Source organism: Telopea speciosissima, chromosome 6 (genome assembly GCF_018873765.1).
Source record: "Telopea speciosissima isolate NSW1024214 ecotype Mountain lineage chromosome 6, Tspe_v1, whole genome shotgun sequence".
Lineage (NCBI taxonomy): Eukaryota > Viridiplantae > Streptophyta > Magnoliopsida > Proteales > Proteaceae > Telopea > Telopea speciosissima.
Genome location: NC_057921.1, coordinates 67,181,601 through 67,252,799, shown reverse-complemented (window position 1 = coordinate 67,252,799; position 71,199 = coordinate 67,181,601). Strand labels below are relative to the sequence as shown.

At 39.1% G+C, this 71,199-nt stretch overlaps 5 protein-coding genes and 1 long non-coding RNA gene across 11 annotated transcripts in view; 4 read left to right on the top strand and 2 right to left on the bottom strand.

Annotated features, from left to right (window-relative positions):
* Positions 1-6,869, top strand: part of LOC122664326 (F-box protein SKIP8) — an 11,834-nt gene extending 4,965 nt beyond the window's left edge. Inside the window, exons 2-3 of the mRNA XM_043860102.1 lie at positions 1-31; positions 6,492-6,869. The exon at positions 1-31 is cut by the window's left edge and continues 166 nt beyond it. Coding sequence (XP_043716037.1) covers positions 1-31; positions 6,492-6,747 — 287 coding nt within the window. The 3' untranslated portion in view covers positions 6,748-6,869. The remainder of the gene's footprint in view (positions 32-6,491) is intronic.
* Positions 2,532-3,934, top strand: LOC122664329. Its single transcript, XR_006333327.1, has 2 exons — positions 2,532-2,589; positions 3,876-3,934. It is a non-coding gene; the product is annotated as an uncharacterized LOC122664329 (long non-coding RNA).
* A 2,502-nt stretch (positions 6,870-9,371) lies between the features above and the next one.
* On the top strand, positions 9,372-12,170 carry LOC122664328. Of its 2 annotated transcripts, none has more exons than XM_043860104.1 (3): positions 9,372-9,687; positions 10,554-10,796; positions 11,997-12,170. In XM_043860104.1, exons 1-3 carry the CDS (start codon positions 9,452-9,454, stop codon positions 12,031-12,033), a joined length of 516 nt encoding a protein of 171 aa, XP_043716039.1. In that variant the 5' UTR covers positions 9,372-9,451; the 3' UTR covers positions 12,034-12,170. The 2 variants fall into 2 exon arrangements, with proteins under 2 accessions (XP_043716039.1, XP_043716040.1); XM_043860105.1 differs by lacking the exon at positions 11,997-12,170 and adding an exon at positions 11,555-11,996.
* Positions 12,171-14,201: 2,031 nt separating this feature from the next.
* On the top strand, positions 14,202-17,413 carry LOC122664327 (RNA polymerase II transcriptional coactivator KELP-like). The gene is made up of 3 exons (XM_043860103.1): positions 14,202-14,565; positions 14,813-14,918; positions 17,090-17,413. Exons 1-3 carry the CDS (start codon positions 14,224-14,226, stop codon positions 17,182-17,184), a joined length of 543 nt encoding a protein of 180 aa, XP_043716038.1. The 5' UTR covers positions 14,202-14,223; the 3' UTR covers positions 17,185-17,413.
* Positions 17,414-19,210: 1,797 nt separating this feature from the next.
* LOC122665319 (protein DEFECTIVE IN MERISTEM SILENCING 3-like) lies at positions 19,211-25,475 on the bottom strand. Of its 5 annotated transcripts, none has more exons than XM_043861434.1 (8): positions 25,086-25,475; positions 23,703-23,822; positions 23,233-23,347; positions 22,902-23,133; positions 22,229-22,420; positions 21,837-22,157; positions 21,175-21,400; positions 19,211-19,540 (listed from the first exon to the last, which is right to left on the bottom strand). In XM_043861434.1, the coding sequence occupies exons 1-8, from the start codon at positions 25,104-25,106 to the stop codon at positions 19,496-19,498; spliced, it is 1,272 nt and encodes a 423-aa protein (XP_043717369.1). In that variant the 5' UTR covers positions 25,107-25,475; the 3' UTR covers positions 19,211-19,495. The 5 variants fall into 5 exon arrangements, with proteins under 5 accessions (XP_043717369.1, XP_043717370.1, XP_043717372.1 ...); XM_043861435.1 differs by having other exon boundaries at positions 23,718-23,822; XM_043861437.1 differs by having other exon boundaries at positions 23,730-23,822.
* A 4,040-nt stretch (positions 25,476-29,515) lies between these two features.
* LOC122664642 (structural maintenance of chromosomes flexible hinge domain-containing protein GMI1) lies at positions 29,516-67,707 on the bottom strand. The gene is made up of 37 exons (XM_043860554.1): positions 67,321-67,707; positions 67,179-67,211; positions 66,945-67,031; positions 66,812-66,867; positions 66,421-66,504; positions 64,640-64,712; positions 63,915-63,970; positions 63,727-63,826; positions 63,495-63,563; positions 57,369-57,455; positions 56,662-56,712; positions 55,819-55,951; positions 55,635-55,696; positions 55,353-55,478; positions 46,482-46,572; positions 46,323-46,357; positions 45,373-45,448; positions 45,088-45,270; positions 44,743-44,901; positions 44,457-44,478; positions 44,240-44,354; positions 44,036-44,152; positions 43,592-43,912; positions 43,370-43,485; positions 42,240-42,417; positions 42,027-42,135; positions 41,722-41,816; positions 39,460-39,558; positions 37,907-37,973; positions 36,216-36,301; positions 35,831-36,112; positions 35,603-35,752; positions 35,142-35,259; positions 33,023-33,239; positions 32,745-32,936; positions 32,241-32,561; positions 29,516-29,958 (listed from the first exon to the last, which is right to left on the bottom strand). The coding sequence occupies exons 1-37, from the start codon at positions 67,663-67,665 to the stop codon at positions 29,682-29,684; spliced, it is 4,788 nt and encodes a 1,595-aa protein (XP_043716489.1). The 5' UTR covers positions 67,666-67,707; the 3' UTR covers positions 29,516-29,681.
* Between the last annotated feature and the right edge of the window lie 3,492 nt (positions 67,708-71,199).

The window sequence follows — 71,199 nt, the reverse complement described above, 5'->3', positions numbered from 1 at the left end:
GCATTCATAGCTCTGGGGAGTTCTTCACAGGGTATGATACTTCCTGGATCTGCATTGTCGATACTTAAGTTGCTTTTTTATTTTTGAGACTGCTTACACACTTCTTTTCCTTACTACAAGATATGCGTAGTAAACTGGTTTATGGGCTGCTCATTAAGCCTTGACTTTTGTTGGGCTGTTGGCCTTAATATTTTCTACAGTGCTAGGATATATCTGTTTTATGGAATTTAGAGCAGGCTTTCACTTATTATTGTTTGGAGATACTTTCCTTACTGTGCCATTGCCGTTGAAATGGTATAGTTTTTTTTATCCAAATACCATTTATGTTTTTTCAAGAGGAGCACTTAGAGATTTGGTTGAAGAATCGGAAACCATCTGATAGTAGTTTGTCCCAGGATAATTTGATAGGTGGAACATGGTAGTCTACTAGCCTTGCTACTTAGATTTATACTCTCCTACAACTTCCTCAGCCCACATAGTTAATCTTGGAATAGTTCTATATGGGCAGTTATAGTAATCTTGGGTCTATCTCTGTCTTTTCCTGGGATAATGATTATTTTCAATGATGGAAGCGGGTGGGCCTCGGCACAATGGTAAGGTTGCTCTATTGCAACCTGGTTGTCACGGGTTCGAATCAGGAAACAGTCTCTCCGTGAAGCGGGGGTTAAGGCTACGTACATGTGCCCCTCCCCAGACCCTGCAGTAGCAGGATCCTCGCGCACTGGGTACGCCCTTTTTTATGGTAGATGATATTTTTCTCTCATTTGGAAGATTAGTTTGTGCTTGTCATATTCTATTGGAGTTTCTAGGATTATTAAAAGATGGAGTGCAGAAATGAAAATTTATATGTACAAATGATTACAGTTTGGCCTGAAATTATGCAAGATTATGACTTTCAAATGGAAACTTAGTTTTTAGTTATCTAATGAAATGTGCTGGTAGTGTGAACAATTCCAAATTTGTGAGTCAAAAAGATAATACCATAAAAGAGGCGTACCCAGTGTACGAGGCTTCCACCACTGCGGGGTCTGGGGAGGGTCGTAATGTATGCAGCCTTAACCCTGCTTTGCGGAGAGGCTGTTTCCTGACTCAAACCCGTGACCACTAGGTTGCAATGGAGCAACCTTACCATTGCGCTGAGGTCCGGCCTCTTCAAACAGATAATAGCATATGGTGAAATAGTCTAATTTGGGATAATATTTCCACCCTGGAACTTGGGACATGTGTTTTGAGAGAAGATAACAGTTATCCTGTGAAGATGAAAAGGCTCATGCAGGAATAACTAGAAAGTGAGTAAATGAAGGAGATTGAGCAAGTGAAGGCATTTCTTGGGACTATTTTGGGAAACTGTTGCAACTATCTTCTGGCCCTATGGAGCAGTGGATTCATCCATTGAGGAAGCCAAAGCACTGATTTTTGAACTCTCATTATTTTCCTTTTTAGTCTTAAAAGTCTATAGAAATCAAGGTTTTTTGAATCATCCAATCCAGATCTACACAAAGGGATTTGTTGGGACTGATCTCATCCCTTGGTGGTGGCCCACAAACCCTAACCTTGAACCAAGGAATTAGGACAGAAGCAGTCTAACTCAATGTAGTTGGAACTAGGGCAGAATTGTGATCAATTGGGAGAAATTTAATAACTGAAACTGCAGTCGACTTCCCCACTCTGATAGCCCTTTCAGTGATTTGAATATGGCCTGAATATCTCTACTCTGTGGAGGTTCGATGGGGCCAATGAAACCTTGCAGTCAAGAACAGTGGAAGGGATTGACTAGGCTATGAAGATTGTTCTGAAATTAGAGTTTTCTGGTAGGGTCTGACAAGGAATGGTCAGAAGGGACTAGGGTTGAAATTTCAGGGCAAATAGAAGGGGATGGAGATAGATGCTGGATTGTAGGTTGCTGAAATTGCAGTGCAGAACAGGGAATCTGTAGGGGTTGGAATGGGGCTGTAATTAACCTATAGAATTGGGAATTCAAGAATCAATGAATAAGAACAGAATTGAAGAGAGAGATGTATGGAGAATATGGAATAACAGCAGCAAACAAAGCTCCAATCTACCCTGCGATTTCCACACAAAAACACCTATCATAATTGCTTCCTTGTCAATTCAGATAATTCACATCCATTCATCTCGAAAAACCATTGCATTACATTGCTAATATGACCCTTTATTTATAGACTAACTAACCCCTGAATTTTCCATTCTTAAAAATGATTAAACTCTGGAAACTTTCCTAATTCCTAGACTTGAGAACCAAGGAATCTGAAAATAGAAACTTTTTAGAGTTTGTAGAGTTTTTAGATGGAGGTCCATAAGAACCATTTAAAATTACCTTTTGGGGAGGTCTGTTTGATATTCTAAAACTGCTCAGCAACATTTGGACAGGTGGGTAATGTTGGGGTAAACCAGAAAAGTTTGGGTATAGCCGGATCTAAGTGTTGGATAGGCAAGCGTCCTGTGGTAAGAGTAGCATATGAACCTGGTAGACCATCCCCATGGGGGTGGTGAAGGGAGGGCCCCAATGATAGTAAGAGTAGTAGTTATGAACCTGGTAGACCATCCCCATGGGGTTGGTGAAGGGAGGTAATGTAGTCTTAGATAGACAAGGGTCTACTAGGAGCCAGGTAATTCAGGATCTCACAAATCTGCTGGCCGATTGGGGCAGAATTAGCGTTAGGTTTAGGGTAAAAGGGTTGAATCTTATTTGAATAAACTAGGCAGGTTCTTAGGAGTCTAGTGATGTAGGATTGATAAGGTTTGAGTGAAGAATTGAAATTCAGAAAATTAGGGTTAGGCTTTTGGGTTTTGGGAAATAGAAAAATAGGTGAAATTAGGGTTTAGGATTGGATTTCTGGAGAGTGCTCTTGGTCAAGTGTTAATGGCAGTGAAAGGGAGGTTCGGTTGTAATTTAATTGGGTTTGAATGGCTGGATAAGTCTAGACAGGTCTTAGGGGTTTTTTGGGTTTTAATGGTGATGAGGGGGAACTAGGGTTAAGCTGTTGGGATAGGCCATAAGTTAGGGTCGAGAGTAGGGGGTATTAAGCAAAGTTACCAAGGCGGGAAAGCGACCATGGCGTTTTAGAGGGGCAAAATTCAAGGCGACACCGCCATGGCAGCAAGGCGACCAAGGAGCCTGGACGCCATGGTGTCGCCATGTTGATGCCTTGATAACTATGGTATTAAGAAGGAGCTATGGTTCAAATGTGGTGGGATTCTAACGGAGGAATGAAGCTGTAAGTGGTTTAGGGTTTAAAGAATTCAAATAAAATAAAAAGGGGGAATGTTAGGGTAGGCTGTAGAGGATTAGGAGAAGAAGGGGATGACTAAAAACTGCAAAATATTTGCTGGAATATGCAGGTTTCTTCAATGGCAGCAGCTTCAAAGAACTGGAAGAAGGACCTCTCGATCTACAAGATGCAAGGAGTCGATTGGAGATCCACCAATCCCTCATTTTGATATTACTCATAAGGCAGCAAGCAGAATAAAAAATTTTAAAGTCTGAATTGTGGGGGAGCCTCCCACAATTTTATTATTTATAATATGGCCTATGGCCAAATTCCTATTACATATATGAATCCATCCTTCACATAAATTGTGCAAGGGTTTTGACGCTTTAATTAAAACTAAAAACTTAAAAGATTCCTATTCTACCAATAAGAAATAAGCACCTAACAACCAATAAGAATTAATCACTTAAATTGAACCAAGGCTGAACCGGTTCAATTTAAGTTACATTTAAACTGAAAAATAAACTAAGTATGGGAAATAACTAAAGCTGAAATAAACTAAGTAATAAACTAAGGCTCCAAATACTAGGCCCTAATTTTAGGGCTTCTTCTTCTTGCAGGTGCTTGGATCTGCATCAGGAGGGCCCCAATTGGTAGAAAAAAACCCACAACCCCTTGGGGTTATCCTGTGCTTGGAAGAAGTAGAAAAAGGAATACATATAGTGATAGTTTTTCCATTAGCGGGAGCTTGTACGTGTTCTGCAGTGCCACCTGTAAATACTCTGCCGGTATGAAAAGTTCTTAATGTTAGTTGAGTCCCGGGTTCTCCAATAAACTTAATACTGACTAACTGAGTCTAATTAATCCCATTTGACCAGATTTGCAGCCACCGCCTGGATCATCAATCTGTGCTGGTTAAGGAGGCTTTTTGCTAGACTCTTGTGGTTGGCTAGTTATCCTTTTCAACTTGGGATCCTTGCATCTATGTCATCTTGTTTGCCCTGCTTGATCTCATGCAAGGCTTGATCTCTCTCAGTTCTTACATGAATATCTTGATCAGTTGGAGACTTGGGTTTAACATCTTTTGGCCTGAGCTTGCCAAGAGGGGTGTTTTGGGAGTGGGGGTTCCGTGTACAGTGGGGTTTATTATCCTATTTACCAGTCTTGAGTTGCACGTAATTGTTCTCTCTATTCTCATTGTATTTGTCCCATTGTGCTTGGTTCTTTTCTTTTCTCAATAAAGTTGGCTTTATTCATAAAAAAGGAAAATAATTGATGAGGTGAGGTTTTGACAAGGTAGAAGTATAAAAGAGGTTTAATTGGACATGTTTGTGGTACTTGCCATTACTAGATCTGTGGATAACAAACACCACAAATGGTAACACGATTTTTTAAGTGAGATTGATTATGTTTTAATATATCTTTTGGTGACAAGATAGGTAGAAGTACAGCTGATGATTGTCGGATAAAAAGAGATATAAGCAGACTGGCATCCTAGATATAATTTTTCTGTGACCAACATAGTAGGTTCAGATGAGGTATTGTTCGCGTGGGCAAACACTGAAGGATACTTCTAAAGAGTGAAAAAGATTGAAGAAATCCTTCAGGCAGAAATCTGGAGTTGGATGGTTGAAGGAAGGCAACAATGAAATGTGTTTCTTCTGTAAGATGGTGAACCTTAGGTAGATATTGAATGCAATAAGCCACTCTGGATGGACATAATTTTAACCAAGTGGATTAAAGAAGGGACTAGTAGTCCGTGGTTTTTCTCAGTGCTAGTAATTAAGCAAGCCATCAATAGCTGAGGAGGTGAGAAAGTGCTGATAGGTTACCTAGTTAACCCACGAGTGCTACTTTTATTTCCTTTGTGCATTCTCAGGCTGCTTTGTTGGCCCATTCACAGTAGTGACATTTGTGTCCTCCCTTTGGGTTACATCTTTTTGAATAAATCATTGTAGTTATTGGAGTTTTCTTCCCTTTTTTTGGGGGGGGGGTGATACAAATAAGTCTCCTAAAGGGCTTATTTTAGTGGAAATAAGCCTTGGGTTATGTATTCAATGGGCCTTTGATTCTATGTGTTGTACTTTGTAATTGGCCAATTTAATGAGCCTAAAATACAGATAGAAAGTAGGAAAACGGGATTTACTTCATTAGTTTAGTTAGAGTTCAATTTTGAGTCTGTTTTCTTTATTGTTTCACCTTTCTAGTCAATTTAGGTTAAGAATTGGGTTAGGCCGCTTTATGTGTCCAAATCTATTTTTGATTCTTCTATATAAGTTTGTAAGGGAGGTCAGCATTGTATACGGATTTTATTAATTAGATTTTGGCTTGAGCCTTTTCTTTTATTCTGTGAGATTCAGATGGCTGTGAGGTGCAGTGGTATATGGTGAGAGGCCGTGAGTGAGAGACCCGGGAGAGAGTGGGATACTTGATCCAATTCTATCATTCTTCTCTATTTTCTACAAAGAGCGTACCCAATGCATGAGGCTTCCGCCATTGTGGGGTCTGGGGAGTACGCAGCCTTCCCTGCTTTGCAGAGAGGCTGTTTCCAGAGACTTGAACCTGTGACCACTTGGTCACAATGGAGCAACCTAACCGTTGCATCAAGGTCCACCCTCGATTTAATGAATCCCAGCAGTAGTTTGGAACCTCAGTTGATCTCAGATTTGCAGGGTATTGAAATAAAAACCAGAATAGAAACAAAGAAGAAAATAGAAAATACAGAAGAATGATTTGGGATCTAGCTAAGAAATTATTCCCACCAAACAGCAGCATATGGACAATTTATTACAACCTTACCCAAGCATACGCAAGGCTTTTCTCTTGACAATGTTTATGCTACTTCCAGTTACAGGAAGTCTTCATTGAGAGTTTTATATATAGGGGAATTAAATGGAGTCCTTGTCAAGTGTTGGCTTCATGATGCACTTAGTGAGCTTGGTCTTCAAGAGTCTGCGAGCAACAATGTGGACAATTTAATACTAACATATTGAACCCTATGATTCTTCCATGCAGAGAGAAGGGAAGGCTTCTTTCTGGGCTCTATTGTCTATGAAGGAAGATGGTGTGCTTGATCATGTGTCTCTGTGGCACAGTGCTAGGAGAATCCTTGCCCACCCATCCTCCTCTTTCTCAGTTTATGGCTTTAAAGTGCAAGATGGTTTGTGCTTATTAGAAATAAAATAAAAGGGGTGGGGGGGAGAGGAAGATGGTGTGATCAATTCTGTGTGGATTAATCCATTACTGGTTTTCCTACAGGTACGATGCAGTTATGGAGAGTTGGCAGCTTGCGTTCAATTGGGCAGGGGTTGCCTTTCAGATTCGGGATGTGCGTGCTCGGGTGCTGACCGACATGGCTTGGGTTACGATGAAGGCATATGTGGACGTGGAAACTGGGCCATTTAATGTCACCAATGTGTATGAGTTCCACAATGGGCAGTGGTACATGGTTCACCATCACGGCTCTGCAATGTTCATTGGTGGAGGCGCAGAGCACCAAAATTTGTTCGGGTAAAAATAAAGTAAATGGAAGGATATAATAAGTAAGAAAAAGGAATATATAGTGCTCTTTGTTAGTAGGTCATCTTTTGCTATACATGTTCTCATTTGGTTTCTTCATAATTTGAGTTTCTTCTGAAAATATCTTTCTCAGCCTTAGTGTTTGCTTCGCTCACTCTTTTGCTCATTTTCACTTGGGTGACACAGTCACCTTTTTTATTATTTCTTTTATTTTTTCTGGGTAATCCCTTGGACTGAGCCCCGCTTTGATGATGATGATGTGGCCGTTTTGCCATTCTGGGTTCTGTGAGATAGGGACCGTTTGGGATGGTTTCATTACTCAAATTTGTGTGCCTGCCCAGTCCAACTCAAATTTGCGGTGCACACTTGTAATTTTTTAAATGTCAATATTTATTTTAGAAAATAATCCCTTAGGCTCTGTTGTTTCTTTGAAATGGGGAAAAAAATATATTCCCGACAATCATTTTATTTGTGAAGTTCATTTTGTGTTCTGTGCCATTTTGTTCTCCTATGAATTGTTCATAACATAGAAGAAAATTTAGATATGGTTGAGTGGGGAAAAATATCCACCCATATGATGGGATTTCTGTTCTTCAAGAGTGGTAAATGGGTCATAGGAGAAGTTTTTTCTTCACGTGTCCACCAAACAAAAAAATAAGTTTGAATCTTGGGCTTCTACGATGTCTGCCTTTTCCTGGAGTCACATCCATCCGTCATAAAGATGGGAAACTCACAATGGACAAAGAGAAATTTGTTTCTAACTTGGGATTGTTTTTTCAGTAAAACATTAGAGTTTGGTTTTGGCCCAAGATGGAATAACATCAAATATTCCATCATGTTATGGATTATATAGGTCCTTCATAGAAGCTTGGATTTGTGGGTCATCTGCTTAATCATTCACATAAGAAGAGCTTGTAGGCTTCAGTATAAGATGCAGGTTCTTTCATAGTCCCTAATCCTCGTTAATGAAAACTGTTAAAAACTCTCTTGGTTTCATCTTGAAGATTTTACTAGTTGGGCAAGTTGTAAACTGATCAAGTTGATGGTTGTAATTCGAAGTTCAATCACAGGGTTTAGATGTCTATAGTGAGCTCTTTTTTTTTCTTTTCCCACAAGGGGTGAAGGTAAACTTGTTGCTTAATTTATGAATCGTTATCACCTCCAATTCCTGACCGCTCCAATTCCCTCCAATCCCTCACACAGGAGCGGAAATGATCACCTTACCCACTGCCCAAGGTGGGGTAGGGTGGTCATTTCTGCTCCTATGTGAGGGATTGGAGGGAATTGAAGCGGGTAGCAAATTGGAGGTGATAAATATAGACGTTGGTCGAAGCTTAAGCAATCAAATCCGATCTCTCATATTTTTAACAAAAAAAAAAGAATTCACCTGGAACAACGGTAATTGCTCTCTTTTTCGAAAAATTATCACCTCAAGTACAGTACACTTCAAGTGTACCAAAAAGGTACATCTGACGGTTCAACTTTAAGTGCTTTTGTTTTAAAACACTCCCCAAATGCATGCGCACCATCAGATGTACCTTTTTGGTGCACTTGAGGGTGTATTGTACTTGAGTGAATAATGGTCAAGTGGACAAATTTTAGTAGAGAAGCAGCATCACATGGCAAAGCTATAAAAATTCTGAAAATTCATCTAAAAATAATATTTTGGAAAATATTTACGTGAAAATTTTTATTGTTTGGACAACAACTATCTTGATTTGAAATAAAAAAAATCCCATTATGTTGATATCTTTATGTACGTTCTCATCGGCTACTACATTGATGCAAGGACTATGCGACTAGGCAACAATTTCTTACCCTTATATGACATAAGAAAAGAGTGAGATCGCTACGATGTTAGAATGCAGTTTCCACCAACGAGGGATGAGAAATTGAATCATCCATTTGGAGGGTTTAATAAGAGAGTGTGTGGGGTCTATGGGTAAGTGCAGTTTCCACCAACAAGGGTGGGAAATCGAAACATCCAGTTGGAGGGTTTAATAAGAGTGTGTGTGTGGGGTCTATCAGTCTATAAGTAGAGTGTAGTTTCCACCAACAAGGGGTGGGAAATCGACTCCTCCAAACGGAGGGTTTAACAAGAGAGTGTGAGAAATTATGTGTAGGAATCTTCACATTGGTATGTGATAATCTTTCATATAAAAAAAGGGAAAAAGATCTCTCATGAGTCTATCTCTCCTTCCCATGTGAAAAGACACTTCCACTCCCATGCTCTAAGGAGGAGAGAGATAGACACATGAGAGTGCTGGTGTAAGCCACACTCCCGTGTAGAAAACTGCTTCCCAACAAAAAAAAAAGGAAAAAGAATTCTGTCTGGTCGCATGTCGTCTATGCTCCGACACAAAGGCAGGGATGATGACCACCCTAACCCTATATATACAAAAAATCCCGCCACTGTTAATGATCCAACGCATGCATGTGATTCCGTCCCGAAAGTCCTCACCCAGCAACTGGCGCAGGGGTTACGCTACCAGGCAGAGAATCCTCTCCCAAAAAAAAATAAAAAATCAAAAAGATAAAAAGATTCCGTTTCAGTGGACCCAAAGCTTGTCATGGAATTGAAGCAGCTGATCACGAGGAAGACGGGAACACAAGGGGAGACTGGAGAGCAGTAAGAGCGAAGTGCTGAGCAGGAGGTGAGCACACGTCTCTGATCTCTCTCCTGAAGTTTGTCCACAAGAATGGCGTCTCTTCTCCCTGTTCCGACCCCTTCTCAGTCCTTCTACTCCCATCGACCTTATTTCAGCAACTGCATACGGTCACGCACTACTTATCCTCTCGCGGCATTCAAGGCCAAGCCCATACCTCTCAACATCCCTCTGGCTTCTTTAGTTGAAGATTCTTCTCCTGCATCACCGGACGTTGTCTCCATTGAAGTTGAATCTGCCACTAAAGATGCAGACCAGATGCCTCTGAGGTATATACTATGATTCAAACTGGGTGTTTCCCCCTTCATTTGAGTCATCTAAATGTCGTTAAATTCAACCATTTCCTTCCATCGTGATATTTATTGCTTGGTTCTGAGCTTTGGTTAATCGATTCACCGGTTAGTTTTGTATCCCTTGATGTTGCGAGACTTTGAGCATAAGCGACCCCTTGCTTCCCCATAATCCAAGGCATAGAAAAAATAAGAGAATATACGAGGGACTGAGGGTTCCATTGACAATTGTGGTTGATGGGATTCAGGAAATAGAGTGAGATGCTTTAATATATGGTATAGATTTCCTAATTATCGGTGTAAAATTTTGTTGGGTATTTGATTGTGTGGGCATTCTAACTTCACCAAGGCAAACCTTTCTCATAGGCCATGGGACTCGGCTGAAGTGTGCAGTCAAGTCTCATTTTGTGAACCAGATTGCTCCAGGATTCTTTTAATCTGCAGATGTCTATCTTCCTTTAATGCCCTCTGAATAGCTTCTAGTTGTAGCACATTGGTAAGGGCAACATGGCCATCCCCTGCTTTCGCTTGTGCTTGTTCTGTTGTCAATAATTTTCTAGTCAAGGTGTGTTTTTGTTCATGTTTGGGGAGTTGGTTATGAAGAGTTCTTATAATTGGTGTATAATGTGGTTATAATTTTGATCATAAATGAGTAGTCGATCCCCAAGTAGCTTGGTCTGGCTTATTTAAATTCGGTAGGATAGAAATGAATGGTTTCTACTTAACATCTATAGACTGATGTAAATGTTGTGAATTTACCTTCTATATTTTCTGATAAAAAAAATTCTAGATGGATGAATGATAAATAAGTTAATTTCCAATCATTGAGAAGGGCTCATTTATAGGGGGTGTAAGGCCTGTGGGAGAGAGGAACTAGAGAAGGGCTGCAATGGCGAGGGAAGGATTCAAGGGGGGATAGCAGTAGTCCCTGGTTTTGGCTGGTGGCCCATAAAGGCTTACAGGCCTTGTCCTGGGTTTGTGGCATCTGGTGGTAGGTACAGGCGACGTGGGCAAAACATGGATGAGGTTGCATCTGGCAGTGGCAGAAGAAAACCTTCAATGATCAGCAGTGATGAGGTTCAAGCAAGGTAAAATTCTTATTACATGTTTCTCCTTTCTTCTATTTTGCTTTTCTAATTTACTCTCCTGGAGAAATGGTTTGTAATTATTATACTACGCTTTTGGTTGTCCTTTCCTGTCATCTGATGAATGCCATCTGCATTGAATCTTAAATCAGTTATTGGTATCTGTAAAATTCAACCATTCTTGACATGAAGGCAGAAAATAGAAGTAAATCTAAAAATGCATCGCCCATTGGACATGACAATGACTGTATGCCCACCACCTTGACATTTTCTATAGGTGTTTCTTCCAACTTGTAATTGTAGTTGATTTAAGTGTCTGTTATGTTTTCAGAAACATCAAATTCATGTTTGATGCATTAGTGCTGGGTTTTTTTGTGCATCACATCACTTGTATTGAGAGAGAATGTCAATTGATGGATCATCCCACTGGGTTTTTAAAAGATCACACTCTCTGGGTATCAATCACCAGTAATTGTGGTGTTGAACAACAGTCTATTGAGAAAAGGCTCGAATATAACCTAGCATAAAGACATATACATGCTACTATAAGAACTACAACTTTTAAATCTGAAAACTATTTCTTTTGAGTTCAAAAGGAGAAAATTTGAACAACGTACAAGATGACATTTGAAACTCTAGAATGTACATGCCTTGCAAATGGTATAATAATATGTGCCTCTCATGTGCACCATATTTTTTCTCATCTTTTCTCGTGCTTCCGAGTTCCGACTAATATGCTGTCAATAGTCCTTTTATACAAGTTTTAAGTAACTTCTGCTGGCCATAATCACAAAATGCAGTCTAGCCTGGTAGGTTGAAGGGGAAACCTTGTAGTTAGTCTGATGCCACTGGCAGGTCCTGATTTAGGTCTGGATTTGGTTAAAATTGGATTGAACTGGTGACCTATATGATTTTGTTGAATTGGATGATCTGGGCTGGCTGGAGTAGGCTTACTTGCTTGAAGTCTCTGCTGATATTGGTCAGCTCAGTTCAACCTGCCAGTTCAAGTGAATTAAGCAGATGTGTTTATGTTATCCACCTTATCATTTGGGCCAGTTCTGATTACTTTGTCCTGGACCATCCCTAGGCCAGTTCTAGTGGGGATATTTTGTGTTTTTATTAAACATGGTTGTGGGCATACTCTCATTTATAGATTGGTTCTGAACTGGTATAGCCATTACTCTAATTCATCTACTTGTGCAGCAAAGAGAGGCCAAATCCAAGGAGCTTCAAAAGGTAAGAATTTAAGAAGAGATCTTTCAATTACATGTGCTTCATTCAAGGGCAGGATGAGCTTATTGCTATGTCCTACGGTGTGCAACTGGGATGACATGAGCTTGAATCATCTTAACGTGTTTTAAGTGAAACTAGTGAAAAGAAAAAGTGAAGAATGGAATCAAACTTCCTAATTTCTTTGTAACAGATGCATATTTTCTCCTGACCTTCTTGTTGTATTTCATAAACTGTAACTACTTCAAACCAGGAACAAATTTTATGGCAGTATTGTATATTTTTACGAGATATTTTTGGGTTTTCAATTCTTTTTTGTAAATGCTTCTTGTTTCTTTACTTTCCCCCATTTTTGAGATGTTTTCTTTTCTGGATGGATGGATGGATGATGTGGTATTGGATTAGGTTGGTATCATACATTTTGATAGGTCATAGTGGGCCAGAACCAATCCCCATGTTACACGTGGATGAACAAGTCGGCCCCGGCTTGGCCGTTAGGAGCTCGGGTCGGGGTATTGACCTCAGGATAATCTCAATTAACTAGAGTTAACTATTGACTCAACCCAATGAGGGACTCCGGTCAGGTTAAGGATATGCTTCTCGCATGACCCCAGTCACACTTTCCACATGACCCTAGGTCATACATGTGTCGACCAGAGATTGTGCCACTGAGGACGACATAAAACCAAGGTTACCATCCATAAATAGGTAAAGCTTGGGTACCGTTTAGTATTTTAAAGCTATAAATAGACATGCCAAGATAAGGTATGGGGCACTTCACTTTTTCTTGTTTAACCTCACTAGCTTGAGATTTCTATCTGTTGCAAACTCTGACTTGGGCATCAGAGTGTGCTAACCGGCTCAGGGCGGCACTTCTTTGTCTTTCTTGTGGTTTACGTATGCAGGACGACCCGACCAGGTGGACTGCTGCTTGAGTCGGAATTTGTCACAACACATTTGAACATCAATAGTGGTTTTGCATCAATATCGAATTGGCGTATTAGTATCACTAGAGCCCGATACCGATACGATATTGATATGGATCGGGTGGATTGGCCAAAATATGGATCAGGCCAGCAAAATCGGCCCGATTTTACCCAACCCATATCTGTATCGTATTGTGATTAGCTAGACACTGATATGGGTACCGATCTATTTAATATTTAGCAAATCATGACCACAGTACATCATTATACAAGTAAACCATTTGTATAGGCTAATCTGTAGCCAGTGTTTCCATTTGACACCTAAAATTAAATTTCAATGGAAACAAACTCATAACCGTAGAGAAAAATGACTTGGAGTTGGGAAATTGCCTGGCATTTTTGTCAATTCTTAAGAAGATAAATTTTATATATTTATATAGGCAAGAGATCGCTATCTGATCGGGTAGCACCTGCACAAGTGCGGGGCCCAATAAAAATGCGTGCATGAGCATTTGACTGAATGGAGTTTTTTTAGTTCAATGGGGGTTGAGCGGTAATTTCCACCCTTCTCCCATTCTTCTGCCCTTTGGGAGAAATTGCTTGGTAATTAAGGCTGAAATAGCCATCATTCATCTTTCAATGGGAATGAGTAGAAAAGCTATCAATGAGTAAAGGGAAAAAGAACACTAACTGTTCGTGTGGTTTTCGGGACCTTTATCCTTTGTGGTTCACTAATTGGTACGGGTATGCAGTTCCTCTCATAGGGGGGCTGAAATGATCATTCCACCCCTTGGTCGAATATATTGTCCGGATAGGGTCCACCCCCCTTTTATTAGAGGCACTAGGGAACCGTACCGAGCAAGGGAACCACAGGTGATAAAAATTCGTGGTTCCTGTGCCTAAACACAAATCAATGCTTGTGTGTACGAAAAGACCATTTAGCTCCTAGTGAAACCGAAAATTGCATCCAAACCAATGGTGTTTAGGAGCTACACGACCAGTTAGCGTTCTTTTGTACATTATTAAATAATATTATTTATACTACGATTTTATCGATTCGATTTGATACGATCTGGTTTTCATCTGGTTCAGTCGTACCACAGTAGTGACAGTACAAAATTGATCCGTTAAGTATCGATTCGGTTTGGTCCATGGGTTTTTACCGGTTTCACTGGTTCGGGCTAATGTTACTTATTGCTATAAAAGGTTATGAAGGACCAAAATCAAATTGATTAAAGGGCATCTCTCTGACTGAGCTCTGATCTTTGCCAGAAATGGAACCAGAAACTCAACGTGAATTGGAGGAGACAGTGCTGGAGATTTTAAGAAACGCAGACATGAACGAGATGACTGAGTCCAAGGTCAGGACCATGGCTGCGGAGAAGCTTGGTATCGATCTTTCAGGTCCGGCTCCCAAGCGTTTCGTGAGAAAGGTAGTCGAATCGTTCTTGCTTTCTAAGGAGCAGGACGACCAACATGCGACAGGCGCTGGAGCCGATGAAGAAAAAAAGGAGGTTGAAGAAGAAGAAGACGACGACGAAGGTGGTGAGGAAAAGAGGAAACCCACTATCTCCGCCAAAGAGTACGACGATGAGGGCGATCTCATTATTTGCAGGGTGAGTTGCTTTTTAGTGCAATATTATAGACGCTGTAGTTTTGGTTCTCCCTCTTTCAAAATATTAAAATCCTGTGACTCAAATAGTTAAAACCCTAGTTTTACAAAGTGTTGGGGGAACAACAGGATTACATTTTCCGTTCTATTTATTCAGGAAACGGTAGATGGGGAGAAAGAGCTTGCAAACCCTAGTTAGCTTTTAAGGGTATTTGGAATTGTTTCTCTAATGGGGTCTTGGCTCCTTACAGCTATCGAACAAGAGAAGAGTTACGATTCAGGATTTTAGAGGGAAGTCTTTGGTGTCGATAAGAGAATACTACGAAAAAGACGGAAAGCAGCTTCCTTCCTCCAAAGGTATTACCTTTTATTCTGGCATTACTTCTCTGTACTTTTTATTTCTCTGCTTTAGGCCTCTGTGGTTTTTTATATTTAAGTTATAGCTTAATAGTCGGGACATCTCTGCAATTTTATATTACCTTTTACAAGTTTTGAGCAGAATATTTTAATTTTTCCTTCACGCATGAAGGTTTTTGAAGCAATCTTTCATAACTTGCATGATTTTGGAGTCATACATCATGTTTTCCTCATGGAACTGCCCCATTACATGTTTTCTTTTCTTAACTGGGTTGAGAAGCCGCTTTAGGCAGTCTCCCAGTGTAGTATTTGTGTTTATTGCCACAATTTGGTGGATTTGGTGAAGATGGTTAGAGGAATGCTTGTATGTGACCAATGCCATAGATTCTTTTTCAAAGTAATTGTTTGAACTCTAGATCATGTGAAATGAGCAAGCCATCAAACAGGTTTGTAGAAATCTTATATGGCAAGTTAGTAACCTTGCGGAAACTACTTTGAGTAAGTTGGCTGGCCTGCCTATCCAAACTTTCCAACCGATGGATTAGTTTTGGAATGGCTGTGACATGAAATTCTTAACTATATGGTCCTAATCATTCATCATTCTCTATTCAGTCTGGCCTTGCAATATGCTTTACAATATAGCTTTCTATCAGTTGCCTTTCTTTTCTTTGGTTTTGGGGGAGGGGGTTAGTTCTTGAAGGTCAGCTACTTATGTTGTATAAGTCTCAAAGTATTTTTGGCTTGAAACGTAGTTTCAATTTATTTTTTCTTGCTTGTCACCTTCTGTGCTGTTCTTATGGAGGTTCTTGGATGTTTGCTTCAACCAATCGGCTTGTATACTTCGGCTGTCCTTTGTTTTGTAACAAGTTCCCAGTGATACATGAGTTTGGGATTTAGACCTTTTCTTCTTGGAGAATTAGTTGAAATACCATAACATGAACTTTTTATTTGGGAATCCTGTAAATTTTTGTGCTCTGTAGTCCATGTCGGTCCCAGTCTTAGGAAAGATTGTTACATCTCGGATCTCCTTCAAATAGTCGGGATAGGGCTTCATAAATGCCTTGTGATTGGGTTTTTTTTTTTTTGGGGGGGGGGGGGTGGGTGGGTTGTGTGTGTGTAATTTGGGGTTGGGCTTCCACCGGATTCTTGTTATAGTCTATGTTTTTCCCTTTTGGCAGTATGCAGGTGGATAGCAAGTCAGTAGGTGAATGCAGATTATGAGCCGTGGTCATCTATCAATACTGATGAACTCGCAAATAATCTGTTCAACTATACTGTTCTATTTTTATTGATCTGCTTCTCAACTATCAACTTTCAACTTTCAGTGGTTCCTGATTCATAAGATGTATATATTGATGTTCTTGGATCTCCTACGGTGCTTTTGATTCCATTTACATCTATTTGTCAATATTACTTGTTAAATTGGAGAGTTTCGTTTTTCTTTTCTGCATCATATCATTGGACTTTGATGTAAGCTTTATATGCTCACTTTTGGGTTGCAAAGTAATATGTTCTTTGGATTTCTGCATAGTCCAGCATGTTCTGCGTGATAGATTGCTGATGATGCCTCATCTCTTTCTAGTTGGAAAGGATTAACCCACCATGAATGGGTTTCTTTTAGCCTACTGTCCTATCAACAGCTTGTTGGCATAAATCTCCAGGTATTGTGGACTTGTGGTGCACCAGGAGGTGCCTGGACTAGTGTCTTGGATCCTTATTTAATGCCCATATATGCCTTTTGCCTGCTTGATGCGAAATTCAGTTGAAAATACTAGTGTCCTTTAAAGGGTGTTCTGTAATTATATCTGGACAAACTTCTCCATACTTGTAAGTGGTGTGTTTTAGCAAAATACTTTTGGATACTTAATCCTTCACCTTGATGTTGAATGCAAGGGGGTGCCCCTGCAGCTCATTAGGTCTGAAAGAGGTCCTGATTCATGATTGGGATCATCTTGTTGGATTGATCCTTTTGCAGACCACCATAGTTTGTCCACGGTTTTTGTGATTTATTTGTGGCTTCATTGAGGTCGAACCAGAGCTTATCATTGTTGACTTTTTGACCATTTCATAGTTTCTACATCATTGCTATCCATTAAAAAGTGTATCTTGGGCTCTTGGCAGCTTATTATAATTGAATTTTAATGATAGACCTTTTTCTTCTGTATCCACAGGAATAAGTTTGACTGCGGAGCAGTGGTCAGCTTTCAGTAAGGCTGTGCCTGCAGTAGAGGAGGCCATAAAAAAGATGGAGTCCAGGTTGAGGTGATGTTTAGATTTTGGAGCCTGTAACTAAAGTCCTGAAGTTGTATTCTAAAAGCCAGTCGACAGCATGTAGGGTTTTTTGGGGGTTCTCAATGACTATCTTGATGTGGAGGCTATGAAAAACTACGATGATGTTTTAAGTGGAGCATATGGAGATTTGCAACTGTGGAGGATTTTGTTGTACAAAACAATACCTTTTGCCTTCGCTTTTAAGTTGGCTTTCTTATGCTCAAGCTTTACCTTTTGGCTTTTGCCTTCGCCTTTAAGTTGGCTTTCTTATGCTCTAGCTTTCATGACTTTGTGTCCCAAACCCCATCTTGTCCATGTTGTTGCTCATTTTTTCTCTAGGCTGTGTTTGATATGCATTGATGGTTGAGAATCAACATTTTAAAACACAGAATTGGGGATCGACGGTCCCTAGATCTGATCAGAATAGACTTTAATTAGTCCCAAGAACTCTAGAATGACTGAATGAGCCCTCAGATCTGAAAACAACATTTCTAGGGGTTTTTTTTTGGCATAAATTGACCTAATTAGATTGGCTGGAATTGGGATCGATCATTGCTGATAAACCCATGATTCTAAGTATCGGTATGATACGGGTGATATGTACCGGTGTTGTTAGTCACCGATTCCCATACCGTGCCAATACCGTATCGGTAGTATGGTATGGACAAAGTGTAAAATGGTCAGAAAACTCATTTGTTAAGGAGATTCAGGGGAAAGTTTATCCTATACAGCTGATCCAGGTTGATATTGTATCGGTATCGTATCGGTTTTACAGATTACCGATACCTATTATCGATACCGTGCACTAAAACCATGAATTCACCATTTTGATTTCCATTTCACCGATTTGATTCCCAATTCTTGGAACCGTGTCAAGAATACCAACCTCAGACCTCCCCCTCCCCCCATTAAAAAAAATATAAAAATTGGTATGCATTCTCTTTCATGTATGTCAGAGAATGTGACCCACTCTGGAATGGAAAATTATCACTTCCAGTTTGCTGACCGGCCCAGTTCCCCAGTTCCTCTAATAGGGGGATGGTGGACCCCACTCGGGCAAGGTGTTTGGGCATGGGTAGAGAGGTCATTTCAGCCCCCCTTTGTTAGAGGAACCGGGGAACTGGGCCGGTCAGCAAACTGGAGGTGATAAAGATCCGAATTCATTCTACATTTCGAGAATGTATACCAAACAAACATAGCGTCTAACAATAATCCCAATTCTATATTATTCTCAATTTCATCTCTAATCAGTACAATAAAACATGTTTGTGAACCCCCTTACCCAAATTTTTTTTTTTTAATTTTAAATATCAAAGATTATATACTTTTAGCCACTCCTTAAATCTCCTCCCTAAGGCCACAATGGCACAACCAAACCCTGAGGTGGGATTTTGATTCCAAAACCTCATTACAACCAGCTGAAACCTTTACAGACCGCTGAGAAGAATACAAAGAAAAGTTATTTGGGTAATGATCCTCTTCTGCCAAAGGATCCAAATCTTTACAACAATGAACATGGCCCTTGATTCCCACCCATCACATAAATATTATATATCTGGATCCCTTTGTTAATGTTCATTTAACTTTGGATTGAATTCAGGTAAACCTTTTACCAAAAAAATTAAAAAGAATTCAGGTACTCCGGGTTCCTCTCCATTGACCCCATCAACCAAGGAATGCCCAATGATGTATCCAACGGCTGGACTGACTGGGTTTGCATTGGGATGTGTGCTTTTGGAAAAGAAACATTATATTTCACCACATTCCCTTAAGATGGATGCAGAAGTATCAAGCCCAACCATTTGATATCAATCGGGTTTAAAAAGGATTGCCAGAACCTCGGAAAAGTATGATAGAGATGACACCCTACAAGATCTACAGTTGCTACCAATCATATGATTGGTCAATTACTTCCCTGCATGAGTGCTCCCTGACCAAAGATTTGCCAGCTGAATTTGAACACAACATTCAAGAATTCCTTCAGCCAGGAAATATGAAATGCTAACAACAATCGAGACATATTTCAGAGGCATGCAAGGATAATGCAACTCCATTTAGTTTTTCCCACCATAAAGCAATTCATCTTCTTGCATGTACAAGCAAGTCCCAGGGACTGAACCATTGAAGGATGGATACATTTCAGTTGTTTCACATCAAGATACACGGGCTTCCCTCTCCAGTCATTGATTATCTTTCTATTAATCGTTCCTTCCACATAAATCAGAAAACAATTACATGGACTGTAATTGGATTAGGGGGAAAAATCTTGAAGCTCCCTATCCAGCCATAGTGGCTCAATAAAAATTTCATCTATGGATGATGCTTCTATCTCGTCCTACTGGAACTTGATTCTGCTCATGGTAACAGAACAGAAATCAGGACATGTTCATCAAATAATACAAGATCATATACCTTACATCGTGATAGAACAGAAATAAGCTATACAATTTAGTCATAAAGCAAATTTTGTAGACAGAGTTACTGAAATTTGAAAGGTTGGTAAAGTATAACCAGGGACCTTTTCTTGGTCAAAAAATAATTTCTGTCACTGTCTTCAAATCTGAAGTTCTATACTTCTATTCCTGGACTGTTCAACATGTTTATTAATCAAAAAATAATGTTAATCGGTAAAATGAGTTGAGATAGACTGATCAAATAGCATAAAAAGAACACCAATGAGCGTATTATTGCTACTTCCCTTGCTGCTACCCAAGTTTCAGACTCTCAAATCTTCCAAAAATTGGATAAAGTTTCTCACAAAGACTGGGAATGGATTCCTACACGACCAACTTTTTTTACCATGTGGATTGATTACTTGGCATTTTGACTGTTGAATAGAGAAACACCCCTTGGATTGTTCTCAGTTCAAATTTGGTGATCCATCTCAATCATATTACCCACCATACACGCGTCTCTTCCAGTTTATTTTTTCAATGACTCCTCTTTCAAATAGTGCCAAGCAAATTTACTTTTTCAAGTTCCCATCAACTGACATTCCTCAGAAAAAGGGGGGCATCATCCCTTTAAAAATCTTGAAGCATTGGCTGATTGAGACATCTTGTGAAAGTAATAATCTGAAAAATTATGGCAGAAGAGCACACAAACCGCCTAAACCAAGCCAACATATACCCATAAACTTATTCTATGACCGACACCTTCCCACTACACAACTTGTCCTTGCCAAAAACCATTAGATCATCCTCATGGCATTTCCATGGAGAGTTTGTATCTAACTCCTCTTAGAGGTTGAGAGGGACAAACTAGAGGTATGATTTATAGGGAAGAAGAAGGTTTGAGATTTCAATAGGAAAAGTCATTTTGACCCTATCGAAATGGTCGAAATATTTTGCCAAAAATTTCGAACATTTCGATTAAAATTTCGAACATTCAAAAAATCCAACACTGAAGAAAAGAGGTGGGGTCTCACCTAAATTTCTGGTCTCCCCCACCCACCAAATTTTTTTTTTATAGGTAACTAAAGGCTGCTTATAAGAAATAAGGTTCATGTTGACTTTTTCCTCCTCTCACTTTCCCTTTTTCTTTCTAAAATTGATATTTCCCCTGGTTCATAAGGCACCAAATAAATTTTTGTACTTCTGAAAGTGCATATGCATACAGAGATTCATTATAGTAAATGCTTTACAAATGCAACCAAACAAGCTTCCTAGTAGTTACAATCATGAATCAACTGGAACCACAATTGCAGGTTATTAGAATAGCAACTGAAACTTATTAAAAAAAAAAAGCATCTTATACCCACTTTTCCTTGTTATTTCTTCTAACCTTTTTTGTCGGTTAATGATGGATTTTATTGCAAAACATTGGTAGAACTAGTGGAAGACAGAAACGAAAAAAGCCTTAATCAGGAGACATGCAGCAAAGGGGTGAAAATAAGTATGTCCAACCCCAACACCCCCCCCCCCCCCAAACCGCCAAAAAAGAGTATTTCAGTTACTTGTTAGAAGAAATATGCCCAAGGCTGTACCTGAAATGGACTATGTGAGCTTTGAGCTATGAACTTGACGAATTCTTGCTTTTTTGAATCATATTTGCTCTTTACATGGTTCACCAATGCCTGCTCTCTTTGCATATCTTCAAGAAGTCTCTCTTTTTCCCATTTCATTTGCTTGATCTTCTCCTCAGCTTGTATGTAGTCCAGAGGAAGATTTGTTGTTCCAGAGCCTATTGGGAATCTCACCTCTATGTCTTTCCTTAAAGCACATAAAGTTCGTTATCAGAAGCTATTGCAAAATAAACAAGCTTGGTCAAATTGGTACTCAAACCAAACACCTCAAACAGTCCACGAAAGGAATGGCCAGATTCCATCATACACTGCAGTTTGGATTTATTTAATTTTCCTAACAAATAAAAATATTCCTCAATGAACCCTCTCTCTCTAATTTTTAATTCATTGATACATTAGATGAGGCATGCAATTTCCAGAACCTACAAAAAGCAATGATAAAAACATCCCATAACAACAGTGAGAATAGTTGGGACATTTTCACCGCACCCAAACTCAAAACAAGGAAACTGAGGATAATTTTCAAACTGTGAGGCAGTTTGGAGGAGAAAAAAACCCTGAATCAAGCAAAACTTGATTGCCAATAGATTTTCCTAAAGTTATAAATGGAGCTTGAGGATTACCTACTTCCCAGGTAAAATATACCATTGCTCCTAATGATTCCACCATCCAAAGAGACAGCACCGTCACTAATGCAAGGGATAGCAAGTAGCATTTCTGCTCTTGTTCTATATACTTGCAACCGTGAGAAAAGGCCATAGAATAGAGTCTCCCTGAGGCCATGCCCACTACCAGTGAGAAGAGATAAGTTTGCACTGTCCAAAATGATCATATTCACAGCAAAGCCAAGAAATCCAGTTGGACACTCCCCATTTGGCAATCTTGGCTTCAGAAGAGAAATCTTCCTTTGCGGGTCATCAGCTACAAACTCACCAGAATACGGCCTGCACAGAAAAACATATTCAGAATATGGGTCGGCTTATCTGCAAACTTGGGAAATATTTGAGATTCTTGCCTTAAATCTTCAAGACAAATGACTAGAAATCGGCCATCCATGGGCCTTCCCATTGAAGATCCAAGTCCATGAAGACCAGTACTGTTATTGATCCTGCCTTCCCTGTCATACAACTCCATAGCTTTAACGCCTTCATATGTCTTGCATACGATTGCCAGCATAGTCTCCAAACCTAAATACTCCGACAGAATTCTGTAAATCAATCAATGTTAGAATGGACTGAAACCTCATTAATTGGCAAATGAAGGCATCTCACAATGCTCCTCTTTTCATTAGTTCCCTCTTTACACCATCCATTGAAATTAATGGACCACCTCACTGATAAAGCATCCAATCAGTGGGCAACCTTCAAAAAACAGATTTCCCCAGACTACCATAACCATCTGAAAAACCAAATGATAGTCAGCACTAATATTAAGTGTCACAGTCCAAAATAGTGCAACTTATTGAACTTTCTTGACCACTGGCCAAAAAATACAGGTTGGTCCGTAGGATATATTCTTTGTGGTTTGGGGCGGGGGAGAGGGGTGGGGAGGGGACACTGAGTTATGACAAAACAAAAAATGATTATTTTACCAGTCACTCGAAATAGTAACATGTAGTATACATATCACTATTGTGCCACTCCACATCTTGATATAAAAATAAAAAGGAAATTCAAACAGAAACTAACCTACTAAGGTTATCATTATCTACTCTGCCCAGTGTAGCTACAGTACCCAACACATCCTTTGTAAAGGGTAGATTTGGTGCCTGACTCCCATGACGAGTTTTCAGCAGGTATAATAAGGCAGCTGCAGATTTCTCATGCCGTAGTATCTGTTCAATTGTGTCCTCAGTTTGAAAGTGGTTGCTATTCTCATTTTCATTCTTAACTTCACTTGAATGGTATTTCCCCAGAGTACCTGACAAATTACTGATGTTAGTAGAGCAATACTTAACACTGATACACCTAAATGTTTTCTTGTGCAATATGGAGTTCAAAAAAGGAGAGGAAAAAATACCATGGATGTCCAAAATTGATTTGTCTAAGCTCTTTGTGTAGTTCTTCAAAAATTTAATATTCTCTTCATGGTGTTTGATTCTCAGCCCTAAATTTTGTAGATCATCCTGAAGTTCCTGTACAAATCAAATCAATAAAACATTACTTCTGGTTGAACTGCGCCTATTCCAAGGACAGTGATTTTGTCAATGGATGACATAATGAACATGGACTGGACCATAGTTGAGTTGTCAAGGCGTCGCCTAGGCACTGCCTAGGCGTCCAGGCACTTTTCTCTCGCTTTGTTTGCTGGTGTCGCTTTGTTTTTTTACCCCTTTGATCGCCTTAGTTCGCCTAGATGCCGTGACAACTATGGACTGGACTAGGTTAAAAACTGCTTGACAGGAACTACATGACAATATGTTGCTTATCTGATATATGCACAAAAGAATAGAGGCTCCAAGGGAGTTCCAGAATTAGGACTGGACCAACCTTGGAATAGGTTAAAACGAACTCCACCTTACGAAATTCTTCCTTCTGTGTTTCACTCTCCGCTATCACAAAGGGGTCATTCCGTTCCACAGGATTCAATGCTCTCGGAGAAATCAAGAACTGAAAAAAAGCCAAAAAATTGCTGGCATGTATCAGTGCAAAGAAGATCAACGAAGAAAGAACAAAAGCTCCGTCAACTATCAGAGCATACACCTCATGCAAAAACAAAAAGCAAACTATTATTAACCAAATGAAAGAGAAACAAGGAGTAAAAAAGTAAAAAAAAGAAGACTTGGGCTCCTCTCTTCTATATATAGGACAACTTCAATGGTGATGAAATGTAGAAAAATTACCCAGCTAAACTTTTTTTGTTTGGGGGGGGAGGGGGGGTAAAGAATCAACCATACTAAACTTGACAGAATTATGGGTGTCTTAAAAACTTTTCCTGTATATTTGATGCCTTGTGCAAAAGAAGCCAAACCTGGGGTTGAGGAGTAAATTTCCATGTGGGCCCTACATGAGAATAACTGGGTACAGTAGACCACATCATCAATTTGGGCAGAAAAATGGGGATACCTACTTGATGAACATTGTCAAAGACATGAACTCTTTTATTTCAAAGTTGGAAGGATGTCACACTATAGCTATCTTCTTCTTCTCTTTTCGGTTGGTTATTTTGCCTGAGCACTTCAGAATAGGGGCTATAGCCATAATCAATGCTCCACTCATACTAGGTTTGGGGCTTATATGTGGCCAGATGTAACTCAGCTAAAATGCAAGATTACTAAACGAGCCGGGAAACACATGCCGAAGCACAGACCCATTAATATAAATTGAGTTTAGGCAAACAGAGAGGAAGACGGAACCAGAAACTGGCATGCAATTTTCACCTCGTATAACCACAGGCTTTGATACTTGTCAGTTCGATGTTTAATGAATACTAGGTTAGTAGTAGAGTTGGTGGTTGCATGTCTGTGGAAGTACCAACTCCATATGTCAAGGATGCATTTTGGTTTCATTGCAGACATTTCTTTATCAAGCACTTCCAAGTAAGGTCGGGTGGATCAGCAGACTAGAACCAGTTGGATACATTACCGTCAGGAAACGATCAGAGTTCCAAATTATGTGGAACACAACAATGCTCCCACAGTTTTAATGACATTTCATCTAAGACCCGCCAAATTTAGACAACATGAAAAGGATAGCGTTTCCTTTACGCCAAACTAGCAGCGGCTTAACCATCCGCCAATTCAGTCTCGAAATACGCAAATTACTTTGTATTTCAAACAAAATTTAACCCAAAAAAAAGAGGTGGGGGGAAGGAAACCCTAGATTTTTGTTCTTTCCTGGAAAGATAAAAGGTTAAAGAGAGTGGATGAAAACCTGGTGGTTGGGCTGAAACATGACGAAGATGACGAGACGAGAAGGCGCCCTCTGTCTCCGCCTGTCTTTCTCTATCACTCTCTGTTTGTTATTTTCTTTCTACGCCCTTACTCGCCTGTACCTGAAAAACGTCGAGCAACGAGCGAAGGAATCACGAATGTTCGATGGCTACAGAGAAATATATGCCATAAACAAACAGTTTTAGCAATTCCCCACAAATTTGAGATTCATAAATGGTTTCCCAACTAAAGCAAGTTACTCAGTGGTGAAATATTGCATGTAGGGGTAAGATCAGAGCAGTGATAAAGATCAGTTTTGGCAAATTCTCCATACAGGTTGGTTTGGGCTTGAATCTAGGGTTCCAGAGATTGCGGAGTACACGATGGTACTCTCTAATTCTCCTTGGCAAATAGAAAAAACTACAAAACAAAAGAAATGCAACGTCCTTGCCACGTAAGCGGGGCGTCATTATGTACTTTTGCGGGCGACGTAAGCGGGTATCCAGTGATCTTACAATCGGATCGGATCCAGTTGGATCAGATGGATAGTTTTTCATATCTAATAAATAGGCCGATTCCACCCAATTCTGTTTCGGATCATATCAGAATCAACCGGGATCAATCTGGACACCAGGCCGGGTTTATCTTGCGGTATCTGGAAACATTACTCATGGTAATTTGGTAAGTACGTGACCTACTAATAAACCTTGGAGCGTTGGATTTGACTGTTTGAATCATAGATGAAAAACTAGGTTTCCACTTGAGCGAGTCATCTGAATCGAATCAAAATTTTAAAAAATCAGATTCATATAGACTCAATCAAAATAAATTAAACAACAACAAAATTCAATCATGAATCCGTCTGAGTCGAGTCATTTTACTTGAATCATTGTAAAGTCGCTCCAAATTTCAATTAATTAATTAAAAAAGCATACAAAATATAGGGTGAATTACAAATCATCCCTTAGTTTTCCATCGAAACTCAGATCACCCCTTGATTTTTGAAAAAACTCAAATTACCCCCTCTATAGTAACGGTGTTAATCAGCTGTTAGTTACTGATGTGAAAGGACTATTTTACCTTTGCATTAAAATATTAAAATTAAATTTACAATAATACCCTTCCTTCATCTTCAACCTCAAATACCCCACCCCCTTCCCTGCAACTCCGCTGGAACTTCGGAAGAAAGAATGGTCTAATGTAATCCAACTCAACAAGGAGAAGCATAACTGTAATTAACAGAAGCTTAGGTATTGAAGAAGAATAAGTCTTCTTCATCCTAACGACGGAAGCAAGGACCAGTGGTAACTCCAACTTAGAAACAACGATCGAGCTCTCTTTCCTTGAGCCCAAATCCTGCAAGAATAAAGTTCATTATCAACCAACTCCTCAATCTCAACCCACGGAAGTTCCAAACCTGATAAATTATTCTGCTAATAGTTTGTTGAAATCAGAAGAAGCGGCAGACAAAAAATCAATCCAAGTTGTAGGTTTTCGATCTAACAACAGAGGATGACTTAGGGGATGAAGAGTTAGGTTTTGCCGGTCATGAATTAAAATCCCAAATCAATGATCGGAGATGGAGAGTTCTAACATACTCTTCTCATCATCAGTCACACCTGATGATGGCCCATTTGAAATCTCACCGCTGTCGCTATACCACTCAGACACCGACATCGTAGAAGGGATTATATTAAACAGACTCCTCAAGTTTTCTTCTATTGAATTGATCTCATATATTCCCTCTTTCTTTATCTTCACCCCTGCAATGAATCAATGGCAGCAGCCCATGATTTTTGTTATAAGAACAGCTATGCTCTATTGTGGTGGATTATGAAAGATTGAATTAAACAATTATAATGATGGTGATGATTTAAAGAACTAAGAAAGCAGAAATTAATGAAAAAGTGAAAGCAGAAAGGAATACAGATGAACAATATTTGAAAAGGGAAAACAAAATGAACAATATGGGAAGCATCAGCAGATCTGTGTACGATATAAATATAAAAGGTAACAGCGGATCCAAAACAGAGTTTAAATATTTCATTATTACTACTATTTCTGTTGGTTGGGAGTTCAATTCATTCTCTATTTTTACTCTCTATTTCAATCCTTCTGGAATGAAATTAATCTAGAGATACCCTTGAAGGCAATCAAAATTTTTGACTTGAAGTAAAACAAAGCAAATCCAATTGAGGAGGAGGAAGAGAGTTTACCAGCGAAGGAATGGGCGGGGCTGGAATCATCCCATCGATTGGTAGAAGCTAAAGAACGGGTGGTGGTACTCTCATAGAAAACTAACATAGAAGGAGGTGCATCACTGACACTGACCAATCCATCTAATCCACGTTTCTCTTCCAACAAACCACTTCTCCTCGAATCGTCGCCGCCCATAATAGCATGGGATTCACCCAACAGAGCATCCAATATTCCACTATTGCTCTAGCCCAGCGGCGAGGTGATCTTGTACTCATTGGCGGTGGTGCTCGAGGCAGCAGTAGCTGTGTCTGCTGGCTGGGGCTGTTGGCTTGAAGGGAGCTCCAATTTCATGGAGAAAGGGGAACCACTGTCGGTCTCCAATAGGGTTCCAAGGATCGATGGTGGAGGATTGAAGTCGAAATTGCTAGAATTAAGCTGAAGCGATGGCGACAAGGGAAACTGCGGACTCTGGCCAAACAGAGGGGAAGGAGATTTTGATTAAGGAGAAGTTGCGGAGAAGGAGAGACAGAATCCTTCGCTATTGTTGTCCAGAAACACCTTGAATCTGTAAAATGGAATAGGGAGAAAAGGCGCAGGGTGGTGGGCTAGGAGAGGAGTGGTCGTCACTCGTCGGGCAAGCAGCTCCTTGTAATTCTACTGTTTATTCTCTTTCTTCTCTCTGGTGAAGTTCAGCTGGAGATTGAGTTCCAGGTGAGGAAAAGTGTGGTGTGTGAGGAAGAAGATAGAATTTGGGGTTTTTAATTACAAGGGTAAAATCGTAAATCAACATTAATCAAGGGTAGTTTAAGAATTTAAATTTATTTAACTGGGTGACATCATCACTTAACAGCTTAAGACTAACTCAAGGACTAATTTAACATTTTGAGGTCTAAACCAAGGGGTGATTTGAGTTTTTTCACAAACCAAGGGTTGATCTGTAATTTACCCACAAAATTTAAGAAGAAATACCTATTTTGACGTGGAAGGTAATTTAGCCAATTTCAAGTTTTGATCATGATTTTTTTTTAAAAAAAAATCACATTAATTAAACAAAAAATAAATGAACATCATAGTATACAATCATTGATAGTTTTTCTACTCTTACTCGATTACTCGCTGGCTAATTTATAAGCTATTAACATCAATTATCTATCGTTTTTAACAAAGATTACAACTTTTAAAATCATAATCAAAACCTTATACTAAAAAAGTTTTGATTATGATTTTTGCCATGGGTGAAAAAGTTCATTTGCATGGTTGGCATACCCTTACCTGAGAGAGAATTTTGACCACCAAATATACTGTCATGTGCCAACACTCCTTGACAATCAAGATGTCTCCAAAAAATATCTGGCACTGTTCCACTACTACCCTCCAACTAACTACCAAAAGTGATGAATGAAATTATGAAGAGATTATTTCTTCTTCTCGAGGCTTGGGTGAAGGAAAAATCTCTCTTTGCTACCATACAAGAAGTTCTCTTCAGCCAAACTTCACAGAAGATCACATTTTCAGGGTGTCTATTTGCAAGGGAAATAAAGGGCTTACACCTAAGAACCTATGTTTTAATAAAAATGGAAAAAGATTGCATGCAGGTTGCAACCGTTGGATGGGGATGAAAGGTCGTGGGCACGATCCAACGGCTTATACAAAAACTCTCACCGATAAAACTACATAAATACTCTATTTGAAAAGTATATTATTACCATGGAAGAAAGCACCATACTAGGTAACATGCCACGCGCAAGCCCTTGCTCCCAAACACTACCACACAAAATGACCGCCACAACGCTATGGAAAAGCAGAAATCCCTGAGTGAGACAGTCACACAGGAACCAAGCGCTGCACATGACAACCAGGTATCGTTCTCTTCCCCTATTACTATACTAATAACACTTTATGTTGATTACACAATTGAGTACAAAAAATTAGATTTTCAATTTAAAACTGATTTCAGTTTCCTTCCTTTGACACACAACTAGACACAGCCTATGGTCGATGGATCTTTTAGCTAGAGGGGCTCCCTCCATTTGTGGTAGCTACATTGAGCTAAAATTTTGTACACATACAGTTCTGGGCTTCTGTCTTCGCTCCTTCAATGAAACCAAACTGTCATCAGGAGTCCCCATGCCATGCTTATAACCAGGCTGTTTTGTTTATGTGACCATCGCAATAGATTGCCCATTAACCGCTTTTGTATAGATGGCATAATTTAGACTTGTATACATGGTATAAACTAGAGTCACAACTTAATCCACAGAGGGCTCATATAAGTATATATTTACAAATAAAAACATAAATAAGGTTATGTACAAAAATTACCAGGAAGAGATACTTACAAAATCTCTGTACAACATCAACAAAATCATGAATTGAAACAGAACAGGGACAAGACTCCCTAGTACTCTTCCTTTATGTTGTTGGGCTTGTACTCTAACTGGGTTCCCCTTACCAGCGGCTCCTTGTAATCCATTAGTTTTTTGTACCATTCTTTCTTCTTTTGGAACTTCTTTACTGCTTTGCCGTGGGCTCTGCTTTCTCTTGTTAATTCATCATTAGTTGACACCAACTCCAACTTTTTATCTTCGATCTGACTCAGATTTTCAATGGTTGTGTCTGTAGCAAAATCCATTGGATCTTCTGGCATGAAAACAGGAAAGCATACTTCTGGTTCCCTGAATAGAACAGAAAACTGATCCAGGTTGAAATGTGTGGATTTGGAAGCGGATTGAGAAACCAAAAAAAAAAGTTAAGAGAAGATAGCAAGCTTGCAACTAGCAAAACAAAACAACACCCCCCCCCCCCCCACATTCCCCTCATTTATGTGGCAGAGAAAACACATGTACCAAATGCAAGTAGCAAACCAACCCCAACATCATCCCCCCCCCCAAAAAAAAAAAAAAAAAAAAATTGAAACTAAAAAAAGGTAAGAGAAGAGAGCAAGCTTGCAACAAACACATCTTTGTCAAGTTGCACCAAGCCACAAACAGAACTTTCATGGATCAGAAAGTAGCTGCATTTTATTGAATCATTGGTTGATCACCTATCTATACACAAGATTTCATGCAGAACTGCCCCATGATCATGGACTACTCAAGAAAGTTTCACAAAAAACAATGCTTAAAAAAAATTTACAGTAAATAATTTTTTTACTTTTCAATATATGTGATATAGTTCAAAAGAACAAGGCGGCCAGCAGAAAAGCAGGCCATTAAACTAGACCAAGAACGGATTAATAGGCTTAATTTGAGTGCCCATTGGGTTGTATGGGTCATATGTTCATATTTTAGGTCTACTGTTGTTATGGGCCAATTCTATAAGCCCACATAATAGGGGGATTGAATTCCTATATGGATTAAATAGTTAATTTCTATCATGACCATATAAGACAAACCTGACCTAAACCTAACCTAAACCCTAATTTTGACCTAAAACCTCAAATCTGCCTCCATCGAACCAGCAGTTCTACAGATCCTGGTTGAACTGGCTCCTAGTAGGTCTCCTACCTATCTAGGACTACATTAGAGCGGATTGACCACAGAACCTCGTTAAATAAGTGGAACGCATTAGCTGTCCGCTGTCAGGTTGGGCAGTAAGGGTCAGAGAAGGGCAATCATTCATTCTTAAAACCAGCATTCTTAAGATCAAAGAGTCGGGGGAAAAGGGGAGAAAGCTCTCCGTTTTTGTTTCTCTTGTAGCTGGATTCTCCAAAACCACAAGAATCCTTAATATGGGATTACCACTCAGCACCTTTTTAGATTTGAGAGGAGTTGCTCTTTGAAGAGCACAGTACGATGAATGTTGTAAGCTGTGTTCGGGGGAAATTATTGTCTATCGTTGGCCTCTATGGTAGAATCAGTTGAGGAGGCTTGAGAGGCGGTGGTTTAACCTATGGTGGATGTCAGCGTTTTGAGTCCCTGCTTATTATCTCCAGCTCGTGAACTTAGCCGATTCAAAGGTATATGACTGCACCCAATTTTTCCGATTTGGCAGTTCAATCTCTGATTTACCATTTATGGACGTTGATTAGATCCTTCCATTTAGCACTACATTAGGATGGCATAGCCTTAAAGTTAACAGTGAGATTCAAACGAGGAAAGGCTTATGGTGGACACCTAGGCACCTGGAGATGAGGGAAGGGCGGAGTAAGTGACAAAATGATTCAGGGAGTTGAAAATAAGCATAGATCCAAAGATTCCCAAATAGGTCAACCTTTCGAACTGCTGCTGAATCCATGGGCAGGTAAGAAACAACCTGGCGAACTGAAACATCTTTGTAGCTAGAGGAAAAGAAATGGGAGCAGCCTAAACCTTGAAAATGAGGTTGTGGGAGAGTAATACAAGCGTCGTGCCTTCTCCACAGTTAGGTGAGAGGCCTAACATATCCTTCCTTCTTTCTTCTTCTCCTCCTTCCATTAAAGTTTCAGATCATTGCTGGTGTCCTACACTAGCAACATACTTGTCCTAGTTTCTATTTTCTACACCCTCTTCCTACCTTGTTTCCTTAGATACTAATTTCATTCCCTATTTTATATTTTGGTTTCACTTGCCATTTCTTATACTAGTTGGTGTTTTTCAGTAGTTACTAAATCTGAGTTTCTATTTTCAGCAACTTACTATTTTGGTAACCATTTGATTTCTTCAAATTTGGTTCCTACTTGCTATATCTCTATAGTTACTTACTAAATTTGGAGTTGCTATTTCAGTAACTTTTAATTCTCCATTACTAAATCTATCCTATGTTTCTATTTTGGTGACATGATATTTTTGAGAGCCGTGAAGTTTAGCAACTAGCTATTTTATGAGTTTCTAAATCAAGGGTGCTATTGGGAAGTCGCTAAATTTTTGTTTCAATTTTGAGTCCCTAATCCCTAGAGTCCTGAATTACATGGGATTATATAACCCTAATCTAGGTGATTAGAATATCCCATTAATATGGATAGAGTGAAAGCACATACCGATATCCAAGAGAAATGATACCATTGCCTTTCATAATCCCACCATCAAGAGAAATGGCCCCATGCTTTATACAGGAGTGAGCTCGCTCCATGTCTGCCCTTGTCTCAAACACTTGGAGTTCACCAAAAAGTAGATAGAATAAAGTTTCACGAAGACCATGTCCTGCAATTGTCCTTATATGCAAGTAATGAATGTCTGGGTTGATCATATTAACTGCATACCCTAAGAATCCATGTGGGATCTCTCCAGTCGGCAGAAGTGGATCCGGCAAGGCTAGCTTCCTCGGGGGATTTTTGCTTTCAAACTCCCCAGTATAAGGCCTGTCAACAAACCCGACCAATTTAGACTTTTCTGACAGCACATGGCATTCCCACAAATACATATTTCTTGCAAGTTAGTATGCATTTTGGAGCTCAGAGGGGTAAAAAAAAAAAAATGAAAACAAAGATAATTAGTCATTGTACAACTGTTCTGTAATAGATATATAAAAACACTCAACACACCTTATACCCTCAAGGCATACGACAAGAAACCGGCGGTTAATTGATATCCCCAGTTCTGTAGCTGCTGCATGAAGAGCATGTCTGCGATCCACTTTTCCATCATTTTCATACTTTTCAAGAACACTTGCCGCTGCATAGGACTTGCAAACAACTGCAAGCATGTGATCTTCACCCAAATATTCTGCAAATAACCTTTAATTTGACAAAACAGGGGTGGATCATGTTCCATGTTGGCAAAAAACAGATTTGATGATAAAAAGTAAAATGAGGGTGGTTACCTACTAATGGTGATATCATTGACTGTCCCAAGAAGAGCAACAATGCCAACTATATCTTGCTTTAAGTAAGGCTGTGATTCTAGAAACTGATTGGTCTTTGAAAGATTACAGATTACAGCAGCAGCAGTATCACCTTCTCTTTCTATCCGCTTTGATATTAACTCTTTCCCATTCACTAGATAGTCCAGTTGGTTAGATAACTTAGGTTCCATTATAGCTGTTACATGCATCAATAGTTGAAACCCATTTGTGTCAATTTACCAAGTTCCCATGTTTTAATACGTTGCAACGATATCTCCGACAAGCAACTATAATAAAGCCACTGATTTCAAAACATATACAGTGAAAGAGTTCAGCTATTGTAAACAAATCATTCTCCCCACTAAAGAGTGAATGCCCATACCATCTTGACATGTTGCATGAGGGAAAAATGCAGATAGAGAAAATACTCCACGATTGTGAGCAGTGAACGTACAACTACAGTCTACACATAAGCAAATGATTAAGTGGAGTACTTATACAAGGGGTTCTATGCCAAATTTCCAATATCCAAAAAAGGAGTAGGTGTTAAGCTGACTCCAGCCATACAATGGAAGAGGCACTCAAAAGCATTGCATTTATGCAATGGGGGAACTTACACCAATGCAAAAGAATTGGATGGGAGGGGAGCACAACCTGGAGCAGGTCTTACTTTGCAGGGTTCCAGGATGGATCAATTGGGGACAGTCCAACCATTAGCACTCTTGCATAAAAGTCACCACTTTCAAGACTCAAAACACACATCTGCACACAGGCACCCAAGCTTTTATCATTGAACCTAGTGATGGCACCTCCACTTCTAAAGGCAAGGGTATTAATTTGATTCCAAATTTGAGGATAATATGTGCCTAAAAAATTTACAGACAAGAGCTTCTTTGCAACCATAGAGGGTATGGGTCTAAAGAGGACTCTAATTCAACAGTGATGCACACCTAGGAGGATGGCTACTCTTATTGACCCCCCTCCGAAAAAAAGAAGACTGGTTCCCTAGGGTAGCAGGTCAACAGTTTTCCAAGTGGCAAAATAATACTTGTTTATTCCTTTTGTGTAATATAAAGGAATAGGTTTTAAAATGTAAATAAGAAGATAGAATCTTCTTCCTCACGATAGAAGAGAAAGGCGGAAAGAGTTAGTTGGCTGTAGATGAGAGAACTCTTTCGATTCTAGTCCAAGTGGTCTGAAATTTTGGGAGGAGTTCAGAAACTGAGGGACCAGTTGATCTTACCAAGCAACACTTGAAATAGAGGTCAAAGATCAAAGAAAAATTATTGTAACTCAGATCTAACACAAGGACAGGAACCAGATTCAAACCTGAGTTACAGTTTCCGTCTCAGGTGGTATCTCACTCTCCAAGTATGCAATATAAGTCGCCCTAGAATAGTGAGGTGAATCCCTAAGTTTCAAATCAAACGGTCTCACAGCCGGAGGGTTCTATAAATTTCCAGAGGGCAACAAAACCCACATCTAAATAGGATAGCAGTAGGTAAAAAAGAAACAAAAACCTATTCAAACTCTAAAACTGAAATAAAATTTGAACTCAAACTCTATCGTAACCTAAACAAAATTCAAAATTAACTCAAACTCAACTTCTAACTAATGAATAAAACAAATACAGATAAACCTAAGACTAGATCCAACATTTAACTGCATAAAAAAGTTGAAAAACTCAAAAAGTAATCAATTAACAAATGTAGAATTATGAATAAGCATGAGCAAATTTATAGGAAGAAGTGACACTAGGTAAGTTTATTCTGCCGGATAAAGGGATTCTTTAGAGAAGCTAAGGAAGAGGCTCCAAGGTTTATCAAATGAAGTAACTACTATTAATCTTAGAAAGACAATGGAACAAATATATCAACAGCAACCATTCATCTGAGATGGCCTTGATTCTTCTCAACCTTAAATAGGAGCTTTAACTTCAGATCCTTTGCCCACTGAGCATCAAGTTCATTACAGTCATTCCAATAATGTCTGAAAAATCAGATTATTGATTTTTCAAGTATACACTAAATATCCATTAGAAAGAATGTTTTACAAAGAAAAAAAAAAGGTAATTCACAGAAGATATAAGAAAGTTTACCACCTTGTAAATCATATATATCCTGCTCTATTTCTGTCTTCCTGTCATTGAGCATTTTTAACTTCTCCTCATGATTCCCAATCCGTAAGCCAATTCTAAAAACGTCGTTCTCAAGATCCTGCCAGATAATCATGAGCAAAGCATGTAATATGAAATTGAGAGGGAAAAAATAATGCTCAAAATCACCTTCTTGTCCCACTTCACAAAACAGAAAAAAAAAATAAAAAAAATCCGAAGACAGAAAAAGAACAAAAGCTACTTTCAAATGTCAGAAGAGGGGAAAAAACAAAAAAGAGGTAGCACCGTAGCAATATTGACTCTTGTCCCTATTAACTGAAATACTTAGGATTCAAAGAAAATAAAAAACAGATAGTGTAGTTATTAGATGGGGCATTTAAATGTTGGTTATTAGAGGTACCATAAAACTAACATCCAAAAGGTGCTAAGACCTATTTGTTTACCTTCTCATCATTTATGATGGACTTCACCAAGGAATGAATATCCTTAGGAACATAAAGAGATGAATCTGGGAGGAGTGGGAACGTTACATCTGAATAATGAGATTCAATGACTTCACTTGGCTCAACTTTTGGACCTTGTAAAGTATGAATCTGCAAGAAAAAGAATTCAAAACCATAAAGCACAGTTTGGCTTTGCAAATAATGCAACCAGTGTTAAATGGATGTAACCTTGAAGTTCATATGGAGCTCAGGGTGATGAGAGTGAGCAACTTCAAAGTGGAAGACATTTTGTCCGGAAGGAACCTTAATAACGGGAATGGTGCATCTCCCATGCCTAAAAGTGTAGTGTACTGGACCATCTATTTCCAATGACCCTGATTTTATTGTTAATGTGTGAGATTGACCATATTTTACTTCATCATGTATAGCTTCATCAACAACACCTTTGGCATCAACAACTTCAAAGACAATATTTTTCAGTTGATAACCAGCAGGACAATATTCGGGTACCTGAACCAAATGCATCCAACAATATAAGTGGGAGACTAGACACTAAACTTAAAAAAAGGAGGTGGGGGGGGGGGGGGAAGAGTAGAGTAAAGCATATACTAACAGTAGACATAGTTCTCAGCTCCCGTTTCTCAACATGAAACTCTTTCTTGAATAGCAACTTCTCATCCAAGTGAACAGAAAGAGACACTGGTAATGTTTACAAAAATTATAAGCATTAAAAGTCATGTAAGTGAAACATAGAAATAATTTTGTACGCATAGCATTCTTCTCTATCTTAACTTCACTTTACCTTACTGAGACAAAGAACTCAAAAGTGCTATTCAAGATGAGAAAATGCAGATCCTTTAGATACAAATGACTTTCCAAAGGCATGAGACATAAAGACAAGCAGTTAAAAATATGTTTTCCAGAGTGGACCAGCAATATGTACAAGTGTTTAAAGAGCTTTCAGGATGCCTGATGGTTGTCCCATCAGCCACCCATTTATTTATCCCAAAGATAAAATCTGATGTATAGGATGGGAAAAGGGCTGTGCCGGATGTGGGAGACGGTGGCTCCCCCCACCATCCCCCCCAAAAAATCATTTCTTAAAACATTGATCTGTACATAGTTCCATACAATCCTAAGTTTTTAGGCTAAACTAGCTAGATTTATGCTCCCTACAAATAAGAGATATATTCCTAATCTTTCTTTCTGAGATTAACTGAATAAACTGTCAAAGCCCAAAGGAATACATTCCTCCAAAATGTAAGGAGAAATGCAAAAAGATTCCTGTAGAATGTAAAGCCTATATGATTTAATTATTAATCAATGCATCCAAGCAAACAATTCATGAATTTGGAAAAATTTAATGGTATTGCCAGTATGGTCCCATATTGGAATAGCTCACTCACAACATTTCAAACATTTTAAACCCTGACAGGAGTTCATAAATGGTAATAGTCTTTGCAAAGAATCACCATCATAAGGGACACTTATCAGAAGGTGTTGGAAAAAATACAATAAAAAATGGGGAAAATTACCTAGATCCACTAGATAAGAAAAAATAGGGAAAAAGAACAATACATGGGTGTGTGCGGTACGCTGCTTCTGCACCCAGACACAGGGACGGGTGAAATGATCACCGCACCCCTGGGAAATTCTGCCTTCCCATGGGGTCATGGAGGTCATTTCGCCCGCCCTGTGTCTGGGCGCAAGGGTAGCGCACCGCACGCACCTAGGTAGCGTTCTATCTCCCGAAAAAATATTACAAAACAAGAAGGTTTGACTTTGTTTTACACTTACTTTTCTAGTAAACCTACTAGTTTTGTAATATTTTTTTCTTATCTAGTAGATCAAGGAAATTGTCCCTAAAAATTTTCATTAACCATGTAGTACCAGACATGATAAAAGTTCCAAAGAGCAAGGCTTTTTTTCGAATAAGGCAATTCATTTGGGACCTTGCAGATCCATTTTATTTTCTATTCAAAGATCATCCCTTTGTCAAAGGGGCTTTTTACGTCCCAAACAAATCCTCATACATCTATATATAAATGTTGGTTCATCAAGAATAGGACTGAAAGGTAGCACCGCCACTCGTGAGATCCAACATCCAAAGAATAGACTGCCTTGTTGCCTATACCACCTTTTTCAATATCAAGAAACTCATGAGAAATTAATATTGGAATAGCTCACTTGCAAACATTTCAAACATTTAAACCTTGATAGGAGTTCATATATGGTAATAGTCTTCGCACAGGATCAACATCATAAGTGACACTTTTCAGAAGGTGTAGGAAAAAAAAGGCATACCATTTTTGCCATAACCCCCGCTAACTCTCAAGAGGCCACTAAGGTCAACACATCCTTCATCATCCACCTAAGTTGAAGAAAATAGCAATTAAGACAGGTAACAATGTTCAAGACATACTTCATTGAACCAGGGTAAAGCATTCTGTCTCAAGAACATAAGAAGATTTTTTCTTCAATGGTACCTATCTTCAGAGTTATACAAAAGAATGCTAGAAATAAATGAATACAAATATATGAACAAACATTTGCTCTTGTGATTATCGTATTTGTTAGCAAGAATATCATTTCATCTCAAATACAAGGAGATACCTTTCAGCTGAATATCAAGTCTTTGCACAGCTACACAGACGTGTTCATTGAAACACTTCAGTCGTGTAAAAAGTTCGTTACTCGGTTGACATAAGCATATATGTCATCCGATAAGAAAAATCCATCAGGTCCTCCACAAATGCATGGTGGAAACCACAGAATCATAATTTATAGAAGGTGATGGTTCCTCCTTTCAGGCATACTATTTTCATGTAAAGCATCAACATAGAAAGTTTTTTGCACAATATCATGATTGGTAAACTTACTAACACCACCCTGTACATTGATGCCCAACCCCTTGACAGATACCTTAACGGATCCCATGTAACATAGGAGATGCTACTGATGAAAAGGTAGCAAAGATTATCTCTGTACATTGATGCCCAACCCCTTGACAGATACCTTAACCGATCCCATGTAACATAGGTGATGCTACTGATGAACAGGTAGCAAAGAATTATCATAAGAGAACAGGGACAAGTGATATGGAATGGGTGATATGAGAAGTGCTGGTTAGCAACTTTCATTTTATCTCTACTGGAACAAATAGAGTATGAAGGGAAAAGATAAGATGCACAATTTACATGAAACAAAGCTCCAAGTGAGTAATGACAACAGGGACTGTAGGTTGATTGAGCACTGAATGGACAAATGAGGGTGTAACAGAGGTACAAGCCTCAAGGTGAGCCATGAAATGTTTGAATCATTTACTTTGTAACAATGAGCACTAGAGCATCCAAAACCACCAGAACAAACTCCTCTACTAGCATTTAAAGGACCCTTTTGTGACCATGTAGATCCTAGCCTTTCCTTCATATGCCTCGACCATAATGCTTGCACTTCAGTTTATCCCTGTCAATCCCACATCGGACCACCAATTTTACTTACAGACCCACACTTCATGAAAAAAATTGAAGGGTACTAACTGTCTAGATCACTCACATTGTATTGGACTGCTTTAACTAAATATTTAACAGCATAGAAACACACTCAATGCTGCAAAAATTAAAATAGAAAAACTACTCAACAACTGATTTTCGAAAAGTATGACGACCAAGTTTTGTTACATTATTACTGGATTGTCAATAAAAATGACAATTAATGGTTAATTGGTAATCAAAACAACAACAACTACATAGCCTTATCCCAACTAAATGGGGTATCGTTATCACTTATCACAACATAAATAAATTTAAAAAAATCTTAGAGAGAGCAACTAGGAAAAATACTAGAAAAAACCTCACCTTTCGCCGTGGACCTGCCCGGTCTTGAAAACAAAAACCATCAACATTTACATGAATTTCCAATCCCTTTTTGACATGATTCCCAAAAGCATCTAACATCTGGAAGAAAGTACAATAGAAATTAAAGAGATTTGAAACTGGAACCAAAGGAGATGCTTCTACCAATTTAATGTAAGCACATTATTGCAAATGCATCATAAAATTCCACTTCCCCTACCCCAACTAGAAAAGGAGAGAAAGGATTGAGAAAAAACACCATACAGAGAAAGCATAGGGATCTGGTACAAAGTTAACCCAGAAGATCACAGTTAATGTTTACTCCACTACCCATAATTATTTCTTTTAATGGTGGAATTCAGTACACTACCATTGTTTGGTGTATCTGTTCTCCTTATAATAAAAGCACTCATAGGGAAAAGAGAGAAAGGAAACCAATTTTCCATGACCCAGGATCCTGGAGTTCCAGGTTCATTCTAAAAACTAAACACCATTTTAGGCCATTGAGCACACACACAAACATAACATTATTTTCACATAATTCAGAACCAAGAAAATGAAACTTGACATAAGAAGCACAATGGGAATTGATAGAAAAAACAAATTAAATTCTATTTTTGTGGATCTAAATAGGACTAATAACAACAGAGGTGAAGTTACATTCATTCATTTCTTTCTTTCACTAAAGGTCTTATTGGTGGCCCATGTACCACAGCTTGGTTGGATTTATCTACTTCCTACCACATGGAAGGCTGATCTGGAAATTCCGACCATAGGATAGATAGATGACTAAGTACACACCAAGTCTTAGATTCCATGGCCCAACTCAATTCTATGACCCATTATTTTTCAATATTATGAGGTATCATGTATATATTCTTACGCTTCCATTTTATGCCTTCCATTGTCTCTGTAGTCTGTTAACATTGAAAGTTTCTGAACAAATGGAATTCACTTCGTGGCAGAAAGCTTTGAAAATAGATTTAAAAAAAATAAAAAAACTAATCTTAAGCTACTCAAATTTAATCATTTTTCAAAGCTTTACTCTGCAACAATGTGAATTGTTGAGTGATGTAACCCTAAAGGGTATTTTGGGGTTTTTTCCTCTATAGCCAACTTATTTAGTAGAGTCGGCTATGAGGGGGCCTAACTGTAATTCTATCCATTATCTCTTTATTATAAATACAAGGGTTTGGTGATCACATTGATCATTCAAGCATTCAGCCTTAGCACTGCTGTTAACATGGTATCAGAGCCATAAAATCTGATCTAGGTTTTCAGCTTCTCCTTCTTTCTTCTATCGCAAACCTCTCATCTCACCTTTCTTCTTCCACCTTCTCTTCTAAACCATAGCAGGGCAGCACTAATGAGGTGATTATTATGAATCTAGTTGCTGCCCTGTCTCCAACTTCGAAGAGATAAAAACATCAACCCTGCAAGGATGGATTAGAGTGCTTTCTCCCTTCTGCGAGATCAAGTACCGCTCCTGTGGAAGCATCCATCATTGCTTGCCAGATTGAAAAACAATTATCGATTTCAGGACTTAGGGTTTTGAAAAAAACCCTAAAAACCCTGACTTCATCGATTTCAGCTTTCCCCTTTTCTGATCAAGCTGGTTTTTGGAGGAGGTCTTCATCACCCTACAGGAGGATTTTGATCCTATCTGTGGCCTTTTCTGCCAAGTTTTTGGGGGTGATCTACATATTCTCTTTTTTTTTTCCGGGTTTTCTCCTAAAACCCTGACAGATCGATCTCACCTATCCCTTATCAGCAGCAGCTAATTTTTGGAGGAGTTTTTCACCTCACCAACAGAAGAACTCGATCCAAGTTTAAGCTGTTTCCAACAGCTGATTTTGAAGATATTGATTTTCTCCACATTTGAGTCGATCTGGTGTTTTCCTGTGCCCTAATGTCTGACACTTCTACGGTTACTTCTGGGCTTGATGGGCAGCCGCAGAATGAGTATCTTCCCTTTGCTGCTTCAATCAAACTTGATGGCATTAACTACCTGATGTGCTACAGGTCTACTTACTTAACTATTACTGGTCGCGGTCTTACCGAACACATCACTGGGACTGCCAAGAAGCCCTCTACAGCTTGTCTTCTCTAGGATCGATGGATTTCAAATGATTCCCAAGTAATGTCCTACTATGGTTTCTTATATCTATACTAAAGCATTTCTTGATGTGAACACATAACAAGAGAAACACATACAATTCAGACATCAGAGTGAAAACAACTGCTAAGGCACAGGTTCAAGATCACCTCTAATTTAATCTGATCAATCACATTCCCAGGAAGCAAGCTTCCATCCAAATTTGAGCATTGTATCCTGACACGACATAAAGGTCCCGGGGCAACTGATACAAATAAAACCAGTAATCTAGATGAGAAGAGGAAACACAATTTCCATATAAAACTAACCTTACTAGAGAACAAAATGCTCACCATTCGCTGAGAAGTACAGTAATATATTAGAGCCATCATTATAAAGTACAATACATTGACATGGGACAAGGACAAAGAGAAGTACAGTAATATATTCAAGCCATCATTATAAAGTACAATACCTTGACATGAGACACGGAAAAAGAACAACTCATCCTGAGAACTTATTACCAAGGTTGATTTATAATCAGGCCGAACCTTGTCTATGTCACCACTTTCAATCATCATGTCCTACACCATTAGGCAAAAACTCAAGCATTCACTTCAACAAAACCATATGACTGAAAGGATTCCAGATGAACAAACTGAAGAACATATAGATGTCTAATGCACACCTTGACCTTTAAAGTCATTTTATCGGATGAGAGTTCAACCTTCACTTTGTCAACAGGGATTTGTGATCTTCCTTTCATGTCTAGTTTGACCAACACTTTAGGAATACACGTGAATGGCATACGATTGCCATACACATCAAAACAAGCAACAGAGAGTGGTGGAAGACGTGAACCAACACTGTCAAATCAATAATATTTATCAATAAAAGCAACATTATGAGTAACTTAAAAAGCAGAAGCCACTACAAAGGTAAAATATGACAATGCCTAGGTGCCACCTAGTTAACCAGGCGATACTGTTGGGGGCTAGGTGACACTGGCCAAGGCAATGACAAACTAGGTAAGTGCCTGTACTGTCATTTTGACTAGATTACTGCCAAGCCAACAAAATGTCTGTCTGTATACTCTTCATTATGTTTAGTTTAGTGCAATGTATGTACACCACACATATGTGTTATATACTACAATTTTTTATTTGTTATGTGTGTTGGGGGGGGGGGGGGGGGAATCTCTTTCGGAAGTTTCTTATTTGTTTGGCAAACAGGTGCTGAATACCTGTCTATACCATATCAATGATAAAAAAAAAAAATTGTTAAAAACATTAAAACAAATCAAAAGAACAATGTTCAGGTGAAATGAGATGTATAGTCACGTATTTAAATTATAGGGACAATTTCTTACATCTATGAGATAAAACAATGATTACAAAACAAGTAGGTTTACAAGAAAATTAGGTGTAAACAAGCTCAACCCTACTTGTTTTGTAATTTATTTTCTTTTCTAGTAGATCTAGGCAATTTTCCCTAAATTAAATGAGTATGCCGATGTGCTTTTCAGCATTAAAATATATAAAATGTTAAAGAGGCTAGGATCAACAGAATGAAGTTTGGATCATTTGTACATGGGTAATGCGAAGGCTCTACCAAGGTGACAACCTAAGCTACTGATTACTCTTCCCAATCACCTAGGACCTCTCGATCACATTGACAGGGTATACTTGTATTCATATGTTGCAATTTACAAAACATTTTTTTTACAATATTCATCATTACTCATAATGAATTTCCTCAGATAATAAAAAGCAATGAAACTTTGGTAATGATAATATAAGATAGTTGTCTTACACATACCTCAAATCCTGTGAAAGGAACTTTTCAACATTTACAAGTTCCCATTTCCCAACCTTAGAAGATGATTTGACGATAACCTTTTCCTCACACCTCTTATCACCAGAACCAGGAAAGTTCTGAAAAACAAAATTCCAAGGCAGAGAATACTGCATAAGGAATATTGTATGATACAACCAATAGAGAAGAAATCCAACATACCTGGGAGTCTGGCTAAGTACTTACAGCAGAAAAAGAAAATGAATAGACACCAGATCTTTGAAAAAGCGGGAGTTTGCTCTCAAGTGAAAAGATATATAAGCCATGAAATCCTTTCCGTGATGAAGGTTGTACACGTTCAGCATAAATATGTTCACCATCTTCACAATCTTTACCATCACAAGAAAACTTGACTTTCATATACATCTCTTGGTCAATCTTCACAATATATTTTTGATCCAGAGTTTTTGAGGTACTCAAGGAGGAAAAATTAACAGGCCTAACAACGGCAACAATTTCTCGAGGAGGAATATGTCCAGCACAAACTGGAGCACCAACAGGTAATGCCTGAAAAATAAACATATTATGCCATTTTACCATTAAATAGGATGATTGGGGGGGGGGGGGGATCATGAGACATAACAAGAAATCATGACACATATAAAGTGGAACAAGCTTAAGTCCACATACCCCATCCAGCTCCAACTGCTGACAATGTTGAGCATTCAGCACGTCAATTGTTGAAGGAGCTTTCTGACGTTGTTTCTCGAGATGAAAATTCCACTCAGCATCGTTAATTGCTTCAAACTATTACAAATGATTCAGAAGAGAACTAGGCAAAAATCATTTCATCTAAATGGAAAAGATAATTGGGCTTATATATACAAGCATTACCTTCCCAATGTCAATCACACTAATGGGAATAGAAATAGAGCCACGAATATCTAAACTGGCATTTCCATCAGTAACAGAAAGTAAGGTCCCTTTGTCATCAGGGAGATCAAGTGGCCTATAAGGATAGCAGGCACAGGCAATGAGGGGAAAAATTGAAGGTTAAGAACAAATTATAAAACAATAACCCTTAAGGGATCAAGTCCAAGTAATAGCCTACCTGCAAATGAGGCGAGCCTCCCCTGTAAAATATTAGAGAAAAATAGGATTATTTAATATGACAGCCACAGAATTTTGTATATAGAAGTTTTTGTACAATTAATTCATCTTTGAGAAAAAAACATGCCAAAAGATTATGTATCGCAAGGGCACCCATATATAAGTGATATATGCGGTGCACACTTCAAATAGATTATTCATATAAGAATTGATAAAAAAAAATGTTTTATTTGCATGATGACAAACATATCATAATGTGCCTTTACTTTTGCAAATATGTTACTTACCACCCACATCTCCTTGAAATCCTTCGAGCAAGATATATTCCAGGGTTGCATATATATTGTTTTTATGGCACCCAGTTGCAGCCCCTTTAACAATTTTCACCTTCTGACCAGATCTCCAAGATGCCCCTTTCCTCCTTATAACCTTATGCACCCTTACAACTAAATGTCAAAGAGAAAAAATATTAGAGCAAACGAAATTCAAAGAATATCCATACTTATATAATACTGGTAATGGCTTGGGAATCAGATGAATTTTCTCGACAGAAATACAGGATACTTGGGAATATGCAACAAGTTTAAATACAAAAATAAAATGACTTTAAAATATTCACCAAATAAACATACCATCAGATGAGATACCAAGGCCCTTTTTGTTACAAGGGTTCACAACAAGAACAGGTTCATCATCACCACCGTCCATTTCCTCATCATATTTATCATGCATTTGAAATACCCAATCCTGATATTCTTTTTCAACCTGTAAAATACTCAATGCCTTTGCACCTCTATATATTTCAACATGTGTATCTACATTTCACAAAATTTTCGCATGATTGTGAATTGGCAGATCTGGGAATACCACAAAGACAATTAGAAAAACTAATATATGGAACTAATATCGACCATTACCATTCTCTTTCTCAGGATATCTGTTCCCGAAGTTCTTCAAAGCAGTGGTATAAGGATGATGATGTGCCAGATCAGTCTGCAAAGGTTTTAAGTTTATCAAATGCTGAGGTATGCATTCTTTCTTAATTAAATAAATGAGTAGTTATACATGCAACAATGGAAGGTGATGTTTCCGCATGTAGATGAGAGTATGAGACACAGACAAACCACCATCACCGAATGAAACACCTTGAAGAAAATTACACAAGGTAGATATTTCCAGCATAAGACTTGGGGCAATGGACCACCGGTTACTGGGATAAACAAAAATGGGGAAACTAGATCCCTTGGACAAATGCCCCATGAACCAGGGAAGAAACCTCTTACAACCCCAGTGATAAGAATAATGAACCCTGCCTAAGAATAAAATTTTCCCATCCACTTCCTCGATCTCTGACTAAAGCCAACTCTTGTATGCACATACTCAAAGAAGTACACATTGACAGGGTCACACATCATTTCCACCTTAACATCACAATCACTCCCTAGGAGCCACTACTCAATTTAGATTCGGAGCATTCATTTGCAACTATTTCTAGAAACCCCAATGACGTTTCATTGCTAGCAAACATAAATGATGCCTGCCAGAATAAACTTCTAGGTTGCTAAATAGTTTTAATTTCTGACTCAATGATCTATTGATATAACATTCACTCATAACTGCCAGGTTGAAGATTCATTAGGAGAATTTCAGGATAGAAGATAGAAACACCTTCCAGCACAGGAGCCAAGTCAAGGGATTCCCAACAGCAGCAATTAGAAGACATTAGAGAAAAACAGCCTTCATTAGTCTCGTGTTTAATACTCAATATTTTGTTATATATAATGGGGTGAGAAAACTCCTAAGACAACAATCTTATGCTCCAACAATTAACCTTAGTCCCACAACAGAACACAGAAAAGAGACTTACCTTTGAAGGTGTAGGATTGAAACCAGCATCAGTCTCTGAAACAATTCCCCAAAAAAATAATAATAACTCTAAAAGATAATAGTTAACAAGGACTTTAACTTTCAAATATTAAAAATAAATACTGATATTGTCACTAATTAGTTAAAGCAATCACTTTACCCACAAAGCACTTTATTCTCATGCAACACCTCTTCAATAACTGTGCCTTATCTCCTTTTTTTTGCTTAGGTTCCATAAAAGGAAGCCTTCCCTGTTATGAAGATGAAAAAATATCAATAATCTTCAGGAATTGTTTTCCCAAAGACAAAAATGCATCCAGCCATGGCGAGCTAAAGATCGAAAAGGAAAGAAACAACTCAGATTTGTACTAAAGGATCAAATATCCAATAAAATGGATAGAAGCAAACTAATCGAACTAGCTAGTTCTGGTTCTACACTTGTCCATGGGACAACAAAGCCAAATCACCAAAACAAAAGAATGGTGTCAAGCCATTCCATTTCAAGACTATATGAGCATGAATAAAACAAATCAAAGAAAAAATGGGCAAATTGTACAACAAGCTGTTGTTTTAAATAAAAAAATATTATGTTGGCCTAATTACGAACTCTTAAACTAATCAACCACACGCTAATATAGATGGAAATGGCAGCATAGAAGGATAGAATAAGAATTTGATGAGAAAAGAACATCCCAGTTCATGAGGCTCCCATTACTGTAGGGTCTGGGAGGGGCAAATGTACACAGCCTTAACCCCCACTTTACGGAGAGGTTGTTTCCATGTTGCAATAGTGCAACTTGATGGTTGCAATAGTGCAGCTTAACCATTGCGCCAAGGCTCGCCCGCTATAGAATCAGAATTTCAAGATAATTTATGAGCTGAACCGACAGGTAACAAGATAGGGAAACCTGAAAGAGATGGTTCAACCATGTGCAATGAAGATCAAAGACTGCCCCAGTGACAAGGAATGGCATTGGCTTAATTTGGTGAGTTAAAATTACAATGGGAAGTCCAAAACAACTTGTGTTGAAATGTTGAGGAAATATCTGAATGTTCAAAATTAATTGCAGATATGAACATTACAGAATTGGTAGAAGTGTGGAGAATAAAAGCCCACCCTACCAGGAGGTCTTGGGTTCAAGCTTCCAAGGTTCGAAAACTCGGGTCTCGGTGCTAACTCAGACCCTTGAAAAACCGAGTCGAGTCGAGTCGAGATCTCGCCGAGTTGGTGCACTTTTTTTTCCGACTCAAAACCTCATCTCGGTGGGTTTTAGACCTAGTTTGAGTTTGAAACTTGGTATTCAGCCTATTTTAGGCCCTTTAAATACAATGGCACTATCAGATTTTGCAAAAACAAAGTCCAAATAGGAGTTTCACTTAGTGGGAAAGCAGGACAGACACTTACTTATGCTAGAAACCAAGACAGACACAGGACAAATACACTTATTTATGCCTAATATCATTTAAGTAAATGATTTTCATTTACTTAAGATTAAGATATTATTCATAAATAAGCAAATACCCCCTATTTAAATCCAATAAAAATAGTTAAAAAATCAAATTTCAAAAGGAAAAAAAGTCAACCCCCCAGTTCAAGAACAAAAACTAGGTTTTCGGCGATAGGTGCAATTTCCAACTTTCTAATGCTGGGGTTTTTCTCAAATCTAAAAATTTCATAAATCTTAATATGGTAAAACATTGCAAAAAACCAAAAGTGCGGTAAAATATTCATTTGTTTTGATGTCCAAAAAAATATTTTCATTCAGAGCGATTTTGACAGCATTCGCGCACATTGAATTAAGTTTGACCGGTACATAACTCCTTCAATATAAATCAGATTTTAGCAATCTTGGACTTCTCACCCTCCCTCCCCTTCGTCAATAAGGTAACAAAAGAAAGCGGTTTATCCAAAAGTGCGACAAGCAAGTGGGGTTACACGCGCCATACAGTTGTGAATACTTGTATCAACAAGTCCAAGATTGCTAAAATCTGATTTATATTGAAGGAGTTATGTACTGGTCAAACTTAATTCGGTGCGCACAAATGCTGTCAAAATCGCTCTGAATGAAAATATTTTTTTGGACATCAAAACAAATGAATATTTTACCGCACTTTTGGTTTTTAGCAATGTTTTACCATATTAAGATTTATGGAATTTTTAGATTTGAGAAAAACCCCAGCATTAGAAAGTTGGAAATTGCACCTACCGTCGAAAACCCAGTTTTTGTTCTTGAACTAGGGGGGGAGGGGGGGTTGACTTTTTTTCCTTTTGAAATTTGATTTTTTAATTATTTTTATTGGATTCAAATAGGGGGGTATTTGCTTATTTATGAATAATATCTTAAGTAAATGAAATACAAATACAAAAACATTTACTTTGTTATGATAGGCTACTTTACCCGATAGGGTAATTTAGTCCTTTATGTTTTATCTTTTAGTTTTATGTTTTTTTCTGTTTTTTTTCCCCTAGCCGATCTCTATTTTGGGATTCCTAGTTGGAATGGGAATTCCTAATAGGAATAGGCAAGGGGGCATTCCTACTTTGATTGTGAATAAGTTGTAATTCTGATTATTATAAATAAAGGGGTTGGGTGATCGATTCTGATCATCTAAGCATTCAGTTCTACAGGCCTTCTAACATGGTATCAGAGCAGAATCTGATCGAAGAAGAAGTTCTCAAGTTTTTCTGGTTTTTTTTTCTCCTCCCTCCCACGGTTTCTGGTTTCTCCCTTCTCCACCACTCTCGGCTCCTCACTCTCATTCAGGGCAGCACCTATGAAGTGATCTAATGAAGATTTAGATGCTACCCTCGCATTCACCTCATTGAAGATTGCAGATTACTGGTGTTGCCTACTGCCGACAGGTTTCCTCCACCATTGGAGATCAAGTTCTTCCCACAAAGCTGAAGATAGATTGCTGTTTTTTCTGGAGATTGGTTCCTGCTATCCCTGACACACACCTCTTCCTGTTTGAAGACTGCAGTATTGAATCAAGCCAAGACAGATTCGGCTCTGCGATTTCTCTCCAACAGTTTTTTTGCCCTAATTTTTGCTAAAATTAGAGCTTTTTATTGGCTGGTCAGATTCAGCTCCTTTTTTGAGGACTTGTTCTCCACTACAAGAGGGAAACTCGACCTCAGTTTCAGCCTTTTCTGACTGCTAAATTTTTGGGAATTTCAAAACCCTTTTGACATCATCATGTCTGATCTTACTTTAGCTGACTCAGATGGATCCACTCGTTCGGAGTGTCTTCCTTTTGCTTCCCCCACTAAATTAGATGGGACTAATTACCTGATATGGTCTAAATCCATTTATATCACCATTGCTGGTCGTGGTATACAGGCCACCTTACAGGCAGCCTCGTGAAACCTTATGAAGAGGGGCCTGCACAGAATCGATGGTTATCTCATGACTCTATGGTAATGTCATATCTTATTCATTCTATGCATTCTTCCATTGCACCTGGTTATCTTCTCCCTGACACTGCTGCTCAGATATGGAAAGCTGCCAAGGAAACCTATTCCCAGGTAGGGAATGATGCACAAGTATATGACTTACGGAGGAAAATTCATGAGATTAAACAGAATGAGTTGACTCTCTCTCAATATTATGCTGAACTTCGTAAGCATTGGCAAGAACTTGATCATTACTCGGATTATCAACCCACCTCTGCTACTGATATTGCTGCCTATAGAAAACATGTTGACAAAATCCGAGTTTATGATTTTTTGGCTGGTCTCAATGTCAAATATGATCCAATAAGAATACAAATTCTCGGTAAGGATCCTTTTCCTACACTGGAACAATCATATGCACTGGTTAACTTTGAAGAACGACGTCGTTCAGCTATGCTCCATTCTGCACCTACTGATCGATCAGCTTTACAAACTGGAGCTGGTTCGAACTCTACTACTTCTAACACATCCAAAGCCGAAAAAGCAGAAGTTAAATGTGAGCATTGTGGAAAATTATGGCACACTAAGGCCATCTATTGTAAGATACATGGTAAACCAGCCAACTTCGAAGCTAAACGTGCTGCTCAAAAATCAAAAAACAAAGCTAATCATACTGAGGCTGTCACTCCTGCTCCTCCTACTAACACTGGACTGTCCAAGGATGAACTTCAGGCTTTCCGTCGTATGTTACAGGCTTCTGCTGCTTCTACGACATCAACACTTGCCAGTTCTTCCACGCCTCCAGGTTCACATTTAGCCCACCCAGGTATTTCTTTTGCTGGTCATTGTGCATCGGTAGTCTCCTCTCCCTGGATCATAGACTCCGGTGCCACTGATCATATGACTGGATCCTCCAGCCTCTTTACTCGTTACTCTCCTATATCTGGTAAAGATAAAGTACAGATGGCTGATGGCTCTCTCTCTTCTATCTCTGGGAAGGGCTCTATCAGTTGCACTCCTTCCTTACCTTTATCCTTTGTTTTACATATTCCTAAATTTACCACTAATCTTATTTCCATCAGCAGTCTTACCCGTGATTTAAATTGCAAAGTAACTTTTTTTCCTTCTCACTGTGTGTTTCAGGATCTGGCAACGAGGGCGACGATTGGATGTGATAAGATGCATGGTGGATTGTACCTGCTTGATAATGGGAGTCCTACTTTACCACCACCTTTGGCTTCTCCCATACATCAAAGCGCGTTAGTTTCTTCTGAACTTCAACAATGGCATAATAGACTAGGTCATCCCCCTTTAGGAACATTATCACTTTTATTTCCAGCATTAGCTAAAGAATGTCATAGAAACGAATTTTTTTGTGAAGCCTGTGTTCTGGCTAAACAACATCGTTCTACTTATTCCATTTCTAATAAAAGAAGTTCTTCTCCTTTTAATCTTATTCATTTTGATGTTTGGGGTCCTAGCCGGAAACCATCTCTCAAAGGCCATCGTTGGTTTGTTTCTTTTATTGATTGTTATTCTAGGAGTACGTGGGTTTATTTAATGCACAACAAAAGTGACGTTTTTTCTTGTTTTCATAAGATGATTCAAACCCAATACAATACCACTCTCAAGATATTGCGGAGTGACAATGGTAAAGAGTACATGGATGGTCAGTTCCAAAACTACCTTGCTGCCCATGGTATACTCCATCAAACCAGTTGTGTCGATACCCCAGCTCAAAATGGTGTGGCTGAAAGAAAAAACCGCCACCTCCTTGAGGTGACTCGGGCTCTTATGTTTGCCCATTCTGTCCCTTCCCAATATTGGGGAGATGCTGTCCTGACTGCTGCCTATCTCATCAATAGGCTCCCTACCCAATTCCTTGACTCTGACACTCCTGCTTCTTTACTGCGAGGTTCCTCCTCCTTTGTCGTCCCACGTAAAGTTTTTGGTTGTGTCTGTTATGTTCGGGATACTCGCTCTGTTGGCAAGCTCGAACCCCGTGGGGTCCGTTGTATTTTCTTGGGATATTCTCCATCCCAAAAGGGATATAAGTGTTACCATCCTCCTACACGTCGTACCTTCACCAATATGGATGTTGTCTTTCATGAATCTCTCTCCTATTATCAATCTACACCTCTTCAGGGGGAGACTTTTAGTGAAGATGTGATGGTTGACCTTCCCGTACAGACCCGACCCGGGACCAACCACCTGTTGATCCCACCCCTCAACCGACTATTGTTTCCACCCCTCTTCCCTCTGCTGGTGCCAAACCGGCTTTTCCCCAGGGGGAGCACTTAGACGATGCCTCTGCTGGTCCCCAACAGGATTTTCCCCAGGGGGAGAACTTAGAAGATGCTGAAAATCCTATTGGTGACAATTCCCTTCAGGGGGAGATGACTTCAGTCCAACAAACCATTAGGGAATTTCAGAAGAAAATTAACGACTCTAATCTCAAAACCTATCACAACTCACAAGGGACATTCCAAATACAAGCAACTCCCATCCACTGCAGCACCAGCACCACCACCACCACAATTGTCGGCCCTGGAACCAGATCAATCTCCAGGTAACACATCTTCTCCTCCTGATTTACCTATTGCTCATCGTAAAGGTATTCGGACTTGCACCCAGCATCCCATTTCTCATGTAGTCTCTTATGACCCCCTTTCTCCATCCTTTCGTACATTTGTCTCTTCTCTTTCTTCTGTTCGTATTCCCCAAAATTGGCAGGAAGCTTTTACAGATGGAAAGTGGAAAGCAACAATGATGGAAGAAATGCAAGCCTTAAAAAAGAATGATACATGGGAACTTGTGGTTCTTCCTTCAGGAAAGAAACCAGTTAGATGTAAGTGGGTATTTGTGGTGAAACAGAAGGTAGATGGCACTATGATCGATACAAAGCACGTTTGGTTGCAAAGGGATTTACTCAGACTTATGGGATCGATTATCAGAAGACTTTTGCACCAGTTGCAAAACTAAACACCGTCAGAGTGCTACTTTCTTGTGCAGTGAATCTAGGCTGGGAATTACAACAATTAGATGTGAAGAATGCCTTCCTCCAAGGAGAACTTGACGAGGAAGTATATATGGACATTCCACCAGGTTTCTCTTGTGATAAAACCAGCGGGAAAGTTTGTAAATTGAAGCATGCTTTATATGGGCTGAAATAGTCCCCCCGTGCTTGGTTTAGACGATTTCACAAGGCAATGGTCTCTGCGGGTTATAAGCAGAGCAATGCTGATCATACCCTGTTTATCAAGAAAAATGGTGAAAAGGTAACCATCCTAATAGTTTATGTGGATGATATTGTGGTGACCGGGAATGACAATCATGAAATCACCCAGTTGAAGACTTACCTTGGGCAAGAATTTGAAATAAAGGATCTGGGAAAACTAAAGTACTTTCTAGGGATAAAAGTTACTCGGTCTTCTAAAGGCATCTTTCTTTCTCAAAGGAAGTACATCCTAGATTTATTAACCGAGACTGGGATGCTAGGGTGTCATCCTTCTGATACACCTATGGATGCTACTACCAGACTTAAAGAAAAGGAGGGAACACCGGTCGACAAAGGTCGCTATCAAAGATTGGTTGGTAAGCTCATTTATCTGTCTCATACAAGACCTGACATAACAGTATCTGTAAGTATGGTCAGTCAGTTCATGCACGGTCCGCATTCCTCTCACATGGATGCTGTTATCCGGATTCTTCGGTATTTAAAGTCAGCACCGGGAAAAGGAATTTTTTTGTCTCCGAATGGTCATCTTCGTGTCGAAGCATATACTGATGCAGCTTGGGCTGGTTCCTCTGATAGAAAGTCCATTTCTAGCTATTGCTCACTTGTTGGTGGCAACCTTGTTACGTGGCGTAGTAAAAAGCAGAACGTAGTGGCAAGGTCTAGTGCTGAAGCTAAGTTTCGTGCTATGGCACAAGATATTTGTGAGATGTTATGGCTCAAGGGTTTATTACAAGATATTGGTACTCCTGTTCATCTTCCCATGATGTTATATTGTAACAACAAGGCTGCTATTAGCATTGCTCACAACCCTGTTCAGCATGATTGTACCAAGCATGTGGAGGTTGACAGGCATTTTATTAAAGAGAAGTTGGACGGAGGACTGGTGTGTGTTCCTTTTGTGCAATCTGCTGACCAGCTTGCTGATGTGTTCACTAAAAGCTTGAGTGGGAAGGTTTTTCATCCTATTCTTGTCAAGTTGGGCATGGTTGATATTTATGTTCCAACTTGAGGGGGAGTGTTAAGATAGGCTACTTTAACTGATAGGGTAATTTAGTCCTTTATGTTTTATCTTTTAGTTTTATGTTTTTTTCTGTTTTTTTTCCCCTAGCTGATCTCTATTTTGGGACTCCTAATTGGAATGGGAATTCCTAATAGGAATAGGCAAGGGGGCATTCCTACTTTGATTGTGAATAAATTGTAATTCTGATTATTATAAATAAAGGAGCTGGGTGATCGATTCTGATCATCTAAGCATTCAGTTCTACAGGCCTTCTAACATACTTAAATGATATTAGGCATAAATAAGTGTCTGTCTTGGTTCCGGGCATACATAGGTGTCTGTTTACCAAGATTTTCCAGCAACATCTCGAGATCTGGCACTCATATAAAGGACCTAGATGGGCATTTTCCTAGGTCAAACCGAGATCTCGATTGAGATCCGAGATCTCAGCGAGATATTGACATTTTGAGACTGGTAAGCAGTCTCGTCTCGGGATTTCGAAAAACCGAGAAACTCGGCAAGATCTCGCGAGTTCTCGAACTATGCAAGCCTCCTGGTTCTCATCTTCCCTCCCTCCCTCCCCCATAGAATAGGTACCTATCTAAAAGAAAAATGAAGTGCAATGGAGAAGAAAAATAGATCTAATCCACCCCAAGGAGTTGGGGCTTCTTTTAAAAAATATATATAAGAAAGGGATGTTATACTATATACAGGCGCACAGTTAGCTATACAATTAGGATTGATGGATCTTAGGAAAAAGTTGGCCAATTCCTTTGAACTTCAGAAATACTCATCAGACTGAATTGCTGGCATTCCAATGCCCACAGTATTGATTTATCCTTTGCCTCTGAACCACCTTACAGGCAAGTTCTTGGTAATTCTAAAATGTGCTGTTATTCCTTTCCAGTCATTATCATTGGAATAAGGCTTAGGGCTTTATTACAGCTTTCATAAAAGGAAATGACAGTTATATACTTATATTTGAGTTATTTTACCCCTATTCATTAGAGTTTGGTCTTTTTCTATTTCAGGTTAAATATCAGAAGTACTATTAGCTGGCATAGAACTAAACTCTGATTGGTTTAACTTGTATAATAATTTTCAACAGAAACCATTTAATGTGCGATTAATTCCAGAAGCAGATTTTTCTTCAATGATAAATAACTATAGATTGGAAATTTAATATTTTTTTTATTCCATGATTGTAAAGCCAACTAAACTTTATAATGCAAGTTTCTCCTTTATCCCAACAATTCTCAAAACAAATTTTCATTACGCTAGTGTTTTTTTTTTAAGGTTAAACTCACATGACTACATGACTAAAGACCTTTTAACAGTCGAGCAAACAAAAAAGTGACATAAACATGCAAAACAGGATGGGAGCTATCATTCAACTGACCCAGCGAGCATCAGGAAGTAGACGGCCTAACCGTCGAACAGATACACGGCAAAAAGTATGAAAATCTTCAGCAATTCCATATCCTTCATCTAGCTTTTCCAAAATCTTGTTAATGTTCTCTTTACCCTATAAAACATCAATTTTAAAACGTCAAATGATTGGAAGATATCCAGCGTATTGGTAGATAAACAACGAAGAGTGATGAAAATGCAGCACCCTTCAACATCTATGTTTCCCAAAATCCTAGTAGTGCTCATTCCACCCACTCTACCCAGTACAAACCTCAACAATGGGGAAGTAGACACATCTCAAGCGTGCATTAGCTTCTCGCAAGGCCCTTGAACCTTAAAGAGGAAAGTAATTCAAGAACATCAAAGAAACAAAATTTTCATTAAAATCATGACAAGGTCAGAGGACCCAATAAAAAAAGGGAACAAATCAATATCTACATAGAGAATTTACTCACCAAGACTTGTTGAAGCAGAGCTCTGACTAATAGAAAAGCGAAGCTGTATGACAAACTCCGGTCCATTACAGGAATGCAAATTTGTAATTGCAACCTCCCCACCCTCTATTTCAGCTAAATCATCACCATTCACCTGGAGGAGGAAAGGAGAAGGGAAGCATATTTTTTGACTGTTAACTATACAATACAAAGTGCAACTTCTTATCTTGAGAAAAAAAAATTCCCATACTAAGAACATCCAAATAATAGGCTGTTTATTTACTCATAAAATCCACTAATTCATTAGCTTACCTAAGCATAGGATATTGTTGAATCTCCATAACAAACCGCCCCCTCCCCCCCCCCCAAAAAAAAAGAAAGAAGAAAAGTAAAGAAACTTGAAACATATGAATACTCCTCTCTGTCTCAAAACTCCATCAGACAGTGAAAAACAGCAAAGACCAACAACTCATTAACCTTCTATTTCAAAAAAACATACTGAACCAAGTTTCAGCAAGTCCCTATTTCCCCAATAAAGCCATACAAGAATAAACCTTGAGCCAGTTGCTCCCAAGTTTTTCCCATGTACTAGATCACTGGACTTCTCATCTTTCAAAAGTCACCCCATGAGATAAGATGCTTCGGATGAGATATCCATTCCCCAACTGTCACTGGGTGAGCTCTAACAGCCTCCCCTTGAGGAGATATAAGGTGATGAGATTGAGTATCCATGATTAGAAGTGCCATAATTGCAGCTTAGCTCAGGAGTAAGTTTAAAAATCATTTAGACCATGAACATTCATCATTCCCTGTATTATTTAAAAAAAAAATCAAGAAATCTAGGACAAACTCAGCACAACAGACCTCAAACTCAATAGGTCTCACAGTCTTCCCAGTAGCAGACATTTCATCACACTGCAAAGAACCAAACAAACTATAAGAGCAATAGTATTGTTGGATATATTGGACAAGTCAACAACCAAGGCAAGATTGGTAATAGATGGAAAAGACGAAAAGGGAAACTTCAACAGTCTTAAAGAAGAAAATTCTAAAGTGAAGTACATTCTCATGATGATGGTTCAAAAAGGAGGGTGTGGGTGTTTGATAGCATGGAAGGGGAGCACATCTAAAAAAATTGACATATGTAGAGCCTGATCTTCAGAAAAACACACACACAAATGATTAACTCTTCAGCAGCATTGAAACACCAATTCTCAGGAATCACTCCTGTACACTAGCACTCATGCAACCCTTGAGGTCAAAGTTTGTTGATGCAATCACTGTTTCCATGGTTACTGGAGTTGAACCGCTCTTGCTTGAGGTGGAAGGAGGTGACATTGGTAAGAGCAGTTATGTTAACAACAAATTTTATATTTAGGAGAGAAAAAAAAATACCATTAACAGATAAGAACATGTTAAAACTTCATTTTCACTTTTTTATGGGCCCAAAATGTTCAGGCAGCAACTGAGCAACTCCTCTTTCCAAATAAGCCTTTCCAACACATAAATTGGTTTTCAAAATACTTTCTAATATGTATAAATGTTAATCATGTAAGTTGAAGCTAGAAAACCTGAATGTATGGAAAATATATGTCCTTCAGCCTGCATTGAAGTTTAAATGCATCCAAGCATCTTATCTTTGGCTCAAAAATTTCAACCTGCCAAGTATTGCAAATAAATAATTCAGAATAGCATAGCAATATGATGAAACCTCAAAACAATACAAATTCAAACTAAATGGCCAAACAGAATTAAGGATTAAACCAAAAAGTATATGATTTATTTACGTCATCATACAGAAGCTGGAAGCAGAAAAGGAAACTATCCAGAATGCACCACAGGAATTTGAAGTTTATGCACTTTGCACAAAGTCAATCAATCACAAAGGATATGCATAATTCTATAACCAAATTAACATCGCCAAGTATACATATATTAAACTATTGAAGATAGGTCCATGGAGCTGAAAGAATAAATTGTGGGTCAATGAAGACCCATAACCGCAAATGCAACACCCATAAATAAACACACACAGATGACCCAAGGGATAGGACCGTGATGAAAGACAAAATAATTTTGGGATGTATTAAGTATCCGCATGAAATAAACCTCCTGAGTCTACAGGTTTTAATAGGAGACTCCAATCAAAGTCCCTAAAGATATGAGACTCCAATCTCTAGTAAAGGTTCTGTCAAATGTTCTCTTACTATATCCTTGTCTTCCGTTCTTCATGTTCCTAACCTTTGTGCAAACTTACTTTCTAGTTATTGGCTTACCGTTGATTTAAATGGTTGCGTCTCATTTTACTCCACCCATTGTCTTTTCCAGGATCTGGTGATGGGAGCAACGATTGAATATGGTAGGGTATGTGATGGGCTACATTATCTGGATTCTGATCTTACAACTATGACTCCCCATCTTTCTGCTCATACCCTTCAGACCGACAGTGTTCTCCAGCAAGTACACCGATCACCGATGGCACCAACGTCTTTGATGCAGTTAGAAGATGGATCAAATAGGGATTCTTTTTAATTTTTCTTATTATATTCATGTTATTAGAATCATAGGAAGGTAAGAGTCCCATTTTATTTTGTCTGCTGTTTTGGATTAGATAGAGTTAGAGTCCAGTTGTCATTTCACTTTTACAATAGGATTAGGATTTATGTTGCTTTAATCTATAAAAGGGAATGTAACCCAACGATGGGGACAGACTTAATTTTCAAAATTGAATGAAAAGGATTTCCTTGTTGCTGCCCAGAGCTGAGTGCGCAGTTCTCATCCTCCCTCTGATATTCTCTCTTCTTTTCTCTATTTCCTCTCTCCTTACTTCTCCTTCTTTTCCTTTGGTACTCTGTTATTACCCTACACTGTTATTTCCAAACCAGTTGAGGCGTGACAGATTTGATTGAGTTCCTTATGAGTTGTTCAATGGATCTGACACGTAGATCGAAGGCTCTCTACCTTTGGGCGAATTAATCTCTTGCACCCCCAGTCCTAATCCCATTCCTGTGGTGAGGAACCCTAACTTCAGCCAGGTGCAGCTTCCTATCAAACCTCCTGATTGTTAGGTTGCTGAACTTCGAGTTTGTTGGCTGGTTCTAATAGAGATTGGGATTTAGTACCTGAGTCCAGAATTTCTGCTCGAGTGAACCTCATAGCATCGAGTTCTTCTCTTCGAGGTTTGGAGCTACCGCCTGGCCTTCCATCGAGGAAGAAGAAGAAAGGTTCTTCTATTTCTTTAATCTCTAATTTCTGGTTTTTTCCCATATTACCCTTGCTTTATTTCTTTATTATTCCCTATCCCTAATTTATGTTCCACTCCAAGTATACCCCTCCATTAACACGTTATAACCCATTCCCTTGTTTCTTTTGATATAGTTGATTCCATTTATTTACAACACTACCATTCCATTATATCCTTCCGTTATTTACCATTCTGTTATTGCTCCTATACAACTTCAATATTTACTGTTTTGCCACTTGTGTTTATGATTTGATTTATCTAACACTTGGGTTGGCCCATAAACGATCCAAGCCGGGTTTTTGAACCCCGGATCCGCATCAGTCTTGGTCATCCCTCTTTTCGCTCTTTAAGTTTAATGTTTCCTACTTTAATAAAAGGTTGTAGTCTAGATAAATTTAACTGTGAAACTTGTGAACTGGCTAAACATACCCGAACCTCTTATTCACCAACATTGAATAAAAGTGAGATCCCTTTTTCTGTTATTCACTCTGATGTGTGGGACCTTCTTGTATTGCAACAAGGGATGGTTTCCGTTGGTTTATTTCTTTTATTGTTACCTGCACTAGCATAACTTGGATTTACCTTCTTCGCCATAAATCTGAGGCCTTTACCTGTTTTTGTTCTTATCTTACCATGATTCAGACCGAGTTTGATGCCAAGGTTCGGATCCTCCGTAGTGACAATGGCACTGAATACATTGATGCTAGCTTTCACCAGTACCTTGATGAACAGGGTATTATTTTTCAGACCTCCTATGGGCGTATTCAGGAACATAATGGTACATCTGGGCGGAAGAACAGTCACCTTCTTGACATTACTCGCTCACTTTTATTTGCCATGAATGTTCCCAAGTTTTATTAGGAGGATGCTGTCGTCACTGCAACCCATCTCATCTACAGGGTTCCTTCCAGTGTACTAGACTTCCAGACTCCAGTTAGCCACCTACTGGATCCCTCGGGTCTCACCTATCAGTGTACTGGACCTCCAATGTTTGCTATGCTCACAACTCTAACCCCTCAAGGTCAAAACTTGATCCTTGTGCCCTTCATTTTATCTTCCTTGGCTACTCTACCTCTCAGAAGGGCTATAAGTGCTACCATCCTCCCTCCTGACGGTTCTTTGTAACCATGGATTTTACCTTCCACGAATCAGAACCTTATTACCTGTCATCTTTTGAGGGAGAGAATATAATGTCATAGTTTCCTTCAAGTCCTTTTGTTATCGACACTGTTTGTCTTGAGGGAGAAAGACCTCTCACTGATAGTAGTAAGGAGGAGAATATCCCCAAGGCAGACTTGCTCACATACTCTCGCTGGAAGGAACAGCTTACGACTGACCCCCCATGTCCATTAGTGCTTCCAGATCTACCTTTGACATCTCAGTCAGGTTATAAGGACCCTTCCATTGAAATTAATGACACTAATGTTCCTATTGCTATTAGGAAAGAAGTTAGAGCATACACTAAACATCCAATCTCTAACTTTGTTTCCTATGAGTCCTTATCTCCATCCTATAGGGCCTTCATTTTTAAAGGATGCTATGATCTTAAGTGGAAATGTGCTACGATAGAGGAGATGCAGGCTCTACGGAAGAATGGTACTTGGGAGTTGGTTTCCTGTTGGGAAGGAAAGAAGCATGTAGAGTGCAAATGGGTGTTCACAATAAAGCATAAGGCAGATAGCACCATCGAGAGATAACTCTAACCTATGGCATCGACTATCATGACACCTTTGTTCCAGTGACCAAGATTAACTCAGTCCGTGCTTTGCTATCATGTGTTGCTAACCTTGGGTGGAACCTCCAGCAATTAGATATGAAAAATGCATTTCTAAACGGATTTGGAAGAAGAAGTCTACATAGACATTCCCCCAAGTTTTGCGCCATCATCAACTGCCAAGAAAGTATGCAGGTTACAAAAATCTCTCTACGGTCTCAAGCAGTCTCCACGAGCCTGGTTTGGTCGATTCCTTAAGGCGATGCAAAAATTTAGTTACAAACAAAGCCAGGCCGATCATACCTTATTTGCCAGACATGAAGGTAATAAGGATATTGCTCCCATAGTGTACGTTTATGATATAGTGGTGCCAGGCAATGATGAGGCTGAAATTTTCAAAGTGAAAGCACAATTAGCAAAGAAAAATTTGAAATAAAGGACCTTACAGATACTTCCTAGGAATAGAAGTTGGCCGCTCTGACAAGGGAATCTTTATCTCCCAAAGGAAGTATGTCGTAAACCTTCTTAATGATACTAGTATGCCTGGATGTAAACCAACAAACTCCCCTATCGAGGTCAACCATCATCTTAGCAGCAATCATGGTGAACCAGTTGACAGAGAAAGTTATCAGAGACTTGCTGGTAGACTGATATATCTTTCCCACACCTGGCCCGACATTACATATGTTGTAGGGATTACCAGTCGGTTGCTTCATAATCCACAGGCTGTTCATATCGAGTCAGTATATCGGATCCTAAAATACTTAAAATCTACTCCTAGAAAGGGAATCTTATTCTCCAACAATGGCCACCTCAGACTCAAAGCCTTCACAGATGTTGATTGGGCTTGGCTCAATTGATGATCGATGTTCAACTTTAGGATTCTGCACATTCTTTGGAGGAAATCTAGTCTCTAGATCAAGTATCGAGGCAGAATATCGGGCTATGAGCTTGTATGGCTCAAGGTATTGCTCAACGATCGAGGATAACTACTGACGAGCCTATGCTTCCTTCTTGGAATAATAAGGCCACCATCAATATAGCTCATAACCCGATACAACATGACCAAACGAAGCATATTGAGATCGACATGCATTTCATCAAGAAGCTTGAGCAAGGCTCCATTTGCATTCCTTTTGTCACCTCGGAGAATCAGTTAGTTGATGTGTCTATGAAGAGTTTTTCATCTTATCATAGCAAGTTGGTCATGTGTGATACATATGCACCAACTTGAGGGAGAGTACTAAAGAGTCTAGATTCAATGAACATGTCTAGATACATTGTGCACATGTTCCACATGTTAGGATAAGAATTTTGACTCATCCTACTTAATCCCGTATAGGCCTTAAATCCCTAATATGTTGGCTTATAGAACGGGTCTGTTATAATAGAAAACTCGAAAGTACTTCACATATGACCCATATAACTAATTAAATGACTTAAATTTGGAACTCACTTATTGAACCGCAGGTTCAACTTGATCCAAAAAAACTAAACAAAACTCAATTCCAAAAATTCCTCTGCGAAGGGATGTGATCTGCATCAACTCTCCCTGCCCTGAAAAACTCGACCACAAGTTTTGGTAAGTAGAGGGATCAATTGCATGTGGTGCACATCCAGCTTCAATCCATAAAAGTATTTCGGCTGTTCAAGGTAGTTAGTGATGTAGTCATCGGGGCATGGCTTCCTATTCTCAAAAAGCTTTGGTGGCATTACGAATTTGATGTGCTCCACTTCTGGATCAATCTTCAGCTATTGAGGGTGCAACCATAAGAGTCTTCAGAACAGCTTCGTTAACCTCCACTTCAACTGTAGTGCCAAATTCCTTACTCATGACCTCACCATCCAATGTTTTAACCTTGTTTGCTTCAACTTCTTTAATGGAGGCCTCTACAGTAGTAGTATCATCAAGCATTGCCTAGTCCTTGTCATCACCAGTTGTTGTAATCTCTTCAACTTTAACCTCGACTTCACGTTCCTGTTCTTTGATTGGTGCTCTTCTCTCTTCCTGTGGTGGTATAAAGTTGAGATCAGTATGTAAAGTAAAGGGTAATTCTGGTATGCCCAACTTTTCTGAATTAGAGCCAATCTTTTATCCAGTTGCCTCAAACTTCCCAAGAAGTTGATTAAGAACCAAGCTGCAATAGAAATCTGGTCCTCCTCTTCCAGATCTAACTTCAGAGATCTATTTCTGCCCTGTTAGTTGGTTGTTTGAACTTCTATGAGTTGCTTTTGGGAGGGTGTTGGACTACTACCCTTCGCCTGAAATTTGGTTGTAAGAGTAACGGTGTAGGAGAAATCATACTTGATTCGAATTCTTTTCTACCATAAGAACTACTATCCAGAGGTTGAAGACAACCTCAATTCATGATTGTCTTTATTCTTATTTTATTCCTCTTTCCAGTATTAACCCTCTATTTGTCCCTGTTAAATAATTGCAAAACCCTCTTGCACCCTTTGTTCTTTATTCTGCCAAGTGCCCCCCCCCCTTTGAAATTTCTTGTTAATTACCGAATTGTCATGACCTCCTTATACTTGGGCTATATTTCTATGATCGTTTTCTTTTACGTTTCTTCATACTGATTCACTGCCTCAACAAGCAACACTGGTAGTCTGTAGCAATATAACCCACCACATGCAACCCTAAAACTAAAACAAAAGGCTATAAAATATAAAGGAGGACAAACGGAACTTTTGGAATAGAAGAAAAAGAATAATGAAAAATACAACCGAAGATACCTTCGTAAAACTTGACTGTGGTGATTCCTTTAGTTCATCTTCCAAAGCATTCCTTAATCCACCATCAGTCTAAAGCAAAATAGTACAAAAACATGGCGCAGAAATTAGACATAAAACTGAAAGAGAAAATACCAAAGAGGCAAAAACTACAAATAATGAAAAATAAAAGGGAAGGACAACAAAAGGAAGCATCCTATTTTTGCAACAGCCAGCAACTCAGAACAGTTGATACCCGCCAAGTCTGGTCAGACCTACTGAGCAACGCATCTCTCTCAAGCCGTAGAGTATAAACTTTTTTAGACTCTTTCGTCTTCGAAGAGACTAAAGCAGACCTGTAACAGAGCAATACAATATGGAATTGAACGTGAACAGTATTTCTCCAAGTGGAACAACACGAAAAATTAAAGCAAGTAGCATTACCCCCCCAAGTGCATCGATGCAATAGGGCCTCCATAACCAAACATTCCGAAGAAAGGCTGCATACAAAAACGCTTTCAGCTGTGGCAATACCGCAAAACACATACAGACATGCACTCACAGTGTTGTAAACGGTAGGAAACCATAGCCTTGGGTATCATAAGGCACATAGTAAACAAATACATATATCTGAAGCTTACAGGTCTAGAATACATGAAAAGAATTTGATGAGAGCATGAATAGACAGATTGAACTTCAAAAAAGAAAGGGAATAACAAGGCCATTACAGAAACTTCAAGACAAAGGTCAGAGTTTCTGGATTTCAAAAGAATGAAAGATTTTTTGCATGTTCGAGCTAAATGCAAAGCCTCCTAGTGTAGCGCAGGAACTCCAACAATGGTACACCATACACAAGATTGAAAATGGAATGAACTAAAACAAAAATCTGAGCAAGTAATAAATTCAACCTACAGTATCACTTGTGTTCACAAAGAATTACAAAAATCATGAACCTTGGTTAACAAAAGTCCAATGCCTCAAGTTTACAAAATAAAAAAGCTCAATATAGGTGCATGGAAACAGTAAGCATGCATACATAGCAGGGAGGCGGAGAGGCAAGCATGACGGTCCAGTGAAATAGTAGGCAACTGAGAACAAGTTCAAGACCCAGTTCATGGTATCATCATCCAACAACATTACCAATTATATGCATATACAACGAACATTACCGTCAGATATGGAGGTTTTCCTCCAACTGCTTGTCCTCTAGATGACCTGTGAAGAGAAGCCCCCATTTTTCCCCTAGAGAATAGAACAACAAAATGTGAGAGCAGCAACAAGATGGATTACATATAGGGAAAGTTACAAGATCACTCAAATTTGGGTTTCAGTGTACCAAACTACCCACCCAATCTTTCCTCTAACAAAATTACTCAAATTAGTTTAGGTATTACAGAACTTCCTAAAACAATGCCCTCCCTCACCCACATACAGTTTTTTTTTTTTTTTACACTTTTTATCCTCCACTTTCTTCTTCCTCCCCTTCCCACCACCGCTTGCACTCCTTGGATTGAACTGAAACCAGATTCTTCCCCCCCCCCTCCTTCTCCATACATCGGTTGTGCCCATAGCCTCTCTCTACTCAACAGCTCCAAGAAGGTATCTTTGCATTCTGATAACTCTTTGCATTCGTGGTACTACTCATGTGAACAGTAACTTTTTTTAACTGTCTTGGTCCCTTCTCTTTTTCATGCTTCTATCTGGACTGAGGCTGCCTTATGTGATGCTCCATCAAACGAACAAAAACCTGTCACATCATCAAACCAGGTTGCCTCCCACAACTACACTAGGATGGTTTTGGGGCCTTGTTCATACAGCTACACATGGACCTGTGATCTACTTCACCCTTCCTCCGCTATTCTCTTCTCTTGACATCTTATAACGCCTTCTAAAATTCCCTACCTATGGGAACACCATCATGCTCCCTCCCTTCCACTCTCTATCTCTTCGCAAATTTTTCTCTCTCCACTTCCACTTACTTCCATTTCCGCTGTTGGTTCTGTTGGATAATGTAAATTTTAAAAAAAACATGAAAGAGGCAAAGTTTGGGAGATACTAAAACATATGCCGCACACATGAGAGCTTATGCAACCTCCTTGGAAGAGGTTGGTTGGATTTAATGAAAAATAAAATAAAAACAAAAAGGCGAAGTGAAAACAGCTCATAATGGTCAGCTCGCATGTAACAACTTATGCATGGACACAAAGGAATTTTTTCTGCTACAAGGGGAACTACATTTAGGGTCTGGGGGGATGACTAATTCACTTCAGCTTTAAACCAGTAATTACAAAGGTCATCTTATATTTCTCTTCTTACAGTAGAAAATCAATAAAAGAAAGCAGCATCAAAAATTACAAATTCCAACTAATAGAATGAGGAAGTTTCAGTGCTTGGCATATCCAAACCCATGTTGCATAATGGGCACAGCTATCTCTGCAAATCCAGCATCAAGCATCAGATTCAACAAGAAATACCCATACTTATTTAGAGTAATTTAGTTATAAGGAATATTGAGTAGGTAATTTGGTAAAAAGAAACTCAAATTTGAGTAGTCTATTAATTTTCCCTTAAATATATCAAAATTCATAATAGCTTAAACATAGGGCAAAAAGAAAAGGATAGGACCAAAGGAAACTCTCAAAAAATGACGAGTTTTTCTCCAGAATAAGTAATGACAAAAATATGAGAAGGGGATAAAATCATTAAGTGGCATCAGAGACAAAAGCTATTGAAATCATGCATAATGTCACAGTGAGGACTGTGACAAATATTCAACTTTGTTACCTTCTCCTATCATCTTCCTATTGGCAAAAAAAAAGGAGTATACCCAAGGGGGGGAAAATATTTGATTTCTGCTTACTGATCAAGAAAAGGATAACAAAAAATATGAAAATCACGCGACAAGCAATTAATTTGACAAGGTTAAGAAGAAAATAATATTTTGGCATACCATTTCACTATAGATTTTTCATCACTACCATCCATTCCAGGACCAGTGTCGAATATCAGAATCTTCTGGTCATCAATTGTCACACTACAAAAGAAGTTAAAGAGGATGTTACAACCAACTATACTAGTAACTGAAGGAAATTTAATGAATATTTTTGTCAAATTTTATTAGTGAGTTTGAAATGTGGCTAGAGAAAATATAGTGCAAAATTAACAAAATACAAAACATAAAGACATGTAGAATGTAGATTATATATAGGTCACATGATTTTTTCTGATAATGTCTCATACATACATCATACGATTCATTCAGTCCATTATCTAGTACAATTTTAATACATGGTGCAAGTTTAAATATCAGAATGACAAACAGTTAAAGACATATGTAATACCTAACCAATCTCCTCTCATTAGGTTCATTCGACCATACTGCTTGCAATGAGTTGTCCTGCCAAAAGGTACAAAGATTATGAAAATTAATAGCTAAGACCTTTGCATCATGAGGATTATATGGGGATAGCTTACGATTAGGTCCGCAAGAGCAGTCTCAAATGTGTATGCGTCTGGAAGCTCTTTTAACAATTCGGTATCCGGTGTCAAATCCCACATGTTCTACAAAGCCAACCAGAAAATTCAAACAACTCTTCCAAACACCACAAAGGAAAGTACAAAATATAAACATAGTTTCGCAATTAGCACATGTTCAAGATTCAAAATTAACATCATAAAAGAACAACAATGCCAGATGCGACGCCACACCTCAAATGTATCAGCAATTTCATTAGCCCCATCCTAAGGAAAAAGATAGAAAAAAAGAGTATTAGCAACCCATTACTGTTCAAAACCTAGAAGCAGGAAATTAATCATGAATTGAATTCAACTCCAGTCACTGCAGACTTACATGAAGCCATAGGGTGTGGCATTTGTATGGTTTAAAATGTTTGAAAGGGATTATCTTTCTAAACTTCAATCCAGAAAAATCTTCAATATAAATATCTTTGCTCCGCCACAAAACCTTGCGTTTCATCTTCCCAGGGTCTGTAGTATTAATTGTTCTGAAGTATTCATGTTTAATAGCATCAATGAACTCATCCATACTCATCTTAGCTCCTGGTTCATGCAATGTTAACCCGACGCTAGTGCCATTTGGTAACAGAAGCTTGAACTTATACACCATTTCCATTTCGTCATTTAATTCAACGATAGGCCTTTTGGAAAGCCTTTTGGAAGGACTCAAGTATTCCATGATCGCTACTCCTTTTACCAATCAGAGTTCTACAATAAGAAATTAGAAGAAAACACAAAGTTATCAACTCCAAACATAAAGGTGAGTGAAGTTGGAAACTATCTCTGAACTAAAAAAACCTCTCTGTGCAACAGTAACTCTTTACAGACGGATAACATGAGTAGTTAAACAAAAATGATCAAATGGATACCTGAGTTAAGTAAAGGTCTGATCTCTGCGGTCGACACCAAAAATTATTAGCTTTTACCAGAAAGAAAAATGGAAATCCACGATAGCATAAGAACCGAACGCCAGGTCTCTTTCTCTCTCTTTCTCTCTCTCTCCGCCGGCTAAGTTCCCGAGGGATTTCTAGCAGCCAGGCGTCCAACTAGGAATCTAGAAAGCCTCTCTTACTAACATGTAGTCCGTGCGTAACGCGCACCTCTCCTCTTCCATAGCGAGTAGTAACAATTTTTTGTTGGAAGCTGCAACACACTTTCACCGTCTATGGCTTAACAGTGGGGGAAAAAAAAGGTTTTCTATGTATTCGGTTTTAGAACCAGGTCAGGGATCTAACGGTTTAGATTGAAATCGGATCGAGATCAGAAGAATCCTTTTCATAAATGATTGGACTTGTTCGGATTCGGCCAAATTCGATCTCACCCGGTCCGTTATGAATCAAGGTTAATGATAATAATTGACGGTTAAATTCTCACTTAGTCAAATCATTCATTTTTGTGGATTCTAAATATTTTTTAAACCATCCTTAGATGGCTTTATCTATTGGATATCATCCAATTCTATAGGAAGGAGGTGGAAGGGGTATTTTTTTTTATGTATAGTCGTGTAGCGCCTGCATCAATGCAGAGGCCAATAAGAGTGCATGTAGTGACATCAATATTGATATAGTTTTTTTCTTTTATGAAGGTAGGGCGGTACTTTCGCATACTCTTTTGTTTGAGTGTAGGAGCAATGTGACCAAGTAGTATTTCTTTTTCCCAAAAAAAAAAGGACCCAATTTTATGCATGGACGAGTACGTATATGGTCATGCCTTATAACCATTGGATGGGGTGGGGCAAAAGTGTAATTACACATTCTCTCTCCCTCATTCAAAGGTTGAAGTCACGATCACATACGTACATGACCATGCATAAAAATGTTTTGACAAAAAAAACGAGAGAATGATATTTATTGTCAAATTTGACTTGGTTCTAAGATGTATAGTTCATGTTGAATCAAACTTTAGCAGGATTACTGAGGCCTCGTTTGTTTAGAGGGGACTTAAGTGGGATGGAAGAATTGAAAAAAACATTTGGAATAGTCCCTTGCCCCTTTGGATCACAAATACTCTCTTAGGTTTTAGTATTTATCATAATACACTTATGGATTCTAAATCGACGTTTACAATTGAGGCAGCAAGAACATAGTTGCAACCCGAGCAGCAGCCAATTTTTGTTAAAGAGAATTGGGGTGTGAAAATGTTGATGTGGTACTTCAAAATCCCACCTCAAAACCTTGTTGGTTATCGTGAGGTGGTGAACTTACAAAAAGTGAGGGAACCTCATTAAATGTTTTGTATGACGATTGTTAATTATGTAAAAAATTACTTTACTTCAACATTTCTACCCAACAAAATCCTACCCCAAAACCTTGTTGGTTATCGTGAGGTGGTGAACTTACAAAAAGTGAGGGAATATCATTAAATGCTTTGTCTGGTGATTACTAATTATAAAAAAAGTTACTTTAACATTTGTACCCAACAAAATCCCACCAACACGTGGATCCCATCTTCAACAATATCGAACCTCACATTTCTCTTTAAACAAATGGGCCTAATAAAAGACTTCACTTTAAAGGAGAAGATACTAAAGAAATATTCCTCATGAAATTATCTTGAGTCTGGCAAGAGCTTTTTGGTCAACTTTATTAAGAATTCTTTGGAAAAGTGCATATCAAATTGAGCCAAAAGATACCGCTTGACTCAAGATAATTTCATGAGGAATATTTTGAGGCAAAAGATCCCGCATATCAAATTTGAAGGCTCAAATCAATGAGTTCGATTCCTCTCCATGTACATGTGAGAGGCAACCATTTATCCTATTTCTGCCATTTACAAGGGGAAGAGGGGTATTTATGAAAACAATATAAATATGTGATCCCTCTTGCCCAGACCTCTCACTATGATTTTCTTGCTTGCCATCTCTCAAGGAATGGGGTTTTGACTACCAATGATGCTACTTTTTTGGCATCACAACCCATGAATCCTCTCCCTACTCCACAAACTAATACACCCTTGTGAAAACTTCTTTCTTAAGTTTCAACTTTTTCTTTGAAAATGCAGAGGCTTCCTTACTACGATTTTTAAACATTGATAGCTCTTGTGTCCTGATGAGGCATAAAACACCCCACCTGTCAGAGGCTGCCACGTGGTCGACCCGACCTCAATCCGAGAACCGAGTTTGGCCGAGAAGGAAGGTGGGCCGACCCAATATCTGAGAAGTTACCCGACCTGGCCTGTTTTGAGCGAGCTGGCCGGTGGCCGAGGCCGAGATTATACGGGTCAGCCACGGATTCCTAGCCGACCTCATGGCCGAGACCAACCTCCTCTCGGGCAGACCTCCATGGCCGACCCCACGGGCCAATCTCCATGGCCGACCCCACTGGCCGACCTCGTAGGCCGAGCCCTCCTCCATCGAGGCTCCCATAACACCCCCAGGGGATCTCCGGGCCACGTCAGCACATCCCGAGAATCACGGGAGGAGGGCCGAACCACGATCCCAGCACAACACAGAATCACACTCTACATGGACTCTTACCTTAATAAGAGTCCGACCCCGAAAATAACTCTCCACTCCGCTCTACGCGGGAGAACCTTCCGAAACAAGGACTCCTACCATACTAGGACTCTCCCAACCGTCTCATCTCCTCCTTATTCTATAAATACCCAGGTATGGAGCTCTATTCCACATCTTGCTTTTACTACGCAGTTACGCTGTCGCGTTGAAGACCTGACTTGAGCATCGGAGAGTCCTAGGCCGGAGCCACACCGGCCCTCTCGCGCTCATTGCTTGGTTTTTGCAGGTTCATCCACGGCGAACCAAGCACCGGAGGTTTTCACACGCAATGATTTGGCGCCGTCTGTGGGAACGACATCACCACCCTTGTCGTTTCTACCAATTCCAAGAGCAATAACAATGGTGCACACGAGGTCGGGCGCATGGCTCGACTTCCCGCACGTAAGAGCCGCAACCCGTTGTGCGGCGAGGAGATCACCGCCCGAAGCCTCTCGGCGGGGATAAGCGAAGACCCCCGAGCGGTGGTGCGCAGCCCATCACGGGCACCATTCCACCTCCGAAAGCGGGAATGGAGGAGGTGCACTAACCACGGCCGCGGCTAGCGGGTGCAGCCGAGCCAAGTTTGGACGGGAATGTCTTACTCGCACCGCCACCCTTGCCGGAGAGTTTGGACCCGAAGCCCCGGCAAATAATCGACAGGTTATGGATTTGCACGCAGATGCTCCACACCAATGAGATGTGCGCACCTTCATGAACCGA

Coding starts and splice junctions, on each gene's coding strand:
- LOC122664327 (XM_043860103.1), top strand. CDS start 14,224: ATGGAACCAGAAACTCAACGTGAATTGGAGGAGACAGTGCTGGAGATT. Junction 14,566..14,812: donor GCGATCTCATTATTTGCAGG/GTGAGTTGCTTT, acceptor GGCTCCTTACAG/CTATCGAACAAGAGAAGAGT. Junction 14,919..17,089: donor GCAGCTTCCTTCCTCCAAAG/GTATTACCTTTT, acceptor CTGTATCCACAG/GAATAAGTTTGACTGCGGAG.
- LOC122664642 (XM_043860554.1), bottom strand. CDS start 67,665: ATGGAATACTTGAGTCCTTCCAAAAGGCTTTCCAAAAGGCCTATCGTT. Junction 55,697..55,818: donor CTCTGCTTCAACAAGTCTTG/GTGAGTAAATTC, acceptor TTCCTCTTTAAG/GTTCAAGGGCCTTGCGAGAA. Junction 32,562..32,744: donor GTATGCCTTGAGGGTATAAG/GTGTGTTGAGTG, acceptor GTTTGTTGACAG/GCCTTATACTGGGGAGTTTG.
- LOC122664328 (XM_043860104.1), top strand. CDS start 9,452: ATGGCGTCTCTTCTCCCTGTTCCGACCCCTTCTCAGTCCTTCTACTCC. Junction 9,688..10,553: donor GCAGACCAGATGCCTCTGAG/GTATATACTATG, acceptor GCTCATTTATAG/GGGGTGTAAGGCCTGTGGGA. Junction 10,797..11,996: donor AGTGATGAGGTTCAAGCAAG/GTAAAATTCTTA, acceptor CTACTTGTGCAG/CAAAGAGAGGCCAAATCCAA.
- LOC122665319 (XM_043861434.1), bottom strand. CDS start 25,106: ATGTTTCAGCCCAACCACCAG. Junction 23,348..23,702: donor TCGTTTTAACCTATTCCAAG/GTTGGTCCAGTC, acceptor TGATTTGTACAG/GAACTTCAGGATGATCTACA. Junction 21,401..21,836: donor ATATTTTACCTGGGAAGTAG/GTAATCCTCAAG, acceptor ATGTGCTTTAAG/GAAAGACATAGAGGTGAGAT.